General features: G+C 38.6%; 1 long non-coding RNA gene across 1 annotated transcript, besides 1 other annotated feature; it reads left to right on the top strand.

The window, feature by feature from the left end:
* The first annotated feature begins 14,576 nt into the window (after positions 1-14,576).
* LINC01080 (long intergenic non-protein coding RNA 1080) lies at positions 14,577-30,163 on the top strand. Its single transcript, NR_104138.1, has 2 exons — positions 14,577-14,753; positions 29,719-30,163. It is a non-coding gene; the product is annotated as a long intergenic non-protein coding RNA 1080 (long non-coding RNA).
* Positions 52,439-52,688: an enhancer, noted in NCBI's record as "active region_7859". NCBI's record gives its function as "activates an Ori minimal core promoter by ATAC-STARR-seq in GM12878 lymphoblastoid cells {active_cell/tissue: GM12878}" and the evidence as "EXISTENCE:reporter gene assay evidence [ECO:0000049][PMID:35858748]".

The following is a 72,089-nucleotide window of genomic DNA, read 5'->3' on the forward strand; positions in this document are numbered from 1 at the left end:
TTTTAAAATGCAATTTGTGGTCTTTGGGTGCTAAGAATTTTCTCTCATCACTCTTTGTTGTCTAACCTCACTATTTTGGCTCTGAAGTGAAGTTTAAAAACCTATTTTTGCCATTTAAGCACTAGAGACAGTGTGATTTCTCTCACCCACCGATGTGTTTACTTGTGACTTCTCTATGCTAATTCTTTCCCCAAAGTCATGTTGTCCCCAAAGACCCATATGCCATTGACCAATGGCCCCTAAAATCAGAGTGGAGACATTTGTCACAAGCACTCTTTTTGCCCACACTAAGGGGGTGCCACTCAATGGCCTTGTTGAATAGTTTCTACATCACTGGTAAAGCACAAGAAATCTACAGATTCTAGTGACATTGAGGTCACTGCCACTGCCCTGTTCATATCCTTGTCACTTCCACTGTGGTCATAATGCTGTTCTTTACACATGCCTTTGCCATAAAGTGAATATAGCTCTTTCTAAGCCTCTTTTTTACTCCAAAAGCCACCCTGCTCTTTCAATTTATAAAGCATTACCTAAAACCATTTAGAGAAGCTTCTGTAGAGGCTGGGTCAGAGTGAACTTGCAAAATGATGCATACCATATCCAGAAAAGAACTCATGAATCTTGAGTCTTCATTATCTCAGAGTGGGTTCCTTGCAGGCTGAGCGCCTGCTGTTGGGTGGAATTTACCTCTCCTTTCTGTTCAATGGTGTTAATCTCAGTGGCTTTTATGTGGCCAGAGATCTCAGCGATCATCAGTTCCTCCTTACTACACTTTCTAGAAACTTTTGGAGTCTGTTTTTCTTCTGTAGACATAGCCCATGCAGCTTGTGTAACCGTTAAATTTATTCCACATACATGTCTTTCAGAACAAACAAATGAGCAGATCCAAGCAAACTCTATCCTGGCCCCTAGCTGCTGAACCAATTGTTTATCCATATGGTGACAGAGCAGAGGAAGTAGCTTGCTGGGAAAGTCTGAGGATTCTGCCAGGAGGCTGTAGGCATTTGGGCTATCGCCTAGACAATCAGAACTACTATGTCTGCCCAAGCTGTATGGTCACTGTTGGGTTTCTCTAGGGAAGAATCCAGGGACAAAAAGTTTTAAAGTTGTAATGCAAACAGGACATAGGAGAGACTGGTGATATCTCAGCCTGGTGAAGGTGGACATCCAGTATATCCCCCATACCTGTACTTTCCTATGTAACTTCCCAATTAATTATATTTTATTCTTCCATTTGTATTGGCTAGAATTTTATTCATGAGCTATCTACATCCACTGACTCTTTATTACACTTTAAGTTCTAGGATACATGTGCACAACGTGCAGGTTTGTTACATATGTATACATGTGCCATGTTGGTGTGCTGCACCCATTAACTCATCATTTACATTAGGTATTTCTCCTAATGCTATCCCTCCCCCCTCCCCCCACCCCACGACAGGCCCTGGTGTGTGATGTTCCCCACTCTGTGTCCGAGTGTTCTCATTGTTCAATCCCCACCTATGTGTGAGAAAATGCAATATTTGGTTTTCTGTCCTTGCGATAGTTTGCTCAGAATTATGGTTTCCAGCTTCATCCATGTCCCTACAAATGACATGAACTCATCCTTTTTTATGGATGCATAGTATTCCATGGTGTATATGTGCCACATTTTCTTAATCCAGTCTATCATTAATGGGCATTTGGGTTGGTTTCAGGTCTTTGCTATCCACTGACTCTTAAACCCAACAGAATTAGCTATTTAAAACATAGCCATGGGGTCATTATGCATCTTGTTTTCCATTGTCTGTATTATGTAACTTTAGGACACTAAATGCCACCTAGAAGAACCTTCATAAACACATTTGAAAGGGAGTAGTGATCAGACTGCATTCTTTCATTATGGCGTAAAATTATTCTTGGTCAGACTTTTAAATCCTAAATCTATCGTGTGATTTCTGTGGTCAGGAGATTTAACAATCTTGCTTTTCAAAAATATTGAGGCATCAGGAAGAAGGCCCTGAAACTCATGCAGATGTCAGCACCTTTATTTATAAGAACTCACACTGCCGTCATGGAAAACATGCTAATGCCAGAAAGAGGGAGGAAGAGATTAAAGGAGCTGGGAACAACAAGTTGGAGCTGGATTTCTTGGTGGTAGTGTGTGCATGCACACATAGAAGGATGTCAAAAGCATTTTTCAAGTTTTTAAAAAATCTAGCAAAAGAACATTTTATCCATTTGTCAGGACTGAGAGCTCTGCTGCCTCAATTGCATTAGCTTTTTGTTCATTTTTAAGTGACTGAAATGATGAAAACAAGTTCCTTGTGAAGTCTCGCCAAGAAGCATCAGGGAAAACAGTATCTGTTCATGTATTGGATCAGAGTTCACTTTCTGGTGGAGTATTTTCATGTCAAAACGAGTATCTCTGTGGTTATGAAGTCTTCTTTTTGTCAGCTATTCAACTGCTACCAAGGACTGCAGGTTTATTTTTTTCTGTTTTTCTTTTTCATTTTAAAATTTCTTTCATTGAAAGAAAGTAAACAAAAGAAGTCATTGGTTTAACAGAAATCCTAACACGATACTGAGAAAAAGATGTTTTTTGTGATCATATGATTGAAGTTCTTCCTATGAAGGATTAATCTGGTTCCGGGAATAATTCTGGGTTTTTATATTCATTTTTGTGATGTTTAAAGAGGCTTTGGTATAACATTGCACCTCAAGAGGTCTGTAAAGTTGTTAAAATATTAAGAAATACATAATTGTTAAAAGACTAGTTCTTAAATGAAATCCCTCCTGGAATATGCAAATCTTTTAAGGCTGCAAGGCAACAGTGATGCATTGAGGACTGATGCAGCTCAGTTCATTTAGAACACACCATATACATCTTTATTATGGGAATTTAGTAAAGAAATCTTACAATAATAGAAAATATTTGGCTTTATACTGCAAATAAAGTGATTTTTATCCAATTTGTTAAGATCTTTCAGAGATTCAATATCCTGCTCAGCCTTAATTTGATACTATAGTAAATATGTGATTTGAAAAAAAAAAAATCTATGAAGTTTAGTTGAGTGTAATGTGATCTCTCATTTTGCATTGGACTCTTTGTTACTCACTGGATTCATTTGATGTCATTAAGGAACACAATCCAAATTCCAACTCTGAGCTAATGTGGTATGGATAGTCTTTGTAGTGAATGTTGATAAAATGAGATTTGTCTGCATTCTGAATCCCCAAATGCAAAAAGAGGAACCTGCTGTGGTATATGCAGCAGGAACATTTCAGTCAAACACACAATCAATTAGTGTGGACTTTGACTCCAAATTCCAATGAAATCCGGAACTTGCTGCACTTGACTGGACCATATGTTAACCTTTGAACTTCTATCTAGAAGCCCCTAGCTTTGAACCTAGATTTTGAGCTAATCCAAGCAGCCTGCTTTATTGCTTTTGCCTGAGAACCACCCAGTTTTAACTGGTATTTTAAAAACTCCACCTGTGTCTTTGGCTTATCTTAAAATATTTTTTCCTGAGAAGTGTGTTCCACTGGAATAGAACAGAGATGGTGAAGAGCTAGGTATGATGCAGAAACACTGAGCAATCTCTAGAGTTTAGAGACTATAGCCACAAGCCTCTCAATCTAAGACAAGATAATCAAACTGAACTTTGAGCATTGATGAGCACTGGGTTGACTTTTGGTAGGCCGAGGCTGGGGCAGGGAATTCAATGTACATTGAGTTGGTCAAGGCTTCCTTTCTCTCCCTTGGCCCCTTGGACTCTGCTCGCTTCCTCTGAATCTACATGGGAGCCAAGATTGTATCCTGTAATATGACATGATGAGATTTGCATTTCAGAAAAAGGACCTAGATGTTTTCTGAGTGACAAATTAGAAGGGGAAAAGACTGGAGCCAGTGCAATCAAGGCCATTAAAATATTCCAGGTGAGAGACCCAAAAATAACAACACAAGGCAAGAGAAGCAGATAAAAGAAGAGTTAACAAAAAACGACTCTCAAAACATGGCAGAAGATCTTCAAACACGGGGAGAAGGGCTTTTATTTTCTGACCTTATCAAATGGCATAGAAGAAAAGTGCATAGGAATGCAGCAAACCAAATATCTAATGTTAAAAATATTTCAAAGTACAGCAAAACATGGTAATAAGATGTAGAATAATCCAAAATATAAGGAGTTTGCTGATGCCTCTTTATACTTTCCCTAAAAACTCAACTACGACAAGTATTGATTTTATATTTCATAGCAATAACTCTTCCCTTTGCACATATTTTGATAAAGTCCCTCCTGTAACATACTATGTCTAAATTATTCATTAGGTTGCTTTGCTTCTGCCTGTAGCATTTGCTCTTCCGTGGTGGTTTCTACCATCTGAGATGGTGGTTCCCTAGCATATAAAAGCAAGAGATCGTTATCATCATTCCTCAGGCTTCATTATTATTTCACAGGATGGACTGCCAAAGACAAAGTATAAATATCCCTTTCTTACTGTTTATTACCAGTCACATTTTTTCTCATATTCAATTTTTCTTCTTCCCTTCCAAGAAATCTAAATAGGAGTAGGAATTGATTTTGGAAAAATGTTCCTTAAATGGTAAGAAATAGAAAACTATTCCCTGAAATATGACATCTAAATCTTCATTTGATGTTTTTTAGATAAAACAAAGATTTATGCCTTGTCTTTAGGGGAACATGACAGGAAATGAGTATTTTTTGTTTGGCAGGAAAAAAAATTCACCATCTTTCAGTGCCTAGAATGAATAAAACATCTAAGATTTCTGGCTTTGCAAGACCTTTTACAGTTTAGCAGAATCAAGAGAGGAAAACTTCACCTGCAATTTTTGATACTCAACCTGACAGGACATGGGCTGCAACTCGCAAAAAAACAAAAAATCTAATTGAAAGATTTATCTTCTGGAAGAAATCCATGCAGATATAGTGGTTAGATAAAGCAGGATGGAATAGCACACAGTTGAAACTAGTTCTTATATTTTTCATGTAATGGCATTCTTTTGTTCCTTGTATTAAATATTCTAAATAGTCAGTTTCACTCTCTTTATTAATTGATGGAATTAAAGCAGGCTAGATTTTTTTGTGCCCACATGTCATTTCTGATTGGCCTACTTTGAAAGCTTACTGGGGCATGAAAAAAAAAATCATCACACACACAATGCTTTCTTTCTGGGCAGTCTAAGGAACACAAGACTGGAAACAGAAAATGGGAATGTATTCTGAAAATCACATTAGCAAATTATCATTTTCAGAAGTAAAAGCCCAGTTAGACCCAGTGTTTAGACTCAGTATCTCCTGTTTAACCTCATATAGAAAGCACATCATATTGAAGCCCTCTGTGGTCATAGAGAACGTTGCTGATGGTGTGATTTTTCCTATAGGCAAGCCTGAAAGAAAAGCCTGATTTTTGTGATTCAGCCTTTGCCTTCAGACAGGGCAAGCTTCATGGAGTAGTCTCTCATGGCCCAGCAGCTAGAAGGGCACTTTTCCTGGTTTAATGCTCTGCTGTTGCTGAGTATTAAAATTCTTAGTAATTTTTGAACAAGTCCTGCATTTTTATTTTGCACTGGGCCCCTTGAATTATGTAGCCAGTCCTGCCTGCTGGATCTATGATTTTGCAGCTTAGTCCTTTTGCTTCATAATGGCACGACATCTTTTAGTTTTTCCCTTTTTAATTGCACAGTATCAGTTTTTGGGCTGATTTATTTGTACATATGAACTTGAACCACTCATGGCTTCTGGATACCAGGGTGTTGTTTTTCTTCTATTTTTTGATTGGAAATAGCTTCCCCTCCCCTCAACATACACACAGTTTAATAACATGGCATATTAGCTGTAGGTAATGATGTGAAATAGAATTCTAAAGCTGACTTCTATTATAAATACTGAATACATTCCTGTGGCTTCAGTCCTCTGATTAAGATAGAGTCTCTGTGCATGTTTCGTATATTCACTTGCTTTTTACCTGATGATCTCTCAATGCTTACTTGCTTCAACTTTTAGGCTGTGTCTCAATGAGCTAGTTCTATCAAAACTGTGCCTCAGAAAAGACTTAAAGAGTGAAGCCAGATGTTCAGAGACATTATGATTAACTTCTTTTTCCTTTTAAACCACTTTTCAATTTTAAAATGCTTTCTGTGGAACAGACTTAATTCTTTGCCCAGTAATGCATCATTTCAAACAAGATGAACTGAATTAAAATCTAGTAATTGTCTCTTGTATATCTATTCAGGGACTTCCTGTTGCTGAAATGGTTAATGCTTTGGATTTTTTTTACATTACAAGGTTTCTGCTAATTAGATATGGTTAATTTACCCATATATTGGTTTTTTAGAAACTGAAATAGCCTTTTACATTTTGACATTGATTTAAATCAGCTTCTGAAACTCCATAAAAATACCTGTTGGGATTCTGATTAGGAGTACATGAAATATATAGATGAATTTGTGGATAAATGATCCTTCTACCCTAGCGAGTTATCTAATTCATGAACACAGTATACTATGTTTCTTGGTTTCACCTCTTTTATACTATTGTTAGATACAACCCTAGATATTTAAAATTTTAATATTATGGTAAATAACATTGCATTGATTTAAACTTTTATTTTCTAATTATTTGTTGGTATTTTATAAAAGTACAACATATTTTTGTACATTGACTTAGTATCCGTTCACTTTGATAAGTTCACTTATAGACTAATATTTGTCTTTTGGATTTTCTATGTCCATTCTCATGTCTTCTAAAATAGAGCCCCCTTATCTGTGGAAAATACATTCTTAGACTTCTGGGGAAGCCTGAAACTGCAGATAGTACCAATCCCTATTTATACTATGTTTTTTCCTCTATCTGTATACCTATGCTAGAGTTTAAATTGTAAAGTAGGCACAGTAAGTGATTAACAACACTGGCTGATAATAAAATAGAACAATTATAACAGTATACTGTAATAAAAGTCAATGAGCTTTCTCTCTCTCTCAAAATATCTTATTGTATTATACTCACCTATTAGGTTGGTGCAAAAATAATTTTGACATTAAATGTAATGGCAAAAACCACAATTTTGCACCAACCTAACAGTCAACTATGGGTAACTGAAACATTGGAAAGCAAAACCACAGAGCAAAAGGGAATGTTGTATATTCTATTTTATTTTTCTTCACTTAATTGCATTGACAGGACTTCCAGGACAATGTTAGATGGAAATTGTGAGGGGGCTAGCCTTACCTCCTCAGATATCCATATTTTGGAAGAAAATTTTCTGATATTTTATCAACTATACTATAAGTTTTCTTTGAACATATTCTTTATTACATTAAATTTTTTTAAATATTTTGTTTTGATAAGGGAGATTGTTCCTGTTTTGTTTTGTTTCAATCATAAATACATGGTTCCTTTTCTGTTTTTGCATTATTACAGTGGTTGCATGCTTAATTCTGTTAATGTAGTTAATTACACTGATTCAGAATGCAATCAACTTGCATTTTGATTTAAACTCAATTTTGTGGGGATGTGTTAGCTCTTTTCCATATTGTTGGGTTCGATTTGCTACTATTTTAATTCAAATGTTTGTGACTGTATTCACAAGAGAGACTGATATATAATTTCCCTTTTTTATGTTTTTGTCAGGTGTCGGTGGCAAAATTATAATAGCTTCTTAATAAGTTGAGAAATATTCCCCCTTTTCTAGACTCTAAAGTAGTTTGTGCAGAATTGAAATTCTTTCTTCTTAAATTTTTTAGATAGATTCTCTTTTGAAGCACCTGGGCCGCCAAGAGTTTTCTTTGAAGAAAGGTTTTAAATTTTTAATTCAGTCTCTTTCACAGATAATGGCATCATTCAGATTTTCTATTTTTTTGTATCAATTTGGTAAGTTGTTTTTTAAAAGAAATTTATCTAATTATAAAATTAATTGATATAAAGTTGTTCATAACCTCTTACTATATTTTAATGTGTGTAATACTGTTTTCTTTTTATTCCTGATATTAATAATTTGTCCTGTCCAGGCGTGGTAGCTCAGGCCTGTAATCCCAGCACTTTGGGAGGCCAAGGCAAGCCAATCACTTGAGGCCAAGAGTTTGAGACCAGCTTGGCCAACATGGAGAAACCCTGTCTCTACTGAAAAATAAAAAAATTAGCTGGGTGTGATGGCATACGCCTCTAATCACCCCTACTCAGGAGGCTGAGGCATGAGAATTGCTTGAGCTTGGGAGGTGGAGGTTGCAGTGAACCAAGATTGTACCACTGCACTCCAGCCTGGGCAACAGAGTGAGCCTCTATCTCAAAAAAAAATTATTAATAATAACTCGTTTCTAATATTTTTCTTCTTACCATTTTCTTGATCAGTACTGCAGGGGAATTATAAATTATATTAATGTTTTCAAAAAACAACTTTTGGCTTTTTCTCTTTCCCAGTTGAATATTTTTTATTTTTTCAAGTACTGCTCTTTTTTTTTTTTTTTTTTTAAAAGGCTATTTCCTTTCTTCCTCCTATTTGTGCTTAATTTGTTCTTTTTTTCCAGATTGCTGAATTGGATGCTTAGATCATTGGTTATTATCTCTTCCCTGCTCTTCTAGTACATGTATTTAAGGCTTTAACAATTCTCCTCTAAGCACGACTTTTTCTACATTGCACAAATGCCTTTCAGTTACAAATATTTTCTAATTTCCTCAATTAAAACTTTTATTTTATCTCTGCAGTGCAAGGAGAATACTACAAACCCTATGCCACTGTTTTCTGTTTTGCTTCTGTGTTCTGTGCCAGAAACCAGCCTATTCCTCAAAGGCTCATAGGGCTTACCTCAAAGTATCTCCCTCTTCTCTAGAATATTGGCTCATTCCATAAGGATTCAGGATCTTGAATCCTTAAGTCCTGGCTGCATTGGTTTCTTTCTGTAACCATGAAATAACTATTTATTTTATTTTATTTAGAGCAGATTTTACAGCTGTTGAAGCAGGAGTTCCTCTCCAATGTGTTAAAATTTTACCAGTAAGATCTGTTTCACCTCTGCTTATGTTACAGTACATATTTGTTCAACTCATTATTATCTAGAGAATGGCAATCTAGAAATAGCAAGATTATTTTTGAAAATGTTTCGATTAAAAATTAGATTAGTTGTACTATTTTCCCTTTTCACATTGTGTACATGTGTGTATTCCTTTAATATCTGGTCTTATCACTTACAAAATTGTAACTTTTTTGAAGGATTGCCATGGCAAAAACTGTGTTTTGGAGAGGTCTCAACCACTAATCATTTTGGGATTTCATCAAACCTGTGTATTCCTTTTTTGGTATATCAATATGTGAATTGCTGTGTAAGGGATGACCGTTGAGAACTCCAACTAAGGAGGTTAAAACTTCAGAAAATGTTATCTGCTTCATAGCTGTAGGTCAGCACCTTTAAAATGTTTTTATTTGTTACATTGCAAATTTTTTCTTCCTACTGAAAACATTTCAGACTGCTGTTGGTTGGTTGGTTGGTTCTATGCATTATCTTTGCATAGAATGAATAATCCTTATAAATGTTCAGTACTTTAATGTTACTTTTGGGAATGTCTCAATCATAAAACAGGTCATTTATCCATCATGTACAAATGAGTGAATTATGATGTGGTCACTTGGATCTAGGGTCCATTTGTGATTATTTCCTTTATTCATTAATTCATTAACCAGGAGACAAGACTTTTGCTGCCAATGTTTTATGCTCTTTCTAAGAAACAGCAAGCTCATATTTTCTCTTCTGTGCTGGCTTGATATAACTTCTGTCTCTTCAATTACATCAAATGACTCTTTGTTTATTAAGTTTTGCAGCCTACTTTCTCCCTGAAAGACCCTGGATTCAGGATAGCAACCTTCTGAGTGCCTTCTAAGCCATGTTTTTGTCCAAGTGGGTTCAGGTTATATGTACTGAATATCGAGGACAGTCTCGAAAGAGAAAGGCCACAAAAAATAATATCATGCTGTCTGAAGAGTGGAAGGGGAAGAGCCAGGTATCTTGTCAGTTTGTCTCGGGCCTGAAAAAGGACTTATGTTCTGGTTATGTATGTTAGGCCTAGAGAGTGATGAGACTTATTCAAGAGGTCACTCAAGAAAATCATATTTTTCTTGCCACACCAAATAGCTTTAGGTCCTTCTTAGGAACTGACATCAGCAGCAATTTCTTCTCCTTCGTTCTGAAAGACTGACTCCCTGGGCTAGCTATGATGCTCCCCATCATTTTCCACCCAACTGGAGCTATGAATGGAGGATCACTGTGGGAACAAGGTGCATGCAGGTATGATTAGGTATGGCTGGACAGAGAAGGCTTAGGAACTGAGGATACGCATGGCATAGAGAAGCTTCCATGGCATAACTTTGACAATTATAGCATTTTGTTCTCTAAAATTATTATTGTTCTCCTATTGAAACAGGTCCAAAAGAGAGTTCATTAATTTCTCCAAAAGCTTTTGCACTCTTGTCACTATCCAAACCAAAAACAAAACTGGTGATCGCGCTGTAGAGCAACTGGGGAAAATTGATTGTCAGGATGAAGACAGGGGAGAAAACGTTATGAGAAAAACACAGGTTGCCTTGCTGGGACTGTTTTTGGAAGAAAAATTGTTTTGGAAGGTTATTGTCAGTGATGACAGTGTGAAGGATGAATCAGAGGAGCCAGCGAACAATTGTATCTGACCAGGATGTGGCTAAAATAATAAAGGAAAGCCAGGGATGCTGCATTTTATTAATATTACCTCTATTGCTTTCCAACATTTTTAAAGGCTGGGATACTTATATATGAAGTAAAGCCTAAATAGTTTGGATTTTTATGGAAAAACATAAACATGCATTTAGCAAATGCATGGTGCCTCTAGTGCGGTTGCAGTTTATCAAGTATCTGTTTACTTCTATAGTTCCCTACAAAATAACTAATGAAGATGCTCGCTCCGAGTCCTTCTTCCTCTGCTCACACAAATGGTGACAAATTTCTTTATTATAAAATAAGATTATTAAACTAGACAATCTCTGAAGACCTGACAGCTTTGATAGTTGAGGCTCTGCTTTTGTGAAACCTGAGGTTTTGTGACTTCTCATGCAGTTTAAATATCGAGTGACATTTTCACAGTACTCAGAGACAGCTCAGGTGACTTCTGGATCTTTTTGTTACTTCCAGCAATGATGGAAACTGCCAGATGCTTAACATTAAACTTCATTTTTTCCAAGTGGATGCCAGTGCCTTACAGCTCGAGATCACAATTGCTTTTTGGAATATTGTGTGATAACTGATACCATAGCAGTGCCAGCCATTTCAAAAGAAATGTGACACTTGTTACTTGCCTCGAGAGGGCAATTCAGGGACAGGCAGGGTGGACCTTACTGGATTAAAATGAAGCTTACTGATGAAGCGTAACTCACAAAGCTTATGCCAACTGTTTTCTTTTGGCAGGTCACCAGTGCCACTTAGCTCTCAGTTTAGCAATTATAGGTGCTAATTGCTTTGAAGTTTATCAATCTACCTAAAGGCAAAAGCAATCATCTGCTTAGTTAGATTATTATTCACATCAAGATCATTAATGTGTCTTTGCCCATCAGAATAATGTGTAGTTTGGTAAAATGAAAAGAAACTTGTGTTAGGAGTTAAAGATCTGGGACCTAGAATTTCATCATTTATTTTCTGGGTGTCCTTGGAAGAAATTATTTGTTTTCTCTTGGCCGCTATCACACTTAAAATTTAGAATAATCCCTATGCAACTTTATTTATATTTTCTAAGATTATTGAAAGAATGCATTACTTACAGCTACATGTAATAGGTTAATTAATATTTTAACAAATTAATAAATAAATATATTTTAAATTTTTTTTCACACAAAAAGCAAGTAAAAGAGCCAGAGGGAACACCTAGTTTTACCCTCTAGTTTTATAGGTAACTAAACTGAGACTCAAAGAATTTCATTAACTTAAGCAATGTTTTCACGTTAGTGGAAATAGAAATTCAATGTGCTTTCCATTAGGTCACATTTGTTCTATTTTGAAGATCAAAAGAGATAATAGATGAAATCTATAATATAGAAATGATAATATACTATACTGAGTATTTGAATAGCATATTAGCAAAGGAGAGTAGGTAATGGCATCTTTATTTTCCAAATAAAAAAACAAATACATAGGTCAATTGAAAGATTACTGGGGTCAGCTATCAAGGGTAATGGGTTGGGTTTTTGTTGTCTCTCCCTGATAATATACAGTGTGCTTTCAGTAGGGACGAAACTTACTAGTCACTAAGTGGCAGCATAGAATAATGAAAACAGCATAAGCTCTTGAGGCAAGCAAAGTTAGGTTGCAAACCTGGGCCCATCCCCTACTAGCTATATCACTTTGGGTAAACACTCAGTATCCCTGAATATGGCATTCCTCAGGAAAAAAAAACCAGACATATCTTATTAGTAATGATACTACTAAATATTTATGGAATGTTTATCATGTGATAGTTACTGCTTTAATAGTTTACTATTACTGTTTTAATAGTTTTAAATGTATTAACTCATTGAATCCCCAGAATAGAATTATTGTGAAAGCTATGTGAGAAGATAAAATATGTAAAGCACCTGTTATAATCTTCCTTCCTCTTACATACTACCGGTAAGTTTGATATTCATGCTAGTGAACATGGCATGAACATCAAACTTACCTAATTTGAGTCACTGTGGAAAGAGTAGGGGACCCACATGTCGCAAGCATATGCCATGGCAAATGGGACCCCTACTCTTTCCACAATGACTCAAATTAGGATGCATAAGAATGGGAAGAGAAAATATAATGATAGTGATTGTTTCCTATATATCACAATTTGGAGATAAATAATCGATCTTTAGTGTTTTTGCCGAGCATTAATGACAGTGATGCCCTGGCAATGCTCTGCTGTAACATCATGGTCATCTCCACTTAATCTGAAAGAAAAAAATCATTTCCACGTATGTGTTTTTAAATTTGTGTTGTTGATGTTTGTCCATGAGTAAGCAAAAATATCTTTCCTCTAACAAATGTCTTCTGATTAAAATATAGGCAAACCACATTCATTATATAAGCATATATCATCTGATTCCTGCAATTTGATCTTTTTTTAAAAAAAAAAAGCATAAGGAGAAGGGCCAAATTTTTTAAAAAAAAAGATTTTTTGTCAAGGAATTATATCCTATAATCAAAATCAAAATTGACTTTCCAGTTAGGAAAGGAATTCAGGTCAAGTATGTGAACTAGCAGTTTCAAAACATGACCACATACATGGTTTAGAACAAATATTAAAAACAAACTCTTTTTGCTGTCCTATTTACCAGAAGGTCTTTTCAGCAGTTTCTGTAAATTCTTACCTTGTTGCCAAAGAGTGATTTGAGGTTCAAAAGCAACTAGAGAATAGAGCTATTATTTCTTTGACTTTTCATTAATTCTGGGCCTTATGGTGACTGAACATCTTTCTTTCCAGAAGCTCAGAGACATTGTTTACTGAGCTGCTATGCTAATTTGTACTTTGGAACAAAGCTTGAGCTAGTACTTACTTCAGAGATGGTTCAAATGAATTGAGTAGAAGCAGTGGTACCCAGATCCTGTAGTTTTGGAGATTGCCAAAACCTCAACAACAAACTATTTGATGATTACTCTTAAATCTATACCTTTAGTCAATCTTTCTTCTGAATTCTAAATATATTAACTGTGCATAATATCCTCACCTAGAGGTTCCAGAGACACCTAAAATTCAACTTCTCCCATATGTATTTATAATATTCTACTCCAACCTGCTAACTCTTTGGTATTCTACATCTTGGTTAATGATTTACTTATCCACCTAGAAATCCCAGCCAGAAACCTGCCATCGCTGTTGATTCTTCCTCTTGTTCAGCATTTATACCCAATGAATCTCTCCTGACCATCAGTTCTACTTCCAGAAAGTCATTGAATCTGCCCGTTCTTCCAACCACTATCCTCATTTTCTCTCTCCTGGATTATTGTCATAGCTTCCTAATGGGTCTGCCTGTCTCCAGGGTAACCACTTTCCATTCCACCCACTGAACTGTGCCAGAGTGTGCTTTCTGAATAACAAATCTGATCTTGTCACTCACACAATTAAAATCCTCCAGTGGATCCCAGCCACTTACAGCATGAAAATTCAAACTCCAGAGCACAGCCACAAAGACTGTTTTTGATCTGGCTGCTAGGTCTTTCATCAGCAACCCAGGACAATCCTTCCTGAACTTCTCACAGTTTGGCCCCGCGTAATGCTCTCTTGTGTTTCTCCGGCTTTGCACGTGCAGTGTTCATGCCTGGAACAGCCTTTCTCTTTTCTACCCCCTAAACACCTACTCATCCTTCTAGATGTCGTTCAGTGGCACCTGTTCTGTGTAGCTCTTCCTATGCTCATCTGTGCATATTCTCAGTAGCAATCACATGCACATCCATATAATAGGTTTTACTTCATTGTATTTTAATTCTGTTTATATATTTGTTTCCCCCTCCTTTCTGTGAATTCATTTGAGCATTGTCTTTGTATTCCCAGCATCTAGCAGAGCGCCTGGCAGTAGAGTAGGGACTCAGTGCATGTTTGCTGAATATGAATGAATACCAAGGCAGCTGGTCTCAGTCAAACTGCAGCAACGCTGGGCATGCAGCTCAACATCCTCTGAGACTCTGTCCTCATTTTGCGAAATTAGGGACAACCAGACCTATCTTCCTGTCCTATCATAAGAATTAAAGAAGACATGGGAGTATTCCGTATACAGTAAGTTGATACTTGCATAAATATATTATATGTAAGATCATGTAATTATTGTGACCCATTACACAGTGAACAAGATATTTTTAAAAACTGATTTAGCAATACATATGGCACATAAGGACACTTCACAAAACAGACGTAGAATGTACCTGCCTTCTACTCTCATCCTGGTGAACTTATGCTCTAAAGTCTGGCTTCAGAGTTGGAGAGTCTCCCAAGCCTATCCTGTCTCCGCCCAAGCAGAACTTATCATGGTCCTCTCTAGGCTCCCTATATATCTGGTATATATTTCTCTTATATCTTGCACCACTGCATACAGTTTTTGTTTATGTGTTTGTCTTTTTCCCATTCTATTGGACCTCCTCAAGATGTTATCTAATTTTCCCAGAGCTGTTACTTCCCTTTTCTCAGTGATTACTCCTCTGCAAAGTGGGTCTCATTCAGATTCCCAGAACAAACTGAGGACAATATCCCACAGTTCCCCGGATTGTCCCTCCCCTGGATGAAGGGTATGGTGCTCTGGGAAGTACCCCAGGGTTCATGAGTTATTATCTGAATTCCCCTTGATGGCTGCCTAACTTGTGCTTCAGGCTCCAGGGTGTATTGGAGGTTTCCCAGGCATTTTGCAGCATGATTTATTTCAGAGCTTTAAATGGATGTGTTGTCCTTGCTTTCCCTCTCAGTATCAGCTCAAGTCTCTGTATGAGGCTTGGCACATTCTGTTTACTCCCCGGTTTACTCTTTGCTAATGTGCTGAGCTTTGCTCAGGAACCCTGAGCTATTCAGGGGCATATCTCCTGGACGACAACCAACAGCCTTCCTGGATCTCCTCCCATTCCTCCGCTCCTCTGCTCTCCTTCCTTCACTTCCTCCTCTGCCTTTTTTTCCCTCCTCCTCTTTCTATACTAAAATAGTTTTTTAAAAGCAGCCAATTGTCTTTGAAGATTTGCTCAGTGCCAGGCCTTGTGCCAAGTGCTGTACATGCATTATATCATTTTTCTTTGCAATAAATCTATGAGGAATTCCTATCAATGTCCTTTTTAAAAAAAAAAAAAAAAGATAGGACACTAAAGCTTAGAGAGATAACCTGACTTGGCAGACATTTCAAACCAATTGGGTCTGCTTGAGTCTAAAACTCTTGCTCTTGATCCAGATGATATTGTGCCTCTGAGTCATCACTGACCCCACCTCTGTCACGCTTTTCTGACTCCCACACTTTCCTCTGAGGCCTCTGCCCTACCACTGGTGGCACAGTTTTGCCTGCCTGTGACTTGGAGGTTTATGGTCAGCTGCACATCCATGGTCAACCCCCATTGCATCTGCTGTATGATCTCCATCTACCTCCTTAGTCTGCCTTTCTTTAAGTACCACATCTTGTTACCCTCACCTCCTGACACATAAAAAGTTAGGAACTGTGACTTCTTTACTTTATAGTCCTAAATTGTCCCGCAAGTGGACCCCAAACAAATCTGTTTAACAAATAAATATATGGCTGGGCACGGTGGCTCACGCCTGTAATCCCAGCACTTTGGGAGGCCGAGGTGGGCAGATCACCTGAGGTCAGGAGTTCGAGACCAGCCTCAACATGGAGAAACCCCATCTCTACTAAAAATACAAAATTAGCTGGGCGTGGTGGTGTATGCCTGTAATCCCAGCTACTCAGGAGGCTGAGGTAGGAGAATTGCTTGAACCTGGGAGGCGGAGGTTGTGGTGAGCCGAGATCGCACCATTGCACTCCAGCCTGGGCAACGAGAGTGAAACTCCGTCTCCAAAAAAAAAAAAAAAAAAAAAAAAAAAACAAATAAATATATCTTTAACATGAAAATAATAGGTAATATGTGAATTAAAAAAATATCCAAAATTCTTAGGACCACTAATTATTTTAAACATTGTCCATTTTATATAGAAATACTTGATATGTTAATTTGCATTTTTTTTTGAAGAAGATTCCTCACAGCTGATTAGTAGGCAATTTTGTTGGTTTGGGTTGAATTAAGGCAATATATTTAAATTTAAATGTAGAAAACTGGGTGCTATGGTTTGGATATGGTTTGTCCCCACCCAAACTCATGTTGAAATGGGAATCCCAATGTGGCAGTGTTGGAAAGTGGGGCCTAGTGAAGGTGTTTAGGTCATGGGGGTGGATCCCTTGTGTATACATTAATGGTCTCGCATGGGGTGAATTCTTGCTCTCATGAAAGTGGGTGATTAAAAAGTGTCTGGCAGTCTCAGTTGCTTTCTTTTGCTTCCTTTTCTTACCGTGGGATCCCTTTCCACACAACTGCTCCCATTCTGCTTTCTGCCATGAGTGGAAGCAGCATGAGGCCCTTACCAGATGCAGCTGCCCAATTTTGGACTTTTCAGCCACCAGAATTGTGAACCAAATAAAACATTTTTTCTTGATGAATTCCAGTCTCAGGTATCTGTTATAGCAATACAAACTGGACTAAGAGACTAAGTTCTTTTAAAACTGGAAAGAAAGATTTAGCCGCACAAAAATATTTCTGTAACTTCTTCCAAATCTTAACTTTAGTGTTTCATTATAAGAAGAAGCAATCATGTTGTTTGTGATGTCTCATGATTTTGATCACGGGCAAATCCTAGTCCAGTTTTGGGCTTTCAAGGAGCTACTTGTAAAATCAGATAGTTGGTAGAGCAAAGCTAATTTAAAGTCAGACATTTAACTTTGTGATCATGAGCTGTAACGTGAATGCCTTTTGTTTTGTGTAAGGTAACCTAAATCAGGAGTTTTATTCCTTGAGCTCTAAGCGTATATGAGGAACAAAAGAAATAAGTATTCTGTATTAGTCAAGAAAGATATTACTTTAAAAAATAATTTTTGGATCCACGAGTCAAATTCTGCAAATTTCTATTTACAGGTTTGCTGCCTATTATGTTAATCCTGTATAATATGTCAGAAAAAGTGGACACTTATCTGTCTAAAAATAGAATAGTAGTCCAGGCATACCTCACTTCATTCATTGTGCTTCACTTTATTGCACTTTGCAGATATTACATTTTTTATAAATGGAAGGGTTGTGGCAACCCTGCATCTATCAAGTCTATCAGCACCATTTTTCCAACAGCATATGCCCATTTTGTGTCTCTGTTTCACATTTTGGTAATTCTCACAATGTTTCAAACTTTTTCATTATTATTACATATACTGTGGTGATCTGTGAGCAGTGATTTTTGATGCCATATTGTTATCATTTTGGGGGTGCCACAAACCACACTATATAAGTTAACAAATTCTATTGATAAATGTGTGTGTTCTGACTTCTTCACCCATTGGCCATTCCCTCACCTCTCTCCCTCTCCTTTGGCCTCCCTCTTCCCTAAGACACAACAATATTGAAATTAGGCCAATTAGTACCCTTCAATGGTTGATAAGTGTTCAAATAAGAGGAAGAGTTACACATCTCTCACTTTAAATCAAAAGTAAGAAATGATCAAGCGTAGTAAGGAAGGCATGTCAAATGCCAAGATATGCCAAAAACTAGGCCTCCTGCAGCAAACAACCAACTTGTGACTGCAAAGGAAAAGTTCTTAAAGAAAATTAAAAGTGCTACTCTAGTGAACACATAAGAAATAAGAAATAATAATAAGAAGGTGAAATAATCTAATTACTAATAGGGAGCAAGTTACAGTGCTCTGGATAGAAGATCAAACCAGCCACAACATTCTCTTAAGTCAAAGCCTAATCCAAAGCAAGACTCTAAATCTCTTCAATTCTATAAAGGTTGAGAGAGGTGAGGAAGCTGCAGAAGAAAAGTTTGAAGCTAGCAGAAGCTAGTTTATGAGGTTTAAGAAAAGAAGCCTTCTCCATAAGTAAAAGTGCAAAGTGAAGCAGTATGTATTGATGTAGAAGCTGCAGTAAGTTATCAAGAAGATTCAGCCAAGATCATTGATGAAGGTGGCTACACTAAACAATAGGTTTCTCATATAGATGAAACAGCCTTATGTTGGAAGAAGAGGCCATCTAGGCCTTTTACAGCTAGAAAGGAAAAGTTAATGCCTGGCTTCAAAGCTTCAAAGAACAGGCTGACTCTCTTGATAAGGGCTAAGGGCAGCTAGTGACTTTAAGTTGATCCAGTGCTTATGTATCATTCTGAAAATCCTGAAGTTCTGAAGAATTACACCAAATCTATTCTTGCTGTACTCTAGAAATGGAAAATTAAAACTGGATGGCAACACATTTGTTTACAGCATAGTTTACTGATTATTTTAAGCCCACTAGTTGAGACCCACTGCTCAAAGATTCCTTTCAAAATACTATTGCTCATTGACAATGCACCTGGTCACCTAAGAGCTCTTGATGGAGATTTACAAGGATATTAATGTTGTTTTCGTGCCTGTTAATTCAACATGCATTCTGCAGTCCATGTATCAATGAGTCATTTCAACTTTCAGGTCTCATAATTTATGAAATACATTTTGTAAGGTTATAGCTGCCACAGACAGTAAATCCTTTCATGGATCTGAACAAAGTAAATCAAAAACCTTTTGGAAAGGGCTCACCATTCTATATGCCATTAAGAACATTCATGATTCATGGTAAGAGGTCAAAATGTCAACATTAACAGGAATTTAGAAGAAGTTGATTCCGACCCTAATGGATGACTTGAAGGGGTTCAAGACTTCCGTAGAGGAAGGAACTGCAGATGTCACGAAAATAACAAGAGAACTAGAATTAGAAGTGGAGCCTGAAAATGTGACTGAATTGCTGCAACCTTGTAATAAAACTTGAATGGATGAGGAGTTGCTTCTTAAGGATGAGCAAAGACAGTGATTTTCTGAGATGGAATTTACTCCTGGTGAAGATGCTGTGAACATTTTTGAAATGGCAACAAAAGATTTATAATATTACATAAACTCAATTGATAAAGCAGTGGCAGGGTTTGAGAGGATTGACTCTAATTTTGAAACAAGTTCTACTGTGGGTAAAATGCTATCAAACAGAATTGCATGCTACAGAGAAATTTTTCATAAATGGAAGAGTCAATCAACGTGACAAATATCATTGTTGTCATATATTTTAAAATCCTCACAGCCACCTCAACCTTCAGCAACCACTATCCTGATCAGTTAGAAGCCATCAACATTGAAGCAAGAACCTCTACCAACAAACATTACAACTTGCTAAAGGCTCAGATATTAATCAGTAAGTTATTTTTAAATTAAGCTATGTACTTTTTTAGATATAATGCTATTGCACACTTAATAGACTACAGTATGGTATAAACATAACTTTTATATGCAGTGGGAAACCAAAACAATTCATGTGACTTTATTGTGATATTCACTTTATTGGAGTGGGCCTAGAACTGAACCTGCAATATCTCTAAGGTATGCCTGTATTTATTCACCTCACTGTACTGTTATAACGGCTCTACCAATTCATGTAGACTAAGATTAGCAGTGAGGAGCTGCAAAGGCAAGGATTGAATTAGAGGGAAAAATAGTGCCACACTAAAGGTTATTAGATAGTTCAGTCTCTAGAGCAAAATGAATTGTCTCTTCTTGTCATTCATAAGATGATCAAAAATGTCTTCCACCCAGATCTATAGTCTAATCTTTACTGTTCAACTAAGTGAATTTTTTTTGAGAAACTACTTTAAGGTTTAACATCACGTGGCAGATGTAATAATCATGCAGTTCTTTTATTTAATATCCACAACTACACTGAATGTATATACTTACATAAAGCTATAGAATCCACCATTATTTTAATTTTTGTGTGTATTATAACTGATCTTTTCCAATTGGTTTTATAGATTAAGCAGCTAATACAAATTCCGACTTACAAAAATCCCCATCTTGAATATAAATTAGTTCAATCATTATGGAAGACGTGACGATTCCTCAAAGATCTAGAACCAGAACTACCATTTGACCCAGCAATCCCATTACTGGGTATATACCCAAAGGCATATAAATCATTCAATTACAAAGATACATGCACACATATGTTCATTGCAGCACTATTCACAATAGCAAAGACATGGAATCAACCCAAATGCCCATCAATGAAAGAATAGATAAAGAAAATGTGGTACATATACACCATGGAATACTACACAGCCATAAAAAGGAATGAGATCATGTCCTTTGCAGGGACATGGATGGAGCTGGAAACCATTAGCCTCAGCAAACTAACACAGGAACAGAAAACCAAACACTGAATGTTCTCACTTATAAGTGGGAGCTGAACAATGAAAACACATGGACACAGGGAAGGGAACAACACACACTGGGGCTTGCTGGGGGTGGGGGCAGGGTTAGGGAAGGGAGAGGATCAGGAAAAACAGCTAATGCATGCTGGGCTTGATACCTAGGCAATCGATTGATAGGTGCAGCAAATCACCATGGCACATGTTTACTATGTAACAAATCTGCACATCCTGCACATATACCCTGGAACCTAACAATAAACACCCACTAGCTCGTCAGTATGTATGTGTGGGTGCACTTGAAATGCACTCTTAAGATAAATAGAATTTTAAAAGGTAGGTTTGCCAAAAAAGATTAGTTTAAACCAATGAATGAAATGTATTTTGGTCTTTATAAAAATGTAATTTTATCATTTTTTTAAAATTCATGCAAGAACAATGTGTCTACTCTGCCACCTGAGATTTCCTCATTCATTCATTTAGCACATCATTACTGATTAGCAGCTTTAAACCGTATGTTATTCAACCCCGGAGATGTTTATTAAAGAGTAATGTCTATGATTTATCTCCCAGCAAGGACAGCCTTTATGTCCTTTTAGTAATTCTACATGTCAAGTCTCCAAGCCCCTACTTTCATGAATAATAGAGAACTTAGAGGGTTGTATATGTGGAACCAGAAAGTAGTCTAGAAGACACCAATATTTATGTTCTTGGTAAGATTAATTTCCAATTTGTCCACAGATCCATTGAATTCATTGCCAAATGCTAAGAGGCGTGTGTCTATCCTTTCTTAACTCTGGGAATCCTGTAGAGGGTGGGGTGTGGTTTTATATGAGCCGCTCATGTATAGCCACAGATCACTTGTCCTCTGCTTTATAACCTCTCTTTCTGGTTCCTGCCCTCACCATCCATTTGCAGCTGATGGTCCTCCAAGATGTCTCTCTGCCCTTGTGCCACAGCCAGGCCCTGTCCAGACAGTCATTCATTTTTCCATGTCATTACTGTTCTTGCCTTTTGCATACACTGTACTCTGCTAAGTCATCTGTAGTAGGCAGAATAATGTGCCTCCTCCCTCCAAAAAATATGTCCACTATCAAATCAAATTCCTAAAACTCGTGACTATTATGTTGCATGGCAAAGAGGAATTTAGTGTGCAGATCAGATTAAGGTGGCTCATCAGCTAATCTTAAAACACGGAGAGTATTCTAACTTATCCCAGTGGCCTAATGTCATTATAAGGTCCTTAAATGGAAGAGGAAAGCAAAAGAGGACATCAGAGTGAAGCAATGGAAGGACTTGATGCATATTTGCTGGCTTTAGATGGGGCCACGGTCTAGGGGATGTGGGCAGCCTCTAGGAGCTGGGAAAGTCCAGGTAACAGATATTGCCCTAGAGCCTGTTTTAGTGTTGTTTTAAGCCACCAAGTTAGTGGTAATTTGTTATAATAGCCACAGAAGTAAAATGCAGCATCCCTCTGATGGAGATGTGTTGTCTTGTGTAACTTCTGGAAAATGGGACATCCACACTCTCCTAGAGCATTCATATATTGATCTTTAAGTTTTGGTGACTGTCTCTCCCCAGACAGGAGGACATCTCTACCTTTCTCACATCAATGCCTCTTCAAAGGGAGGGTCCTACAGAGAAATGCCTGGACCTCTGGTGATACACTAATTTTATTTTTTAAATAGTCTTCTCCCATTTGGGGCACAGATATTCCAGACTTGTTGGAGAGTACTGAGTGAGGAATTGGTGAAGCTCACCTTACTGGTACTTGAAACTACTGTTTCCTTTTATGCATATGCCAAGCAGAGGTGACAGGCCCAGCATGCGAGACATGACATTCTTGCGGTGATTTTTCTGGTAAAGGCCCATGGTTTTTTAGTGAATCTGGCTCCTGCTCCACCCCCACCCCCTGCATCGGGTATGCTAGCATCTACCAAACATGAATGGCCAGCAGGTCCCATGCTCTTCCCTGTGGAGATTTGGAGCCCCAAGAAAATCACGCATGTGCATAAAAAAGAATGAGATCACATCCTTAGCAGCAACATAGATGAAGCCGGAGGCCTTTATCCTCAGCAAACTAACACAGGGACAGAACACCAAATACCACATTTGCTCAGTTATAAATGGGAGCTAAACTTTGAGTATGTATGGACACAAAGAAGGGAACAACAAACACCGGGGCCTACTTGAGGGTGGAGGGTTAAAGAAGTGTGAGAATCAAAAAACTACCTATCAGGTACTATGCTTATTACCTGGGTGACAAAATAATCCGTACACGAAATCCCTGTGATGTGCAATGTACCTATATATAAAACCTGCACATGTACTCTTGAACCTAAAAGTTAAAAAAATAAAAGTAATAAGTAAATAAAAAGAAAATCAGGCACGCAGCCAGATTATTGTTTTTGTGCATCACCTCATAATCTGCGATGGGTAAGGAGTCTCCTGAGCATTCTAGAACAAAGAAAGAGGTGTATATGCATGAGCATTGGTCTGCCGTTCTAATTCAGCTCCAACATAGCCAACATGTGCTGTCACATAAATTAAATATCTGTTAGCCCCTGTCCTCAAGGTATTCTCTCAATACCTGTTGCAGAGATCGACACAGTGTCTTCTTTGCAGCAGTAGATATTCAGCCTGTGTGCACTGGTGCTGCTGTAAGGCTGAGGTCTGCTCTGATCTGGCAGGGCCTCTGTCATATTGGCAGTTAAGCATTTTGAATGTGGGAGAACAGTGAAATTGAGCTTAAGTCCTCTTCAGGGTGGAATGGAAGGCTATTAGTAGAGAAGAGGCAGGATTTTGAAGAATTATAAGAACTACCAAAAGGTAGGAGGAGAATCCCACAGCATGAGCAAGGGTCAAGATTCAAGTAATCATTTGCTGTGTGTGGAGAGGATTAAGTTGTCCAAACTGGCCAGGGTGCTAAGAAAGAGCCTAAGGGAGCCAGAGAAGCCTAGGTAATCTGTCTTTAAAGCAACATGGTTATAAAACTTTTTGAAAGCTGATCAGTGTACCAATTTGCTTAAAATTTTTTGTTGTTGAAAGTGAGTGTCTTCAGTCACTTTCCTCCCACCCAAGCTTTCTCATTTTGGTAAACTATGAAATAGTCTCTTGCCGGGTGTGGTGACTCATGCCTGTAATCCCAGCACTTTGGGAGGCAGAGGTGGGTGGATCACTTGAGGTCAGGAGTTCGAGACCAGCCTGGCCAACATGGTGAATCCCAGTCTCTACTAAAAATATAAAAATTAGCTGAGTGTGGTGGTGGGCACCTGTAATCCCAGCTACTCGGGAGGCTGAGGCAGGAGAATCGCTTGAACCCAGGAGATGGAGGTTGCAGTGAGCCGAGATCGCACCACTGCACTCCAGCCTGGGTGACAAGAGTGAGACTCCATCTCAAAAAAAAAAAAAAAAAGAAAGAAATAGTCTCTCACATGGCTTTAAGCATTTTGATTTGTTAAGTGCCTTTTTAACTTTATTTTTTTAATGTCGGATTAATTGCATAGTCATTTATTTCTTCTTTGTGCTGTTTGTAATAGAAACATGGCTTAACAATCTACCAGTAACAAGGGAGTAGCATAACGACTTCCTAGGAGTTGGGCTAGTCTGTGTTCAAATGCCATGTCTAGATCCAGGCACAATGTGGCCTTGAACATTACTTAACATCTCTAAGTTTTTACTTTTGCATTTATAAAATGCCATTCATGGTATCTGTCTCCCAGAAATTTTAAGGATTAAAACACGCAATTAGAACTAAAATTCGCCAAAGTGCCCTACACACAGTAAGCCTTCACTCATTAAAAAGTAGATACTTTCATCATTACCTTCTTCCAATACCTTTTCCTTATTAGAAAAAAAAACAAAGAAATTATTACTGCAGAAAAGAAAAAAAATCTGAAACAATATGGCAAACACAAAGAACGTCATAATCCCACTCATTCAAAGGTAACTGCTATTAATATCTTGCTGAATATTTTCCATAATCTTTTATCTGGTTTCCATATATTCTTACATATTATTGAATTTTTTCTTTTGTAAAATGAGATTATGCCATGTATGCCATTATAACCTACTAGATTTGAGCAAACCACCATTTGGTGGACATTTACGCTATTCCAAGTTTTTGTGATATGGCAGTGTAAAACCAACTAAAAATGATTTGCAAATTAAAAAGCACTAATGGTTCTAAAAATTGACAAAAATACTTAAAGACACAAAAACAGTAACAAAACAGCGCATAATTGCCAGTACTTAAAAAGTCCATTTGGTCATCACTGAGACTTCATTTTCATGTGGACCTACTTTCTTTCCAATAAAATAATTTTGAAAATATTATATTTAATTACATGTTTTTCTGGCCAAGTCATATATTGCCAGGGCAAACATGAAACTTTGGCAGCAGGAAGAGGTGAAGGCACAAAGTGTGTATGACACATTAAAAGACTTGATGGAGGATGAGGAGACTTTGAAGGGTTTTAAAGTACAGGCTGAGCAGATTGCATCCCAGTTTTAGACTCTGCAAAACAGACACCTTGAAAGAATTACTTGGGTAACTAAATCTTCCTTATCTAGTGGTAAGGGTTGTGAGTTAAACCAAAAGTTTCAGTAAGTTAGCTCAAATCCTTTCTGGACAAGGTTAAGAATAAGTACATAAAAATATAAATAAATAGGAATCATTTCAAATGAATCATGTTTCTTTTCTGACCAGTAGGAACTTACAGAAATTGTTATTGTTGTTGTAAAATGTGTTACACTAATAAACTCTGAATACCTGTTCCCACATTAGTATTCTAAAGATGAAGGGGGAAAAGAATGCATTAGCTGTTACTCCATTTATGAACTGGGCTGACTGCAAGAGGATAGGGTTAATTCCTCATGTCTGCAGGGAAGCACTTTATCTCGAGTGATGTGTGTCAGAGTTGCTGTCCAGGGCAGATGCTTTCTTCAGCTGGTTCCTGCCTCCACTTCTGTTGCGTCTGAAACAGAGCACTATGCAGAACGTTTGTTCTCAGACTTGCTTAGAGATCTTGTAAAATTTGCTTAATCTCTAGCCCTGAAACATGTGTCTGTGTATGTATTTTTTAGGTGGCCAGGGTTTTTAAAAAAATATGCCTCTCTGGCAATATGTCTGATTGACCAACAGTTGGGACAGAGTGACACAAGAAAATTGTCAGTAATCAGTGCTATGAATATACAAGCCTACCTGATTCATCCACTGGGCTCAGCTTGGTACCAGTGCTTTTGTTTTACATTCATTAAAATTCCCATCAGGACACAAAATGCTGAACATCACCCAAAACAAAACCAAACAAAACTAACCAACCAAAAAAGTAAAATAAAACTTAGGCACAGATACAGCAATGTTGTTTGATGAAGAATTAAACAAACCATGTATATATTGCTTATTCTTCTTTAGCTCGCTGGTAATTTTTTCTAAGGTTGAAACTTTGTGTCAGGTATAAAACCCCAAATATCGAGTTTATGCTTATTTAATTCCCTCTTTGCTTCATGAAGAGAGACTGACAAATATTTTTTAATGAAAGATATGCAGTCTTTCATACTCCCTCTCTATGTTCAAATATGATAGAAAATCCTGTCTTTCGTTTCAGCTCAAACAAACATTTTGGTCATTATACCCTCTAAAAATATAACTTTGCCATATACAAGTTGAGGAAGCATGTAAGGGTTAAAATAGGTGTTTTGATAGGTTAAAATAGGTACTTTATAGATAAAACAAGCCTATGTCAATCATATGTTACACATATGCAAATATTTTGATCTTCATTTTTAAAAACTACAAAGGAAAGTTAATTCCAATTCTAGGAAATGGAATTCTTGTATTTTAAGAAATAAAAACTAGTCCAGGATAGAATTTTCATTTGATCTAAGCTACTGGGTTTCATTTTATTTTTTACTGAAAACATATGCACCCACTGGTTTTACTTTTTGGTGGTAGGGAAAGAAGTAGATATTGAATAGGTTACATGCTGTGCATTACTTTCAACAGACATTGTGTTAAACTAGAGAAACAACCATTTGCAGTGAATGGCAGAGGCTTCTGGTACTCTCTCTAGGGCCTGTTCTCATTCTCTTCAGTGATTGCAGAAAGCCTGAGCTTTGGTTTGGCACACTGACACTAAATCAAGACCTCATTTCCCAAACTCCCTTGCTAGGTGTGGCCCAGTGACAAGTTTTGGTTATGTGGGTATGTGTGATCAACTTCCGGAACATATCCTTTCTCCCTTTCTCCTTTCTACTCCTTGGATGTAAGTGGGATGGCTGGCTCTTCATTCTGAACTGTGAAAGTAGGGAAGCCTCCTAGTGATGGCGACATGGAACACTGGAGGCAACCTGTGTCCCAGATCTGACTATGGAATCATCACACCGTCTCCAAACTACCTCAATCCAGACTTTCATGCAAAAAGAAATGAAGATTCATCATGCTTATACTTTAGGTATTTTGGATCTCTGTTATGAACAAATATAAGCCCTAATGAATACGGAATTTGATGCCTAAAAGCGGAGTGTTGGCCATGGCAAAACCTGAAAGATTGGTGCTGCAGGTGCAGGTAATAGAAGGCAAAAACCTAGCAACTCTCATTCTACTGTGGAAAACCATATGATGAAACTATTACTAGGATCACTTGGAAAGCAGACCACATGCTATGGTCATAGCATCAGGGAAAATTGTAGAAACAATTCAAGAAGTTGTCTTATGTTAGTTGCTTCTTGGTGCTTCAGCAGAGACTACAAAAGAAGTAAACTCAGGTGTGAGCTAATCAGTCTAGTATCAGACTGTAACCTGCAATACAAGTTGACAGAGTCTAGTAATATTACATTAGTAAGTTAATGCTAACTACACATATGTGGTGCTTACTATGGGCCAGTCACCATTCTAGTGCTTTATGTATTTTAAGCAACTTATTCCTCAAAAAACACAATGAAGTGCATACTGTTTTTAACTGCATTTTATAGATGAAGACCAGATAGGCTGAGGAACGTGCCAATTTTACAACTAATAAGTGAGAAACCTGGTTTGTACTAAGCAATCTGGCCCCAAAGTCTGTATTCCTAATTGTCACACTAAACGGTCAGTTATTTGGACCTTATGGAATTGACAAAGCTAGTTGCCTTGTACTACAGATTGAAGCAATTCTAAGTAAAGGCTGCAAAGGGTCAGACTTACCAGAAGACGAAACGGTGCCTCTGAGCTTTTCCCAGCACCTGTATTTAAGAGTTCTCTGCCAGACAATGGCAGCCAGCTCAGTGCAAAAATTAGATGAAGAGAGCTGTGTCCCCACCCCAGCTCTTTGTTTCAGTGACTTTAAGGGAGCCCCTCTGAAACATGAGAGGAGGGGCCTAGGCAGAGCCCAGAGGTAATAAGTAAAAGTCCCTATCATCAGTCTTAAAAACTCTGACTCCACAAGATTTTTATCTGTGATTATTGACACATGGAACTGACCTGAAGCAAATAAACTGGAAGACCACTAGGTGTTTGACAAAATTATATTACTAAGAAAACAAAAACCTATTCAACCCCCAAGGCATTCCCTTGGCCACCAAAGCAGGACCAGCAAAAGGCAGCCTACAAAAGCTGGGCAGGACCGGGTGCAGTGGCTCACGCCTCTAATTCAGCACTTTGGGAGGCCGAGGTGGATGGATCACCTGAGGTCTGGAGTTTGAGACCAGCCTGGCCAACATGATGAAACCCCGTCTCTACTAAAAATACAAAAATTAACCAGGTGTGGTGGTGGGTACCTGTAATCCCAGCTTCTTGAGAGGCTGAGACAGGAGAATCACTTGAACCCAGGAGGCGGAGGTTGCAGTCAGCCGAGATCATGCAACTGCACTCCAGCCTGGATGACACAGCAAGACTCCGTCTCAAAAAAAAAAAAAAAACTCGGCCAGTCCAAAAAGCACACCTTCTCCAATGCCCACCTCGGATGACCCATACACGATAGTGAACCAGGAAGGCCCACTGGGAGGCATTTTCAGTTTTTCAGTTGGGATGACCTAGGAACTCATGCTACTGACAAGAAGAGAGTTGTCATTATTCCTGCCCCTTTCAAGATTGCTCTGCTTTCCATGATCTTTTGTCCAAATGGGAGGTTTTTCTGTTGTGGTTTCCTGTTTTTTGGTGCCCCAAGGTATGCTGCTGTAAGGGCAGATGACTGGCCATGATGAGGAGCCATATATGTACATGTTAGAGATGAATCCCCATGAATCAGAGATCTAAGACTTGCTGGGCTTTGAATAACACCCTCATGAGGATACCTTGAGAAGCAGGGGCTTGCGAAAAGAAAGATGCATATGGTATTTGGGTGGCCAAGGTGGCAGGTGGTAACAGATACTGCTAGTTGTCCTATACCTGTTCTGCTTTTCTTCTATCTAAAGCTGAGATCATGATAAATAAATTAAATACTTTAATTCCCAGCCTAACTCACAGCTAAATGTAACCATGTAACTGAGTTCAGGCTAATGGAATGTGAGAGGGGAAATTATGTGTGCAGTTTTTGAAATATGTCCTAAAGTAAATAGATGTGCCCCTTTTTCTCCCCTTCATCTGTCCTATTTCTTGGAACAGGGATATATTGGCTAGATATCTATTGTGGCGGCCTGATGCATGCCCCTTCCTCTGCCACCAGAAAATGTCCAGGTTCCAGTCCCTGGAACTTGTGAATGTTACTTGATGTGGCAAACAAGGATTTTGCCAGTGTGGTTAAAGATCCCGAGAAAGGAAGATTGTATTGGATCATCCAGATGGGTCCTAAATGTGATGATATGTATCCTTATAGGAGGAAAGCAGAGGGAGTCTTGAAACAGCAGAAGAGGAGACAGCAATGCAATCACAGAAGCAGAGATTGGAGCAATGTGGCCACGCCACAAGGAATGCCCACAGCACCAGAAGCTGAAAGAGGCAAGAAATGGATTCTCCCTAAGAGCCTCTGGAAGGAACACAGCCTTCTTGGTTTGGGCCCAGTGAAACTCACTATAGAACCTCTGGCCTCCAGAACTGTGAGAGCATACATTTCTGTTGGTTTAAATCAGCAAGTTTGTGGTAATTTGTTACACCCTAGGTTTACGGTCTAATACACCACCTCAGATGAGGAGAATGAGAACTCCATTATGGGAAAGGTAAAATGAAAATTTAGAAGTGGCTAAGTTGCCAGATAACTCTGAAACCATAACAGCTCTGAGCTTCCTTCATCAGACTTTTTTAAATGAGAAAGGGATAAACTTCTGTCTTTCAGTCACAGTTATTTGGAGTTTCTTTTATAGGCAGTCAAACCTATAAATAACCGGCAAATATGTTATTTAACCCTCTATCTCTAAGCCAAGATATAACTAAATAATGTAAAATAAATAGATGTCCACCCAAGGAATACGATTTAGTATCACGTTTTAAATATAGTAATAGTAAGTACATAAAGAAAATCTCTTCACTGAGCTTGGTACCACTTATTTCCATGACTGGACTCAAGATATGTGGAAATGATACTTTTACTGCCAAAGACTTTATAGGTTATAGGAATGGTTTCAGTGGTGTTAAATACATTACACCAGTAATGACATGCTTTATGGAAAATAGAAATTCTAGGTGGGTAGGGGGTAGTTCTTGGACACATTGAAACATGGTTTAAAATAACTCAGTCTTTGACCAGGCTTTTCTTCTGTTCATTGGGAATTATTTCATTGCCCACTCTCTATTATGTTTGTCTATCAACACAGGCTTTGCTTTGATTTCGGATCCAAGGTTCACCATCTGCAGCAAGTTGTGTAATCTCTACAAGCCTCAGTTTCCTTGTAGGTAGAATGGAACTACCTCATAAGTTCTCACATAAATGAGGTAAGGCTTTCACAGAGTGCCTGCCACAGTGCAAGAGTTTAATAATAGGAAAGTCGTCATCGCTATTGCTATCTGGATGAGACAGGCCTATTAAGGAACCAAGAAAAGGACTAACAAATATAGTTTTTTGTTTGTTTTTGTTTTGCCTACTGTTGCTACCTTTGAAGAACAAATATAGATTTTGACACTATTAACAGAAGGCAATTTGGAAGATCAAATGTAAGTCTTTTAGTCATCCATTCCTACCAAAAGCTTGTTTCATACAAAATTTTAGTTTGTATGAAGTGTTCTTCTGGTACAACTTTTTAGTCACCATGGGAATTTTATTTCAACAAAGTATTAAACCATGAGGCATTTATTTTGAATATAGTTAGCAAAAAGAGTGATTGGGAGCTGAAGAGAGATAAGGAAAGTGGAATGAAAGGCAGAGAGAAGAAAAGATTTGAGCAATGCAGCTTCAGGCAAGATGGGGAAGGAAGAAGAGTTGAAGCAAGTATGAAAGGGACTAAGAGAGCAAAACGAAGTAGTTTGTAGGATACCATGGGAAATAATGAACTACATAGCCTTTGCACTGGCATTGAGTCACAGAAATACCTATTCACATAGCTGCAGATGACTGAAAGCTTTTTGTCATTGTTGTTCATCTCAAACATCAAAACTATTCTGTAGATCTGGAATTATGGTCAGACACAGGTGAATGTCAACAACTCTGGGTCAAAAAAATCAGAAAGCCATTTAAATCAACTAAGGACCAGGAAGGTAGGATAGAGAACCAGCATAGCTGAGATTGTACTGCAAGTGGTTATTGTGCTAAGTGCATGAATACGCCTCTCTCGTTTAAGTCATACAAAAATCCTGCACCACTATTTTACATAAGAAATGTGAAATAAATTTTTTATCTAAGATGAAATAATAATATTGATATATTAGGGATTCTATTAACGAGAATGTTAAATTAAGATGAGTATGTTATATTAAAATCCATGTTCCATTAATTACATCATGCTGCCAATAATTTTACTTCTGGTACTGTGTGTCCTTCCTGATAAATTTTGGCCTCTCTTTCCCTTGGCATTGTCTTTATAGAAGAATGATATAAGTATTTAACTTTAATAACTTGTCAGAACTACAAAGACAATTGTGAAGCCTCTGCTCAATATTATCTCCTCCTCTGTGTCGTAATATTTCTCCTGAGTGTCTATTTAAGGTCCTTCTAACATTCTTTTCCTCTGTAAAGGACATTTTATGATGATACCACTCTTGTAAAATAATGGTGACTTCCAACTAGGTAGAAAATTTCTGTAAAGGCCAAGGCTAATGCTAGATAAAGTTCTATGCAGATCAGGAATCACTTTAATCTCTTTCACTTTGACATGTCAAAGATGGGAATGAGTTTCCAGAAGAAACAGTAAAGCAATTTCTATATAATCTGAGCGAAGAAAACATGGCACATTTCCAGCAATTCCAGGCTGTGTAGGAAGACAAAATACTATCGATGGAGAAGAGATTAACCTGTAGATTTGAAATGGTTTTATGTATCTTTGAGCTCTGTTGAAATTTGTTATTTCTGAACTCCAAGAAATATCTTTATAACAGGATAATGTTTTTACTCATTTAATTTATATAATATGTCCCAGTGCCTCAAGAAGTAAACAGGGGCATTATCAAAGAGTTAGCCCTAAGCAGTGACACTTTGGGGAAGGATACCCGATCCTGATGTAAGTTTGTTGGAAGGAAACCAGAGTAGATGTCACTGTTAGCCCCAAGCCAACCTGTATTTATGGCAGGTGAGTATAGTAACAAGGACTGCCTGATAAATAATTATCCTTACTGAGGAAAGAAGAGAATTTCCAGGTTTTCTTCTTAACATCTAGTCTCCAATGAGAGAAAAGGATTCACAAAATGATTTAGAGAAAGCAAATAAACAAATTGGTACCTAAAAGAGGGAGACAAGACCCACCCCACCCACAGGAGCAGCTTGCCCCCAAAGCGGACAGTGAAGTAGATGTGCTGTGGAAACAAAGCCTTCCTCTTGCTTTGGGTTGGTGCACAAACATTGGATTGTTGCCGGGCTGGCAGCAGGTGTTCCTCTGTCAACACATGTCCTTTTCCTTTGATAATGGTGTCCAGAATCCTTGATGAACAGTTGGGTAAATTCCCTAGGTTTCTGGGTGAGGACTCAAATCAATAGAACTGTGACACCCTTGAAAGATAATACTGGCTTTAGTTAACAAAGGTGTCTGTGACAGGCTGTTACATAATCTTGCATTTCTTTTTTTATTATTTTTTAAGACCAGCCAGACCAAATACTCAAAAGCTATGCTTGTCACACTAGATAATGACTTTTTTCACAACTAAGTTTTCCTTAATACTATAACAATTTGATATTTGAAATGTGTTTGAACCAGATATTTTATACTCAGTCCTGGTTTTAAACCCACTAGATGGTCTTCAGTTAAGATACTAGGCCCTGGTACACAAAAAACAGAGTAGAATTATAAAATCCTTTTGGCGATGGAAGAGGAGGGATCACAAAATCAAACACCAATATCACGTTGAAGGTTTAATACCTGTTCTAATTAAATGTAACAAAATGAAAAAGAAAATTGCTTTTGGTTGAGTTATTTAAGACAGACATATATTTAAAATTTATTTGGACAATTCAGATAAGAACTTCTACTTGCAGCATGCACTAATCTCAGACCATAGTCTCTGAAATGCAAGCCATACACTTAATAAATCAAATTTGTTTCAGCCTCCCTTACCTGGGACCAGGAGAAAGCCAATTTTGTCAACTCCCCTTTTCCAGGGTTGTATCCGTGATCAAGGAGCATTACAGAGGTACCTAGGTACTCAGGTAGGATCCCATTTAATCCTCAGTCACTGGCTTACACAGGTAGCCTCTGAGATATCTCTTGTTCCCATCCACAAGTCCCTTTCAGAAATGGCATTCTCTAAACTTGTTCCTAACCAGGCCTGGCTAACCCATACCTTCCTGTTGCTTCCGTGCTGAGGCACAGCAATTATCATCTCCTTGTGGTCCTATCTGACTGCACAAAACACAAAACTATCCTCTTTCTTTCTGAAACCCCAACCTGGGAGACAAGGAAGGAGATGGAGGGAGGACACTTCACCTCAGAACTCCAAGGCTATCTCTGTTCAATTTGCTTCCTACTATTTATCCTGTCTCCCTTCCCACCCAAATGAATTGTTTTCTAGACTGTGGCAGGGGAGTGGTCAACTGTCTAATGATTTTCCTTTCATTTGTTTTGTCTTTGCACAGAGTCCTCACTGTGGCTCATGCACTGGGTTTTTCAGCTTCATCACTATTGACATTTTGGGCTGGATATGCTGTTGTTGTGGGCTGTCCTGTGTACTGTACGATGTTAAGCAGCATTCCTGGCCTCTGCCCACTAGGTGCCAGTCACAACCCCATAGACCATAAAAAATTGTTTCCAGATCTTGCCAAATGCCCCTGGGGGCAAAGTTGCCTTTGGGGAAGAACTGCTGCCTTAAAGGTATACGCTTTTGGAAACCAATGCTGGTCAGATTCTCTGGAGACCAGAAACTACTAGTAAACAGGAGAGCTGGCAGAAGGGATGGCCAAACGAGAAGTCAGAGTTTCTATTTTAAATTTTTGTTTACCTCCTGCTTGTCATGCTGGAAAAGGGGATAGAAATGTTAGGATAGCTACACACAAACACTTCTATACTACACATAGATAGTTGAATGTTAGCAGAGTTCTGGCATTGTATTTTTTATGAAGTAATTGTTTTCTTCTTATTAGGCACAGGTTTCACCTTTCTAAGGGAAATATTATACCACTGATACAAACAAAATAGATACAGAAACATGGACATTAAATTTGTGCGTGATAAAATTGCTTTTTTCTAAAATATGTTATTTTTTTCTAATATAAATTAGAGTGTCATATAGAACATCACTATGGCGTCTTATTTTACACACACACACACACACACACACACAAACACACCAAATATTTATAGGTCTGTTTAGCATCAATTATCCCACACTTCTTGAGAAAGAACAGCAAAAGGACTAAACTGTCAAGAAATTCAATTTCTAGGCATCTTGAGTTTCTGAACTTTAGGGAAAGGGAGTCATTTACTTTATATTTCTCTGTGGCTGATCTATGATTAGTCATACAGAGATGTCAAAAGATGTTGACAGAATAAGAATAATAAGCATACATTTATGGCCTTCGTCAACAGCCTAGGAGATCAACTGTCCCGTTAACCAATACCTAGCACTTCCTCCAATGGATAAATCTTGAAAAAAGGGGTTTCCAGATGCAGTTTATATCCAGGTAGTTCATTGACCTTTTTGACACTTCCTTTGTCAATCACTTTTTCCAAGATGAAGGAAATTTGAAAGTCTACAAAGATCACCAAACTTGCTTTCTTTGAGTCAAACTTGCTTTACTTAACTATGAACTGGCAGATGTGTCCATTCCAGTGGTCTGTAAATACTTGGGAAATGGTGAAGCAGTTATTTAGCATGTTTGCCACTAAACATGTTGCCCCCTTCCCATTTGCAGGTTGATCACTTGAGGAAAGAACCCAAACTTTTTGATGTTGACCATACATCTTCCATTTGAGGGCAATTGCCTTTAAACGGGCCACATCTTTGATGTTGCACTTACCCTGGGAAAGATTTAGGTTAAATGGTGTTATTTATCCTAATATTATGATTGTTTTACTTTGGAATTATCTTTCTCAAACACAATACTGAACTGTCTGGGCTCCAAAAGGTGAAAATTGGAAAGCATAAGTTATTCTATACCTATAACACTTGGTTCTCCCAGACCAGCTAAGATGTTTTATGTTTCTAGGTTTTATTTTATTTTATTAATTCTCAGAAATGCGTGTTCATATTTTTCATAAATAAATGTAAATATCTCAATTGAAAATGAACAGAATTGAAAGTCAAATGCATATAAGAGAAAATATATTTCATCAGCCAACATGAAAAAAATTTATTAGTAAACAACAAAATGCACATTAAAACAAGATCTAAATTTTTACTTATCCAATTGGCAGAGATTAAAAATTAATTTAGGATATTCAATACTGGAGATAGTGTTTTGTTAGCAGGAAAGAAAAACGTTATAGCTTCTTTGGAAAATAATTTCACAGTGTGTAGAAGGGGTCTTAAATTTCCAAGTCTGAGACAGGTAATTTTAAATCCAAGAATCTATTCAAAGAAAATCATGTTAAATACAGGGAAACTTTTGTGTACAAATGTGCTCATTTTAGTGCTATTTAGAATATGGAGAAAAGGCGGAAACAAAGCACTTGGCCATAAAAAGAAATTCAAGTAAACTGTGGTACATTCAGTCTATGCATGTAGACATTAAATATACTAATGGTTATTTCTAATAATGGAAAAACATAATATTTAGTAAAAGAAGCACTGTAAAAAATTATAGTAAAATTTATGTATCAAAATTATATAGAAGATGCTTAAAAGACTAAAAATGCAATAAAATATTAATATTTGTTGTCTTTCTAGTGAGACTGAGTAAATGTTTTTAAGTCAAATTTTCCAAATTTTCAGAAAATTCTATATTCAATCATTACTCTTTTATATTTGAAATAAAATAAATTTTATTTTTAAAAAACATATGTACATTTTTTTTTCTTTTTTGAGACAAGGTCTCACTCTGTCACCCAGGATGGAGTGCAGCAGCTTGATCTCAGCTCACTGCAGCCTCCACCTCCTGGGTTCAAGTGATTCTCCTGCCTCAGCCTCCTGAGTAGCTGGTATTACAGGCATGCGCCACCATGCCCAGCTAATTTTTGTATTTTTAGTAGAGATGAGGTTTCACCATGTTGGCCAGGCTGGTCTCAAACTACTGACCTCAAGTGATCCGCCCGCATTGGCCTCCCAACATGCTGGGATTACAGGTGTGAGCCACTGTGCCTGGCCTATGTACATTTTTAAATGGCTACTCTGCAATACTAATCTTCACATGTAGAGTTCTTGGACTAACTACTATGTTTTTATTTCAAATATAAAACTTCAGAATCACAACACTTAAAACATTACTATAACTTTATATCCTAGTCACAATATGATATGGTTTGGCCATGTCCCAACCAAAAATCTCATCTTGAATTATAATCCCCATAATCCCCACGTGTTAATGGAGAGACCAGGTGGAGGTAATTGAATCATGGCAGTGGTTTTTCCCACACTGTTCTCATGATAGTGAGTCAGTTCTCAGGAGATCTGATGGTTTTATAAGTGTTTGGCAAATTCCTCCTTGGCTCATTCTCTCTCCTGCAGCCCTGTGAAGAGGTGCCTTCCACCATGATTGTAAATTTCCTGAGGCTTCCCCAGCTGTGTGGAACTGTGAATCAATTAGACCTCTTTTTTAAAATAAATTACCTAGTCTCAGGTATTTCTTCATAGCAGTGTGAGAATGGACTTACACATACGATTTTTTTGCAGCTAGTCCAGCTTCAGCTGTCTTTGGTAAAATTAATCATTCTTCTTAAAATAATGATAGACTTGTGTCTCATAACTTATGTTTATAAATTATAAACTTATGCCTCATGTCTAATTCTAATATACTACTAGTCAACTTTATGTTCAGGACTTCATACATCCAAAGTTCTCTGTTAGAGGTGCATGACATTCTCTAAAACTATTAACAGACTAATTTTTGGCCATAGCTTGTTCTTTTTCCCCTTATTTCCTTCCTAATATAATACTTACATTCTATCTAGAATTCCAAGAGACTTTCATTCCTCTGTTTGGTAAATGAAAAATAAAAGTTACACTTGCAGAACTTCCTCCTCTGCCCTTCTAATGTTGTAAGTGTCTTGGGTGATCAGCATGAGAGGTACGAAACCTAGTGTTATTCTAGCTGTCTTCAGTCACCAGTAATCCCATGTTCCTGGACTATGAAGCAAGTTAGAGGTCTTGTCAGAGGACTGTGCGTGTGTGTGTGTGTATCAGCAAAAATGAAAAGTAGAAAATATTAAAAAATACAAAAAAATTAACTTCAAAAATCTTAACTAAGTTGTTCTCAATGTGTGGTCCTCAAACAAACTGCATTTCTGACTTCTTAGACATGCACAATCTCAGGCCCTCCATAGACCTACTGAGTTGAAACCTGTGTTTTAGCAAACTCTCTGGGTAATTTTGATAAACATTACAATTTGAGAACCACGGCTTGAGAAGAAGCCCTCCAAAAACTTCAAAGTAGTATGCAAACTAATTGCGTACAAGTACATTTCGAACAAGGTTGAGGCTAGCCAGGGTGCTTTTTGGAGATGACTATTCTTATGGCTCGATGTCTAGCTTATTTTTCTCTTTTACCTCCTAAGTGTTAACATCTCTGCTTCCAGTCCTCTTGTGAATCTGTTTTGCCCTTTTCTTCTCTTCTAAAGGAAGCCTTTTATGGTTAGATTCAGTTGGCCGTGATGTTGGGATATGCCAAAGCAACAGAAATCCACACATTTCCTTTTCCAGATGACGAGCTTAGGATGGTCTTGTGGACTCTGTTCTACTCTTTTCTACACTTTTTATTTCGAAAACAATTCAGCCTGTTATAAGCCAGACTTATGTGTTTCCTTGAGCAACATCTATAGCAGGTGTGTGGCTTCCACATGTACTCATACAAATAAAAAATAATACATGAAAACTTTCATCTCCACTCCCACAATTCAGATTCACAAAAGTATTCCCCAGGTAGATTGTAAATTTCCATATAGATTTACTAGCTGGCAGTTTGCAGCTGTATCAAGTGTTGTTTGATCAGCATCTGGGAATGTCCAGAGAAAGAACCTATAATTGTTATTCTGGATCTGTAAAACAGCATGCCTTCCAGCCACTCCATGTTTTCATTTCCATATTTATGCCCCAGAATTTATTATCTATTTTCCAAATTCTAAACTTACTCAAATACTTTCATGCCTGGGCATTATTCCCAGTGAATTATTTATCATATAGTGAATTATTTCCTCATATAGTTTTTGTAGAATATTTTCTTATCTTTACACCATTTGTCTTATTCTGGCAGCCAAAATGGTTCTACCAGTAGATAAAGAAGGTAATATGATTCAGAGAATGGTAAATGGCTTCCTTGCAAAATGTCTCCCTTACTAGCATGATATAAGGCCTGTGTTTTAATTGATTAGTCAAATTTCCTAGCTCTGATCCCTCTCCCCCAGCTCTGATCCACGTTTTCAACTCCTTGCTTGGTGTCATTCAACCTTCTGAAACATGTTTTTACTCTGGAGCAATGATTCTTAAACTATTCTCTCCATCACTGTCACTTGCTGAACCTAAAACACAGATTTCTGGGCCCACCCTCAAACATTCTGATTCAGTGGGTCCTTAGTAGGGCCAGAGGATTAACATTTCTCACACCCTCACAGGTAATGTTGATGCTGCAAGCTGACATGACACTTTGAGTATCATTCATTTGCTTGACTGTTTTTGTGGTTTACCTTTAATTTTTACATGTGAAGCAGACACCACTGATGTCTCAGCCATCCAAAAGCCATTTCCCCTTTCTCCTTAATAATAAATCCTAATTTTCTATAGGGAGTCACCAAGGCCTTTTGCTTCAAGAAAGCCTGCCTTAAATTTCAGTTCCAGGATGAGAGTTGTAATAACTCTAAGATAATTGAGTTAATAAATTGAAAATAATAGGCATTTCATTCCCCTGTGAATTGCCTAGCATGAAACATGAATAAGATTGTCTGAGGAGCTTCTGAGACAGGATTCTTCTCTCTCAAGAATACACCTGGAAGAGCTAAACCCTTTTCAGAACCCTGGATTGATGGGATGTGATTGCAAGACAACTGCAACCAGCTTGTGACCATCAAGATTTATATGAAAACATTACATTGTACCCCACAAACATACATGCAATTTAAAAAAGGAGAGAGATTGCCATATGCTGAGGATAGTCAGGTAGAAATAAAGAAAATAATTAGGTTCTTAAAATGATGATGAGCCAACAAATTCACTAACCTGGAGCTGCTTTGCCTCAAGACTTATTATGTGGGATTTCTGTTTCCTGCAGCTAAAAGCGTACTAATTTATATTATCTATCTTTCTATCCATCCATCCATCTATTTATCTACTTATCTATATTTCACCTGTCTATATATCTATGTATTCATCCATCTATCTTTAACTTATCTCTACAATTAGATTTTATTTTCTTAGTAAATATTAATGAAGAGAAAAGATAGTTATAATACTATTAGAATATAGCTATGTTAGTTGGGGAGGCTAGCTTACCACCTATCAACATCAAATCAAGAAATAATCACATTTTATCTTATGCAGAGTTTTAGAAAGAATAGAATATAAGAACATTAAGTGTGGTGGGATATGCATAAAAGGACAAAAAGTCAGGATCTATTCAAGTGCACCAAAATGGTGGCCCTGGATTCCTGTTACACGGCAGGAAGGAACTGGGTAGACTCCATTTTTAAAATGTACTTTTGGGTGTCCTTTTATGCACTCTCACGCTTCAGTAATTCATTTTCCACCCTGCATTCAGTGTAATTATAAAAAAGATCTGATCAAGCCATTCTCATTAGAACTCTGTAAAGTCTCTCATTCTTCCTATAATAACCATTTGGAGCCCTTCACTTGGCATACAAGGCCCCAAGTGAGCTGGTTCCCAGTGGTCCCTCAGCACCATGTAGTACCACACTCACTGCCCCTAGCCCCGAAGTCCTGCTTTCAATTCTAGGTTCCTGCCACATGCAATTGCCTCACAAACCTTTACGTATAACACTTCCTCTTTTTAAAAAGGCATCTCCCACATCTTTGCCACTTCCCAATTTACCCTTCCTCTCTCACAATTCAACTTAAATGTCATCCCCATACTGAACCTTTTCTTGAGACTAGACTGTCTTCTTCTGTTCTTATACTCTTATACATAATTCTCTTCTGTGATACTTATCACATTTAATTGTATAATTAAATGTGCAATTAATTATTTAGTCTCTGTTTCCTAAATTACCACATGAGCCCTTAAGGGCAAGAACACATCTGTTTACTACCATATCCCTGGCACCAGACACTAAACATTGGTTGAAACAATCTCTTTTTTCTTCAGGCATATTCTCTGATGACATGTATGCTTCTTTTGTGAAACATTCAATAAATAAGAGTCAACTTGACTTTACACATGACCTTTCCTGCCACTATAGTCAAATGGGCAAAAATAGGCATTAATTTTCTTGCTTCACAAATGAGAAACTGAGGCCCAAAGAGTTTAACTAACCTGCTCATTTTTGTTCCATCTATGTTGACATTTGAAGTCAGAGAGCCTGACTCCTACTCACTGGCTTTTCCTTAGACTAGTCACTCACAGAACATCATTACTCAGCCTGCTCACAACACAACACTCATGCTTAAACAGAGTGCAGCTTTCTTCCGGCCGCTGCACCAGAATTTTATGCAGCTTACCCTGCCCTGAGTCATTCATGGAAAGCATCTGGGAACACATTATGTAAAATACACCATCTCACCTAAAAATGTTCTTCCATCACTAGGGCACAAAGGGTCAGTGGGGTGTTCTGGGAGAGTTATCTGAAAGGAAAGCATACATTTGGGGAGAACATTGCTCCCCGATTATGACCCCATGACTTGCCTGTAGAAAAGCTGGCGGGTGCTCAAGTGTAAAGACCTGGGAAAGCTTGACACTGAGTAAAAGACTTTCCGTTCCTTCTGTAAGGAGATACATTAATGCAGTCGTGGAAATGAATATCCATTCTGTGGTTTTGAACCTCTGAAAGTAGCACTTGGGCAACTAAAAAGTGTCACACCATGCCCTAGAGCTATAGAGAAAACTTGCAGAGTAATTGGTATTATTTGCCCAAGAGATAAGTGGCTTCTGAGAAGTTCCTATATGGTTGTGGACATGCCTCCGCCTCTTGTTTTTCCTTCTAACACTATTCTGACTATAGCTTAGGAGTGAGATTCTTCAACACGGTCACTATTGATGGCCTATAGTCTGCATGCTTTTGTTTTCAAATAAGCAAGCAGTTTATCCCTGCCTCAGGAAGTATAAAGACTGAGAAATGTCAACGGGCCAAGTTAAAGAAATATAAAGTCCAGTTTAGGGGCTATTAAAGGGCTTGGAAAATCTGTATTAAAATTTTGACATCAAAGTTATATGCTTCTCTCAATCAATAAACAATTGTTGAGTATCTGCTCTGTGTTTATTTGTGATGGGAGCAGTCAGGAAATTCAAAAGAGCACTCAGGGAGGTAGAAAGGCAGAGTAGATAGAACAAAGGCCTTAGAGTCAGAAGAATGGATGTGGTTTCAGATTTTCCACTTATTGGGTCAACTTCCTTTGGGCCTGTATCTTATTTGTATAGCTCTAATAGCCTTACCAACTTCACAAGGCTGTTGTCAGAACTGGGGAAGAAAAGTATATCAAAACAAACCCCCCACCACCAAAACTCATTTAGCATTTTGCTAGCTCTTTCAACAAATATTTTTGAAGGCCTATACTAGACTTAAAAAAACTTACCAGACAAAATCCAAATGCTCATGATAGACTCCTGTTTATTCTTCAAGGTTCAAATCAACTACAGCCTCTTCTGTTATGTCATTCCCTAAAATAAATCCCTTCCTTAATTAATCTTGAATGTCCTTACTTCATTGTGTTACTTTATATATTTGGTTAAATGTCCACGTTCAACCCTAAACTATGAGTTCCTCAAAGACAGAGACTGTGCCTTATTCACCTTTGTGCTGACATGATGCCCAGAGTAGCACCTGGTCCAGAAAGTATGCTTTCTTTGGAATCTTAGACTGGATGTATGAAAAGATGAATGGGTATGGGACAGCCTGGGCTCTGAGAGGGAAATCAGCATGAATGCAGGAAGAAGACCTTGACTGAAACAGAGGGTGGGTTTTGATTTGCAAGAGGAAGTGAAAGGAAGACAGTAAGTCCCATGACGAGAACCTGGTGAACTATGTTGAGGAATTTGGACTTAAATTTATAAGGTGTCAGAGTCTGTTAGGAATCCTTTAGCAAAAATATGATATGATCAAACTACTATCCAGACAAAAAAGAAAAGCTCTTATAATTGGAGAATTCTGCCCATAATCAATGTCTTGCTACACACTGAATAGAAAAATTTCCTGGAGCCAAAGATGGTCTTGCAATCCCGGGAAGTGCCCTTCTGCTCATGTCCAACAGGAAGTCATCAGGATAGATACACAACAGTGTATCTATCAGACACAAGGTGGTTAATGAAAATCTATTATAAACACAAAGTGTTGTTGAACAATGCTTGTATTAGAAGGGTTCAAAATGGGCTTATTTAAAAATGTAAAGCTGAATTTTTTCAATAACTTTTTTTGTGTGTTTTTACTTGCAGCAAGAAAATTCTCTTGGGCAAAAAACAATACATGCAATTTTAGTATGATTCACCTTTAATGTCATTTATTCTTCACAGATAAATATACAGAGAAGAAAAACATGACCTAAAAATGTTAATCCAAATGATAAAGGGTATTTTTTGTTACCAAAATTCTATTTAGTATTTACTATTGCAATACTAAAACACTCTCCGAAACTCAAAGATCAATGAAATCTGAAATTAACCAGCATTTCAAGGAGTAATTTAAATAACAAAATAATCTAACCTATCAAATATTTTGTCATAGACCCAACCTTTACAAAGTTGAGTAGAAATTTTCACTTTCCTTGCTTTGAAGAATCTGAGTCCTTCAAAATTGTATCAGATGTTTTTAGTTTTACTGTGTAAGCTTTCCTGGAAAGCTTCAAGTCAAGCATTTTTAAGGGAGTCTTTTAAAATGTAAGAGGGATACTAGAAATAAAATCACCAATAAATTCTTTATGGTATGAGCAAGTCTCTATGTTACGTGTGTTATGGGATCAACATTTCTTGTGTCAGATTTTCATAAAGTAGGATGTCAATGTTCACCTGACTGGGCTTTTTTCCTTAATATTATAAATAAGGTTGCAAGATGCTGTTCTCAAGTACCATATGTCTTCATTTCTATTGTTAAGAACCATTTCTAAAGATCTAACACAAGAGCAGATGAGCCACACTGGCTAGATTTGGGGGTAATTGGATTTTCTTTTCTCTTCACAAAAATTATGCATGCCTGGAAAGAACAGCAAGAATAAACTGCAACCGATGCCTACTAATTACCATCAGCTAGTGCCTGGCTTTTGAAATCTGATTTAAGAAAAAAAAATGAAAAAAAAAAAAACACAGGCTTGGCTGATAGAAAACTGTATAATGTTTAAGCAGTGATGAGGGAAGCCCAATCTTAAGCAGGCTAGACTTTGGACCGAACCCAACTGATGTTTCTCATCCTTGTTTATTTTGTTACTTGACATGATTCAACTCATTAAGGATTTCAAAGGTCCAAGGGAAAGTACTTCTACTTTGCCAAGGCATCCTTCGTTGGAATTCCATTATCTCCCATGATCCGAGACAAGGATTTCCTCCTACTCAGTTCTGAGTAATTATGTGTAAGCAAACCCTTGGTGTTCTTGCAGATGACTGTACTGAGTTGATGGTTCAACATGAATCATTCATGTGGCAGGCATCTTCAATGGAGAGGGTAAGGAGGGCTAACATTGATTTGCAGTGTTTATATGAAGTATGACTTTCTCATTCATTTCATTTGATTCATCAGAGTTGATGTTTGTCCCTATAAACCATTCCCTCTCCTAAAACGATTACAGGGAAAGAAGAGAGAACAAGCACATTCGATCAGTCCCTCCTCCTCTACCAAGTTTAATTTAGACTATGTCTTAAGAAATATTGTTTCCTCCTTGCAGAAATTGAGAATGAGTCGCTCCATCACCACCCTGGCCTGCCCCCCTTAACCCAGCATTTTTCCTCTCTTCACTTCTTTCCCAATCAGTGAAACAAAGTAAATATAAATTAGGCAACGATTTTTTTTTATATGCTGCATTTTATACTTCATATTTTTAAAGCTTCCCTCTTTTGGGGGTGGGGGTGGGAGAGGCAATAAATTCCTCTGAGACTATGATAAAGATGCATCCTCCCAGAATAATTCAACTAAGCACATATTTACAACTGGCATACACCTTTAGGGAGGTTAAAGTCTAAGGTGGATCTCCCCTCACACCTCCTCCCTCCCTCCCATGCCCAAGGACATTAGGTTAAACTTCTGATCTGAAAGTCTCAGATTTGAGGGCAATAGGAACTGAAGCTATTCTTTTCCTTACTTTTTTGATAACATACGTGACAAGGCATGCTACAAGTTTTAAGAGACAACAGCTCAAAAGAGAGCCTGGTACTCCCATCAGGACTCTGAGCCATAATGATTCTTGCATGTCTTTAAAAGTTTTGTTAAGAGCTTCAAAGAAAAAACAACAACACATTTGAGAGACTACCTTGGCAAGTCACTCGGTCTTTCTCATTCTTTTTTAACAGCTTTATTGGGGATATAACTCATATACCATACCATTTACCTAAAGTGTACAATAGCACAATTCATTGCTATTCACAGAGTTAGGCAACCATCACCACAATCAATTTTAGAAAATTTTCATCACCCCAAAAAGAAACCCAGTCCCAGTAGTAATCCATTCCTTATCCCTACCCTCCTCCAGCTCTAGGCAACCACTAATCTACTTCTTGTCTGTATGGATTTGCCTCCTCCAAATGACAGCACACCTGGAATCTGCCCATTGTGTTAACTCTTCTGTAAGACTGTTACCCCAAATGCAGTTACCATAAAACTACTCGCTTGAGTAAAACAACTGGGTGTGAGTGAAGCATTTTATTAGGCATGCAGAAGTTTCAAAGGTGAGCTTTCTACCTAGTTATGAGAATTATTCTAAAAAGAAGCAGTAACTACCACAAAAGCCATACACAATGATATGACATTTCAAAGTACCCCACCCAGTCTTGCTCTTTATAGCTGGTTGACTTCAATCCCAACTCTAAAAGCCAATGCTCGCTAGGAATTATCCCAAGCATCATTTCTCATTTATGGTCAACATTCCATTCACTGGAATCCCAAATAATTTCTGACTTCCCCCTGATCTCTGGAGCTTTTTTCTATGTTTATAGTCTCACAATAATTGTTTCAGATCTTGTGGCAGAGATGGATAGTTGCCTCTCCAAATATATGTTCTCCTTATGTACCTTAGTAAGAGAATCCCAATGTTTAACTAAGCACATTAGTGCATATAGCTTCCCTTGCAACTACATGTAGCTCTATGACTAAGTTCTGCCCAATTATATGAGAGCAGAAATGTTGTATACAGCTTCAGAGACGTGGTCCTAAGGGGTAGAGGCATGCCTTTTCTTCATCTTCTTCCTCCTTCCTTCTGGCTTAATTCAGACACAGTGCCAAACAGCCATCTTCGATCATCTATTGAAAGTCACACATTGATGCAGCGAAACAGCCATCTTCAGCCATCTAATGGAAGTCACACGTTGAGTTTGGCTGAGCAAAAACATAGATCAAGTGTAGGTTTCTAGAATTACCTTAGGTGTCTAGACTATCTGCCACTAGACTTTTTACAAGAAAGAGAAGTCAACTTTTGAGGTACTGTTATTTGGTGGCTGTTAGTCACAGAGGAACCTAATTCTAGCTGGGACTCCTTTACCATTTCTCAGACCCTGACCCTTTTGTGCCTTCCACTACTGGCACATTCTCCACCTCCCTTGTAGAATTTTCTCTATAGAGTAACTTCGTACTATCCAGCTACCGGCATGCTAAAACCCTGGAAAGGCCTCTGAGGCATGTATCCTCAACATTTTTATCTCATATTCTTAAAAAAAGAAATCCTTGGACACTAAGAAAGGAAAATTAGATTCACTAATGAGAGCCAATAATGTCTTCAGGGAAAAAAAAAAATACTTTCAAGATAGTGGATGAAAACTAAATAATAAAGCTGGAGGCAGAGATCTTTCCAAACATAGGGAGCAAAGTGCTTGGAGACTACAAGCCCTCAAATGTGTTTGGGAAAAAACAGTCATCTAATTTCTCTATGTAATTTCCCTATTCGGTAAATAGAAATTTGGCTGGAAACATTGATTGAGCCCCTATTCTTGAGAGCCTTTATGGGGCTTGTACCTCTCTGCCTGGGTTATTATCAAACTACCTGAAGACTTTCCAGTCATCTCAATCTTCTCCTCCAAATAGCAACTGTGACCTTCCTAAAATGCCAATCTGACCATGTCTCCCCCTACTGAACTTCCCTCAGTGACTTCCCCTTGTTCTTCAGGTAAAGTCACAATTATCAAATGGCCTCCAAGGTCTGTAGCACCTGGCCTCTGCCCACGTTTCAGCTGAGCTCCCCCTCACCACCTCTTGGCCATGTCATTTTCTTTTTGTTCCTTCATTGTGTCAAATTTCTTCTCACCTGGGTGTCTTTCCTTATGCCGCTCCTCTTACTTACTCTTCTCTCACTGTTATAATTTCCTGAGTTTCAATCAACCATCATTCAAGTCTAGGCTTAAAACATGACTTCCTAGTCCTACTAGACCAGATGGGGCCAGGTTCAGCCCGGTATATGCTCTCAGAAAAACCTTATACTTATCCGTTATCTCTTGTATCACAATCGTAAGTTATTTTTGTAATTATTTCTTAAATGTCTATTTTCCCTACTGAGCCATGACACCAGTAATTATGTCTGTCTTTCTCTTGATTGTATTTCTAGAACCTAAAATAGTTCCTGGACCAGATTAAATTCTGATAAATATCTGTGAATAAATGAAGGGCAGAAATATGATCAGAACTGTTCTCTCTCTAGATCTATCTATCTATCCTGCCATAATCCTTGGTGATATGGTTTGGCTCTGTTTCCCCACCCAAATCTCATCTTGAATTGTAATCCCCATGTGTTAGGGTAGGGGCCTGATGGGAGGTGATTGAATCATGGGGGCAGATTTCCTTCTTGATCATGATAGTGAGTGAGTTCTCACAAGATGTAGGTGTTTGAAAGTATGTGGCACTTCCCCCTTCACTCTCTCTCCCCTGGTCCACCATGGTAAGACATGCCTACTTCTCCTTTGCCTTCTGCCATGATTGTAAGTTTCCTGAGGCCTCCCAATCATGCCTCCCATTAAGCCTACAGAACTGTGAGTCAATTAAACCTCTCTTCTTCAAAAATTACCTAGTCTTAGGTAGTTTTTTATAGCAGTGTAAAAACAGACTAATTCACATGGGGACTAGAGACAGCTCATTCCCTAAATTAAAAAAGAAGTACCTAAATAAGCTACACTAAAATTATCTGAGACTGTATATTTATGCTTCTATTTCCATCATGGGATAGCAAGTTTCTCAACGGCAAGAACATGTGTATTTAACTGTCTGGTACATAGTCATCATTTACCGCAATATACAAAGCAACTTACGTCTCTAGAAAGTATGTTGGCCCTTTATCCTCATCTATTTGACCTCTCAGCATTCTGCCCCTGGTCCTCTCCACCAGTGACAGCACTAAGGCCCATGGACTTGAAGACCACCTAAAAGCTGATGATTTACCAGACTGGAACTCTGGTTTCAATGCTTAGCATCTGTGGTAGCATCTCAAATGTAAGAGAATTAGTAGTTCTGTCTTTTCCTCTATCCCTTAAAAGCTGTTTGTTCCATGTATCCTTCATTTCAGAAAATGGCATCACCATCCTCTAAGTTCTTGCTATGGCCTGAATATTTGTGCCTCCCCCCAAATTTATATATTGAAGCCATTATTCCCAGTAGATGCTGTTTGTATGCAGAACTTTTGGAGGTAATTAGGTCATGGGGTAGAGCCCTCATGAGATTAGTGTCCTTATAAGAAGGGACATAAGAGATGATTTCTCTATCCATCATGTGAGGACACAGCAAGAAGGCAGTCATGTGTAAACCAGAAAGGGGGTCCTCTCCAGGAAATGAATTGGCTGGCACCTTGATCGTGGACTTCTCAGCCTCCAGACTGTGAGGAATAATTTCTGTTGTTTAAGCCCTGCAGTCTATTTTATTTGTTTTGGCAGCTGATGAAGCTAATGCTCAAGATAAAATCCTGGTTACTTACCTTGCTATTATGCCTCATGTCTAAACCATAAGCAGGCTCTTCAGTCCTACTTAAGCAGCATACCCAGAATCCACTGAACTCATTTTATCTTTACTGTCATTGTCCTCATCACAGACCCATCATCCTCCATTCCTCCAGTGGCAGCCACACTGATTTCTTTGCCCTCTCTAGTGACCCTTCCTTCTGCCTATTTCCACATAGAAAACAGGACAATCTTCTAAAATTGCAAATTAGATCATATCATAGGTTAGAACACTTTAATTGTTCTCAGTGGACTTTGGGAAAAAAACCAAAAAAAAAAAAAAAAAAAAAACACCCAAACATTGGAACTCTTTTTCAGAGTGTATGACATGGCCTATGACATTCTAGAAGATCTGACCTCCCCACTAGTCTCTAGTCTCATCTGGGATGCTTTCCCATCACCTGTTTTGTTCCAGCCACATTGGTCATTGTTCTTTCCTTCAAATACACTATTATCTTATTTACTTATTTTCTAGTTTTGTTGTTGTTGCTTTTTTTCTTTTTCTGAAACAGGATCTTGCTCTGTCACCCAGGCTGGAGTGCAGTGGTGCAATTGTAGCTCAGTGCTTGAACTTGAACTTTGAGCTCAAGCAATCCTCCCACCTCAGCCTCCTGAGTAGCTGGGGCTACTGGCACTCTCCGCTATGCCTGGTTTATCTTTTTTAGTTTGAGTATAGACGAGGTCTTGCTGCATAGCCCAGGCAGGTGTCTTCTAGTTTTTGTTTGTTTGTTTGTTTGTCTTTTGAGATGGAATCTTGCTCTGTCATCCAGGCTGGAGTGCAGTGGTGTGATCTCAGCTCACTGCAACCTCCACCTCCCGGGTTCAGGCGATTCTTCTGCCTCAGTCTCTTGAGTAGCTGGGATTACAGGCGCACGCCACCATGCCCAGCTAATTTTTGTATTTTTAGTGGAGATGGGGTTTTACCATATTGTCTAGGCTAGTCTCAAACTCCTGAACTCATGATCCGCCCACCTCGGCCTCCCAAAGTGCTGGGATTACAAGTGTGAGCCACCGTAGTTTTTTACTACACCCCCTCTAGTTTTTTACTACACCCCCCTCACTAGACCATTAGCTTCTTGAGGCAATGGATCTGCTTTTCTTTTCACTATCCTTTCTCCAGCACTTAGACCAGGACATACACTGTAACAGGCCCTTAGCAGATATTTGTTGAATGAATTAATTACTACAAAATGAGAGCTTGTGGAAGTAGGCTGAATTGAATGAGAGAAGTAATGACAGTAGGAGAAATAATAGCACACCCTTGGAAAAGAAATTGGTGAGGAAAGAAATCACACAACGAAAAGTAAAACTTTAAGAGATTCTGGATGTTAGGTTTTAATAAGTTTGGATCATGCACCCCTTTACAAATGTTATGACATTGTATGACCCACATTTTCAAGGTGTTCCTTGGATACTCTGAATCTCAATCAAGATCCTCTCAGCAAGGGTCATGGATGCCAGTATAATAATTTCTAGAAGGTGATCACTGACAGCTTTACCTTCTGGGGGAACACTTCATTCTGAAGATTAGCCCCCATTTTACATTGCCACTTTTTTGACATGTCAACCATTATCTCAAATTCCCCCCTTTAGATAGACAAAAACGAGAGTACCCACCTGGTGCTGAATTAACCTTGAGAAATTTTAGGTTAGGTAAGGCTGTGTAGGATAAAATATAAAACAAAAAAATTACCTTAAGAATCTGTTTCCCACAGTGGAGTTCCTCCAGATACAGCCAACTTTGCTAGGTTTCACTTAATTATAATTAAAATATCATTATTAAAATTTCTCAGGAATTACACTGTGCTCATCGCTTCCAGAAAGAAGTAAATTATTGTCAAACTGTGTGGATACAGATCCTTGGGTCGAATATAGTTTTTCCACTGGATTAGTCTAAAAGGTAAAAGAAAATGCATGTCTTTAGAGCATTTCCTCTTGTGCACATTCAAATATACAGTGTGTTGAAGGCCTGGGAGGCCATCCAACCTCCTACCTGTTGGATTACACTAGGATAGTGTCACATTTTACTAACACTCCCTAGAAAACCTTATTTTAGAAACATTTTCCGCCTCATTTTATCTGAGTTTGCTCAAGGAACTGAAATCGTCGTGTGCTGAGCTCAATGCCATGTGCAAGGTCTCCGACTAGCACACAGAAAACTCTAAGGAACTGTAATTCAGTGATTCTTGCCATCTGCAAGCCTGTGGAATTCAGGTGCCCACAGGAAGGAATGGAGAGGTTTTTCCAGCCTGACCATATCAGCCGTCTCACCACAAGAACCTTCTGTTTTGGCTGTCGTCCCTCTATCAGACTCAGGCTGTTCTTTATGGCCAACTGTGAGTTTAACGTGTCTGGTTTACATTCTGTTGGTAAAGTGTTTCTCTCAGTTCCAAGCTCCTTTCCTTCCATCCGATGGCTTGACTGCTTTGTATTCATGTTTGTTTTTTAAGAGGAGGTAGGATGGGTGGACGTTAGGGACCATAAAACAACTCTAGAAGTTTGCATTCACAAAATAGTGAAATTAATACTAATAAGGAGAAAGACAGGCACTGATAGTGCAGCAGAGAAAATCCAACAAGTAGGATCAGAGGTGTAAGGATGTGGTAGGTGATTAAATAACTCTGTCAGTGTGGAGTGGGCAGTAACTAACCATTTTATTTTTAATTTTTTTGGTGAATTAAGCAGAAGTTTTAATGACTATCCCTTTCTCATATTTGTGAGGTGTGGGCTGCTGTAAGCTATAGAACCATGGCAAAGGGCTTAATGGGGAGGAAAACAGTTTTAAAATTTCTCTTAGAACCCAGCCCACTGGAATTATGAAAGCAGCCTCAGTAAGTAAGATAGACTTGCATGCGTCCAGTTACAGAGGTGTAGGGAAAGGAATGACTCTAGTTACTGGAAACTAGTATTTGCATTGGACAACATTATTATTTGAATTGGATGGTGGAGGCAAAAGTACATCTTAACTTTATCAAACATGTTTCAGATGCAATTCTTAATTCCTCCACTTAAGGCCATTATGCTTGTGGATACAGGATGATAGTTAATACTTTTAAAACACATTTTAAAAAATTACCTTTAAGCTCCTCAAGTATTCTAAGGATATTCTTAAGCTCCTTAAGAATTCCAACAATAATTTGTTTGCAGGCCAAAGACTGACACCTGCTATATCCTATTGTTGATTATTTTACAAAAGTAATTTAGTTATAGAGGCTTCTATAAAAGCATGCCTCACTAATTTTGTGTGCCTAAAAGAATCAGAGAAACATGCTTAAGAAAATATTTTCCCTCCCCAGGGAGTAAAACAGGCTGGGCTGTGCCCATCTAACAAGGTAGCTTGCATTTTAAGGTTACATTCACTGGGATGAAAAAATATTTTAGTTCAGGTAATTTCTGAAGATTACTCAGTTAAAGGTAAATGAAATATCTTCCTCAGAATAAGAGGAGCTCAGCATTTAAGGGACCTGCTTTTCTAAGTTCTCCTTCCCTTCCATTTTTATCAGCTGGATTGAGAGTGGGTGGTTCTCACTGATCACCACCAAGGATAGCTCAGAGCGCTGAGCCTTTGCAGCTTAGTAACTTGCAGGAAGCGCTTCCCTGTTCACTCACAGGCACATCACGCTTCAATCTCCCCAGGGAGGGTGCACTCGAGGTTTGAGCGTGGGGGTGGAAATGGAGGCGTTTCCGTTCTATTTTGGTTTCTCCTACTGACTGGCTGCTCAGCTGTTCATGAGTCATCCTAACCTCAAAATCTGTCATTAAAACAGAAATAATGATACCTATTTTCTGTGCCTTACATGAATTGCATGAAGACATTATTCATATTTCTGAAATACATGTGAGAATTAGTCAAGGTTAGCTGTAAGAAAAAGTACAATGGAATTGTTTTTAATCCATGATAGCTATGCTTTTATCATTTAGATTTTGAGAATTCTCTGTACTGAAAAATGAAGAATGAGAAGAGATCCTAATAAGGATTAAATTTGACAAAACACTTATTTGATGAACTGGATTAAGATACATACAGTTTTTTTAAATATATGGCATAAGAATGTATTTATTCACATGTTCACTTAATAACATTTTATTGAACATCCCGGCATTGACTTAGACACTAGAATTACCACTATGACACAGAACCTCTCCTAAAGGAGACCACTAGAAACAAGACTACATGATTCTAGGTGACTGCATATGCAAATCTGGTGATATTTGAGAGATGTGCATTTTAATATCATCTATACCAGTGATTCTTAAAACAGAGATTAGGAACTTCGGAGAGAAAGAATTCAGCTTCATAGGAAGAAAAAAATCTACATTTATCGTGAATATGTTTTTCTACAGCTTATTTTATATTACTTAGTTGTTCTTTTTCTAAGCTTGTAAGTTTAATGTTTATATTTTACTCATTCATATTTAGAAATAAAAACATTAAAGACGTGAGTTTGTCTCTGGATACCATTTTGTCCATATTCTATATATTGCTTTTCCTATTTAGTGCTGTCAGTATTATGTAATAAATGCTCTATAATTGAAACTTTTATTAGGTGATCCTATTAACATTTCTAAATGATAACATGACTATGGTTTAGTTTTTGCTGTCAGCATCCAGCAAGCTTACATTAAGCAGATTTGTTTGCAATAGCAGTTTCTTTTGTCTTTCTCGTAAAGTGCAAGTTCCTCATGTGAATTGTTATATACTTGATCTCTGGCTAGGAAGAGTGTTTTACAGCAGCCCCATTTAATTCTTCCTGGTCCATCCATGCACAGGCTTCTACCACATTAAGCATCTTTACTACACACTCCTGTAACCAGACTTCTGCCAAACTGAGCAGTCTTTATAGCAGGCCCCTACAAACAATAAAAGCAAGTTTCTTTATTTGGGTTTGGAGAACAAAAATAGAAATGGAAGAAACTACCTGTTCCTTATTCTCTCATTCTAGGTCCAAGAGAAGATACCCTCACAAATTGGCATTCTCTCCTTGGGATAGATGGGAGAACTCTGTGTGTGATATTATTGAGCTGTCTTGGACTTGAGCTCAGTTATGTGGTTTCCTCTATTTCCTGTCCTGGGAAGAGATGAAAGAGTAGCCCTGAGCCTCTGTGCAGCAGCATCCAGACACCATGGCTAGAATCCCAAATTCTTAGCCTCAGTCTATGAGCTGGGCTTAGATCTTTGATTATGTTGCCCTTCCCTCCCAAACAGGGCTGCCTCCTCAGTGGTTCCTCTCTCCCAATCTTGTCACATGACATATGTGGTTCCTTTCTTAGTGCTTTATTTCTTCTACCAAACATCCGCTCAGAGAGAAGTAGGATTCTAATTATTATTGTCACAATGGTTTTAGCTCATTTAGTAGAAATAAAATTTATAAAATATTTATAAATAAATTTATTCTTTTAGCTAGCTCATGCTGACCAATATATAAGGTATTTTTTGATTCATGATAAATTTTGAGCCAAAACACACTTGCCATCTGAACCCTAAACACGTAAGTAGGATGTTTCCCTTTCTTTTGCTAAGGGACAAATTTCACGATAATATTTTGTGCAAAGTGCACATACACAGGTGAGCATTTTCCTTCCATTCTCACCTCTCAAAGTAAGATAATGAAAAAACCTTAGAAATTTGTACAAGAACTTAATGAAATTAGATTTTTTAAAAATTAGATAATTCTCAATTCTCTGCTTCTAATTCGCCAGATTTTGCATGCTCCTTTGGGCATTCTCTTTTTCTCCTCAGAGTTTCTTGGTTCCCATCACACAAAATGATCCTTGCTAAAGGTATCAGGATCAAACCCTAACCTCTCGTTCTTCAACTGTCCATTTAAATTCCATCAATAGGCTCATGCAAATTACAGATGTTGTGAACAATTCTTTTATTGGGAGAAATTGAAAGAACACTATTTTAACAGTTTAATCAGCATCAAATTAACCTTGCTTAGTCCTGTTCTCAACTAGCAGCTAGTCTTCTGACCAGTCCCATGACCAAGGGCCCACATGTGTCACCAATCGCTAAATATCTGACATAGCCATCTTTGAGTATTTACCTGGAAAACCTACTCATCCTTTTCATTCTATACCTTTATCTTCATTCTCTCATCCATTCTCTGATGCTTTGGCATTCTACCCACTACCTCTTCATTAGTTAAGTGGTTGCTTCTTTCTATCTAGCCAGACTTCCTGATGCCAATTCATGTCCTGACCAAATTTTTGCCTCTCACCTCCTGCTTCCCTTTCCTCCATCATCATGTTCACACTGACTTTCTCCTGAGACATCATCTGTAACTTCTTTAAGGACCTTCCTTATGTTGATGACCTATCTAAGGGGCCCTCTATCACCCACATCATGCTATTTTTAGCACTAGGAAAGGTGGAAACTGCTCAGAATATTTATCACGTGTCTTTAACAGGATCCTAATTTTCATGTACTACTTCTGAAGATACATTATAAGAGAATTCCAAACTGCAGAACAAAGGGTAAGTCTACAAAGGTGCTCAGTGTCTTCATTTATAACAGAAAAATAATTAGAATATGCTAGCCACAAAAGAGTATTTAATAATAATAAACCACCCGATATACCTTAATGCAACTATTAAAATTATGTTTCTAAAGAGAAAGCACTGTAATTATATGGAAATATCACTACAGCATTATGGTAACTTTTTAAAAAATATAAGATTTACTTTATAGAGCATAACTAAGTCCTGTTTGCTTGTCTGTTTAACTTAGTCATAGAAGCCAAGACTGGAAAGAATAGAAGCAAGATAAATGTGAGCAACTGACTATCACATTGAAAGCCTACTTTCAATTTTTCTTCATTTTCTAAATTTCTCTAATGATTACTGTGGTAGACAACCTCTAACATGGTCCCTTGTTGTACTCACCTTGTGCAATTCACACCTGGATATTATCTCCTCTTGTTGAGGGTGAGCTGTACTTGTTTCTAATCAATAGATTGTGGTCAAGATGATGGGATGTCACTTTCATAAATAGATTACAAAAGATTGTGACTTATGTCTTGCTAGCAGACTTTCTTTATCACCTTCTTGGTTTTCATGCTTTGATAAACAAGTTGCCATCTGGGAGAGGCCCACCTGGCAAGGAATTGAGGACAGCCTCTGGTCAACAGCCAGAAAGGAACAGAGGGCCTCAGCCCAACAACCTGCAAAGAAAATGAATGCTGCCAAAACCACCTATTGAGCTTGGAAATGGCATCAATCAAGCCTTCCTCAGCCAAGCCTTCTGATGAGACTGCAGACTTTGATTGAAGCCTTGTTAGAGAACATAAAGCAGAAGATCCAGTTAAGCTGTACTCAGATTCCTGACCCTTGGAAACTGTGAGACAATAAAAGTGTGCTGTTTTCAACTGCTAAATATTGGAGTTATTTGTTACAGAGCAATAACCAACTAGCATATGAAAGTATTATTTTTATAACACAGTAGTAAACTTCTTTTAAAAAGGATATTCAAATAAAATGAATTTGAAATAGTAAAGGACTTTCTGAACATTGTATTAGTCCATTTTCACACTGCTATGAAGAAATACCCATGACTGGGCAATTTATAAAGGAAAAAGGTTTAATTGACCCACAGTTCCACATGGCTGGGGAGGCTTCAAGAAACTTACAATCATAGCAGAAGACAAAGGGAAAGTAAGGCACTTTCTTTGGGAGGCCGAGGTAGGTGGATCATGAAGTCAGGAGTTCAAGACCAGCCTGGCCAACATAATGAAACCCCGTCTCTACTAAAAATACAAAAAAAGTAGCCCAGTGGTGGCAGGCACCTGCAATCCCAGCTACTTGGGAGGCTGAGGCAAGGAGAATCACTTGAATCTGGGAGGTGGAGGTTGCAGTGAGCTGAGATGGTGCCACTGCACTCCAGCCTGGGCAACAGTGCGAGACACCATCTCAAAAAACAAACAAACAAACAAACAAGGCACCTTCTTCACAAAGCAGCAGGAAGGAGAAGTGCAGAGTGAATGGTGAAAAAGCTCCTTAGAAAACCATCAGCTCTTGGCCGGGCATGATGGTTCATGCCTGTAATCCCAGCACTTCGGGAGGCCAAGGCGGGCAGATCACCTGAGGTAGGAGTTTGAGACCTGCCTGGCCAACATGGTGAAACCCCATCTCTACTAAAAATACGAAAATTAGCCAGGCATGGTGGCATGCACCTGCAATCCCAGCTACTCCAGAGGCTGAGACAGGAGAATCACTTGAACCTGGGAAGCAGAGGTTGCAGTGAGCCAAGATCACGCCACTGCACTCCAGCCTGGGCGACAGAGCAAGACTGTCCAAAAAAAAAAAAAGAGAGAGAGAAAAGAAAACCATCAGATCTCATGATAATTCACTCACTCTCATGAGAACAGTATGAGGGAAACTCCTCCATGATCTAATCATGCGGTCCCTCCCCCAATACAGGGGATTACAATTCAGATTACAATTCAAGATGAGATTTGAGTGAGGACACAGGGCCAGACCATATCAAACATCTCCTACAAGGTGACCCTTAGAAGCCGACTCCCTGACTGGAAGAGAGGGAAAGGGAGAGTGTGGGTGTCATCACTGCATAGCACAGAATATTCACACAAGCTCACAGGGGTTTGGGGTTATTGTGGGTGCTTCGATATTTGCGTTTTTATCCTTCTGCTGCTCTCCCAGAAGACTCGCTGATCTGGAAAGTAGAACACGCATCCTGGAATCTAAAACCTATCACAAATGTATTTGGGAGAAAACTTCACTCTCCTGTAAGGGTTTGCCTCACAAGAAAGAAGGAACATGAGACTGTAATACCAACGAGACTGCAAAATGAGACGGTAGTGATGGAACAAAAGGACTCTAGTGTTGACCATGATGTTATGTGAGGAGGTCATACAGAGGAGCCTTCAGAGAGGAGCTGCAGAGGACCTTTCCAACCTCCACCTCTGGGGGCTGACCCAGGAGGGTGTCCCTGAGGGTGAGCTCCTGGACCTATAGATTGTAGTGGATAGGGCATGAAATTCTTCATCCTTGACCACTGGATCCTTCTTTAACCAGTCTTATCAGAAGGAAAGACGCAATTAGAATTTGGGAAAGGGGTGAGAAATGGCATTCAAGAGAGCATGTCTGTATAATTTTGTATGTCAGAACTTTCTACAACCAGACATTTTGAACTTTTAAAACTATATATGTATATAGGTATGCATCTGAATCAGGCAGGAGCTCAAGGAAGAGGGAGGACTCAGATAAGTGGCCGAATAGACCCAGGCAAGGATGTAAGAGTGCATTCTTGTTCTTTATAAATTAATTCTGCCCACTTTCCTCCCACTCTTGGCTCTACCCCACATAAGTACCTCCATCCAGCTGAGCATTACCACTTTTTAGCACTGTGTCCACTTCAACTTCTGGCTCTCACCTTGAGGCCAAGTCCATTTCCTACTGGAGAATCCAGTCTCATTCATATCATCATTTGGCCACAATGCCTGAAGCATTGCTGAACGTACCTTCCAGTAAAAGGGAAACAGATAATATAGTTCTTTCTAAAGACACGACTTGAGTTTTGGAGACACAATTTGTTCTAATATACAAGACAGATGGGAAATACACACTCTTAGTGATTGCCTGAGTCACCGACATTTAGAATGTTTCCTTTCAGCAATTGTGAAAATTGCTATGGGGAAAATGCATCACCATTCAGGAGTGTGTGAAGGACAAGCAGTCACAGAGTAACAGTCAGACCCTCTCAGAGCCCAGTCATGGATTAAAACTGAAACTCACAGATACAATATCATCACTACAAATTTTGCTTATAAATGACATCTGTTAAGTTTTTCCCTATTAGTTCTATATTAGTCACCTTGGACTACCATAATGAAATGTCATAGTTTAAACAACAGAAATATATTTTCTCACAGTTTTGGAGGCTGGGACTATGAGATCGGGGTATCCACATGGTTGCGTTCTGGTTAGCGCTCTTTCTGGCTTGCAGATGGCTGTCTTCTCACCATGTCCTCACATGATGGAGAGAAAGAGAGAGCAAGATTTCTAGTGTCTCTTTTTATAAAGTGCTAAACCCATTGCGGTGGTCCTGACCTCATGACTTAATAGAACCCTAATTACCTCCCAAAGGCCCCGTCTCCAAATAACATCACATTGGGGATTTCAGGACTTTAACACTTGTATTTTGGGGAGACATATACATTCAGCCTATAGCAAGCTTGTTATCCCATATGCATTTCTTTTCACAAGAAATTTTAACTGCATGTTTTCTAGAGAACAAAATTTAAGCCATTCTTTATAGAGTATCCTCTCTGTGTCACAGAATTTTGCCATTTAATGAATGGTTTCAGGTGATCGTGACTATATTTAAACTTTACCTTATACATGGAAGCAAAAAAATACAAGTGTGTTGTATTAGCATTATGTCTTTTAAAATAATTTCTATTTTTAATAACTGGTTAAAAATGCTGCAATACAGGCATGGAAGGTGGAATCAAATATGTTTTTAAGTAAAACAAAATGTATTTTGCACATCGTAACATCAAACTGTTAAGCTACACTTAGAAATTTCAGTTACCTTATATACGAAAACTTACGCTGAGTGGCCTGAAATAAGGTCATTATACCCTGATGCTTTCACAACCTTCTCCTTTTCTCTCTAACAAGTGCTCACTATTATGGGAAGAATGCCTGGCTTTTCTTTGCAGCTTTGCAGAGCTTTAAGGAAGCAGGGTTTTTAATCACATTCTTCTTTTCTTGCTTGCACTTCTGACTTCTCAGAGTTGGCAGCAGAATTTTAAGTTCATCTCAGAGATAGCAGCGCTTTTTAACCTTGGACAGTTTAAAAGTCTCTACCAGGGCATTTCTAGGCATTTTATTGCTTCATTCCTTTATTCTCATGTCAAAGACAAGTGGACTTCAGCCAAAAAAACAAAATTAGAGTAGAACCCTTACTCTATTTCCAGATCAGCTAAACCAATTAATACAATTTAATTAAAACTTATTTTCTTTCTTTTCTGCAGAAGGGGCTCAGAGAGCAGCTGTTGTGATCGGGTTTTCAGTATGTGGCTCCAGATAGATTTAACTCTTACAGGGACACGTTCAGAATGAGATATACAGCATGTGGCACTACTAATTGACTTCACCTTAAATTTCCCATGTGGTACCCTAGCAAACTGCCCCTTGAAATTATCTATTTTCTTAATCTGTAAAGGGAGAAAATTGATGGCATTCCCACTTTTTTCCTTGGGATTTAGTGTTTCATAGGACCCAGTGCTTACAGATAAACTTTTCATATTTAGCAGGTGTCAACCAATTCACTTGGAGAAATGCAAAGTACTTAAGCTACAATGAAAACTGTCCTCCACAAATGTCACAGGATGTGTTTTCACCTTGAACTTGAGGAAAAATTTACAAGACTAATGATCCTCATTTTATCTCCTGTTATGTTTAACTTTGAGCATTCCTGTAAGTTAAACATATAGCATTGACAAAATAATCTCTGATTCACTGGGGTACAAAGAAACCCAGCAAGAGCTTCCCTCATGTTTACCTGCATCCCCATGTTTACCTTGGGGTTTCTAGAGGTTCCTCCTGGGATTCAGCCAGCTGTAGGGACAGAGTTCAAGGTCCTTTCTCAAAAGCACCCAGTTGTAATTTACTTCAATGCTCTCTTTCGCCCCTCTTTGCCCTTCCCTAGTCCATGAAATCTTCACTGAAACTAGAGTAGGGAGAGATGCTGTTTGTGTCAGCTAGAACTGAGTTTGGCTGCCAGAAACAGACACTCCCAAACAGAGGCTTAAAAAATTAAGTGGCTTATTTGCTCATGTAGAAGTCTGGAGATGGATAGACTAGTCTGATGCCACAGCCAAGGACACCATGGGGGGCTCAGGTTCTCCATGTACTTTTCTGCTGAGTTGATGGCCTTCAACTCATGGATACAGGACAGTTCTAGAAACTCCACATACCCCATCAATGTTCCAGGCAGGAAGAAGGAGGACAGGAAAGACAAAAAGAAAGGACAAAGGTCTCATGACAGAAGAGTCTGAACTATATTTGAAGGATTTCCAGGAAGCCTCATCTAGTAATTTCTTTATACCTCCTTTGGGCTTCAGCTAAGTACAGGGTAATCTGGGAAGGTGAGCAGTTCATCTTAACACAATGGTTCACTGAAATAAAAGTGGGGTTCTTACAGTAACAAAGATGAAAACATTTATATTTAGTGGGGAATTAGTTATCTCTGTCATAGCCTACCCCTTTGGCTACCCAATATTCACTCACACACACATTTATTCTAGTATCCTGCCACTTTGTAAATATTATAAAATGTATGGAGACATGCTTACTTGTCATAATGACTGAGAAGCATTTAGTGTATTGGGGCTAGTGATATATGATTCCACTAGCATTTAGTGTGTAGGAGCTAGTGATGTCAATGATTCGGAATAATGAGTTATCTCATCTAGAATCCCAATATTGACTGCTGTCGAGAAACACTATCAAACATAGGAATACTATTTCTGTCCCCAAAGGAGGTGATATCCTAAATTCATAACCATTTCTCTTCTAGGTCAAATCATAAGTTTCTGGGACAGTGTAACTTTTACCATATGTAATTTCTCCTTATCCAATAATCTAGTTATCTCCTTGCAAAATATGCAAAATATCCAATCTACAATGGTGGAGCGAAAATAGTATTAGCTTCAATAAAAAAATCCCCTCTGGGAAATAGAGAAGCCAATGGTTACCACAAATATCAGACCCTGCTGATAAGAGTAGCTACAACTCTTCATTGACCAACCTGGTAGCCCCAGTTCGGGTACCTTGGAAATTCCCTCTGGTCTAATAATCCTCCACCCCTACATCTTAATTGAGCACTGGGGTAGGAGCACACCTTCAAGACTGCATGTGTTCCTGGTACAATTTAGAGTCCAAGAACTGTTTTGCGGGATTGAAAAGTCACAGGCAGATGTTGTCCTTTTCTGAATTTTTTTGTTTGTTTATTTAGTCAATATAGTTCCCTCAAAACTTAGCAAGTTTTAAGGCTATTTGCTGCAGCCAATTCTCCGAGTAACTATAGCCAAGGATCTCATATGGACATAGTTTTATTCATTAAAGTCTTTTATCTATTGACATCTGTGACTTGACTATTTTCCTAAACTCCTGCTGGTCAGTGCCTTGAGGTAGTTAGAAACAACCTTGTGTACAGATACAAACGTTGAATGCGACATTCTTTTTTTTTTTTTTCCAACAATCACTCCCTATTTCAGCAGGGACTTTTTGTAGAAGAGGTGTGGGAAAGGCAGAAGGTATCAATCTAAAACTATCTCTTCTAAGCTGTCCTCTATTTTGGAAAGAGAATAACGTACCTTGTTCAACCTATCGAGGCACAAACCATGGTAGTTTCACGCAACTTGGTTTCTGGGTCATATGCATATGTGTCTCGCAAATTTACTCTCCTAATCTTCTGCTTGCAGATGTCTAGTGGTAGTCTCAGCTGATTTATCTCTTGTAGAACTTGGCTCAAAGAGGAAAGAAGAAAGAGGAAGAAAGAGCAGATTCTACCATCCTGAATTGTTTCTATCATTTTTTCCTAACACAGCAGCCTTGGTTTGTACATGGTCAATACACAATGTGCTGACAGATTAAGCAAATGTTCTATTACTGAAAAATTAGAGTCACCAGTGGCATTTAACTGGATCCCATGTGGATTAAGGAAATTACTGTGTATTTTTCTTGTAGAAAGGTTTGGAGGTAAGCAGCCCAGTGGCTTCATAAGTTCAGCAGTGATCCAGGTTCCTTCTTTCTTTTTGTTCCATCAAAATTAGTATGTGATATTTGTCCTCCAGTTTGTTGCAGTGTGGTTACAAAATGGCTGTTCTATTTCCATCTCCATTACTTACTGTGTAACCTGGAATATACTGTTAATCTATTTAGGTTCAATTTTCTTAACTATAAAATGGGGATACTAATAAATGAACGAACTGTCACTCCCCTGGGTGTTCTCAACAATTTCAGCCTGCTGTGACACATGTTCTTTAATACTCAAATAAAGCTGGATGATATCCCTCTCATATATGATGGAAAATCTACTTTCCAACTTATCATATATATTTATGAATTTTGAGGTGCCTTGTGTTTCTGCTAGACACTCTAGATCTAGTTTCCTCTTTCCTCTGAATTCTAAATTCCTGAACTGCGTCTGAAGATTCCATACTTGAGCCCAACCAAAAAGACATCTTTCAATGTAATGTTCAATATTTCTTTTGAAGCCCTTCAAACATTTTCTTTACCAGAAACTTGTCTCTAGTTATTGATTCTTGCAGAGCACCAGTTTTCAGTTCCATTGTTTATATCTTTTCTCTTATCTCTCTCTGCCAACTTTATCTCCTGCTTTTAAGCTGTCTTGCCCATATAATATTTCCAGGTTTTTTGTGTTTTTATTGGCAGAGGAATTTGGCTATTTATTTTGCTCCAAATCATCCTGATTATATTCAAGGCTTCTCCTCTTTCATAACCAAGGGGATTATAAATATATTTTTCTAAACAAGAATGCTCATCCCCTGAAGATTTCTACTTTTGAACATGAAGCTTTTAAACTTTCCTCCCTCCCTTTTGTAAATTCTCCAGTAAAAATACCTATAAGAATATTGTAAAGATTACGTGATACAACAGATGTAAAAGTGACTGGAACATCATATGCATTTAGTAAATGTTTAACTCATCTCTCTCTCATGCTCAGTAGATTAAGCTGTTAAAAGCTGCATCGTTATTTCTAAAGTTTTGTCTGAAATAATAAAATATTACCTACTTAAGTACTGTAAAATATTTAACTAATCAGCTTGAAATGGAAGATTTAGAAAATATGTTTTTAAACTCCAGAATTGAAAAGGCCTTTTAAAACATATTATTGCAACTTATGTTTGTGCAAGTAGAACAATCTAAAGTTAAAGAAATCTAGGCCGGGCACAGTGGCTCATGCCTGTAATCCCAGCACTTTGGGAGGCCGAGGAGGGTGGATCACAAGGTCAGGAGTTCAAGACCAGTCTAGCCAACATAGTGAAACCCTGTCTCTACTAAAAATACAAAAAATTTACCGGGTGTGGTGGTGTGCACCTGTAATCCCAGCTATTCGGGAGGCTGAGGCAGGAGAATTGCGTGAACCCAGGAGGTGGAGGTTGCAGTGAGCAGACGTCACACCACTGCACTCCAACCCAGGCAACAGTGTGAGACTCTGTCTCAAAGAAAAAAAAAAAAAGGTCTGTAAGGGCTAGCTTAAGTTTTTTGGTAAATTTTTAATGTAAACATCATTTTTTCTTCTTCATTTTTGTGGATATATATTAATTTGATTCATCCTAGAGTATTATACACACTACCCCTAGCTAGGTGAAAATTTATTTATCACAAGCTCTCATGGAATCTGCTCCTTGCTTTCAGAGCACTTATTTCAATTTGCAATTATACATTCACCAATGGAGTTATTTGTCTAATGTCTGCCTCTCCCGCTGGACTGGACCGTAAGCCCAGTGAGGAGGGTCTTTTCCCATTTTTGCCTGACTTTGTGTTTCTAGCACCTAGCCCCATGTTTAAATCATTGAGTGCACAATGTCCTCCTACACTCTGTACTCTACAACTGGTATGGGCAATTCTGACCATGTCCCTTTACTACTTAATTATTCAGCTGTCCCCTCTTGACATTGAATATATCCAGGATCTCAGCAAAACATTTAAGGCTCTTATATTGTGGTGTGTGCCCAGTTTTCAAATGTCACCTCCCACTACTCCCCACAAAAACCCCAGGTTCCTGCAGTACCCAATGGTCAGCCAAGTTCTCTGAGCATCTGTCTGGAATGCCAGTCTTTCCTCAAAATCATCTTCTCAACAGATATTTACTCTTACTTCCAGACTCAGATAAACATTTCCTTTCTCTTCTATTAAGCCTTCTTTGACTTACTTTTAGGGAAAATTGGAGGTTTATTCTTCTTTTTCTGCATAATGCTCTCTTCACATACCTCTATTAAAGTAGTTACAGTATGTTTCAAGGGCAAGGGCTCTGTTCTCTTAAACTTTGTATCTCCAGTCCATAGTACAATGATTGTTACTTAGGAGGTTTTCAATAAATGTTTCTTGAATGAATGAATCAGAAATATATAGGTAAACTTTTTTTAAATGGAATGAATTGGTGCTGCTTCAGATATTTTATTCCAATTTAAATATGTGTCTGTATATGTATACACACACATTATCCAACAAATTTTACTGTTTTCCAAAAATGCAAAATATTTGATGGGGGTTGGGGAGAGGAAGAATCTATTCCCTCATGGTTTCTTTAGTTTTTCATTAAATTTCTTTCTTTAGGTAATATTCTCAAATCTTGTCAAATCTTGTGGGTTTAACATGACTTCTAAAGATTTCATCAGATTGTTTGATGCTAGTTTACACAGAAGAAGACTATGACAACATGCAACAATTATTAAATGAGCATTTGTGTACTAGTCAGGGTTCTCTAGAGAGACATAACTAATAGAATATACAGAACACACACACAAACACATACACACACACACACACACACACACACACACACGGAAGTTTATTAAGCATTAACTTACACAATCACAGGGTCCCACAATAGGCTGTCTATAAGCTTGAAGAGCAAGGAGAGCCAGTCCAAGTTCCAAAACTGAAGAACTTGGAGTCTGATGTTTGAGGGCAGGAAGCATCCAGCATGGGAGAAAGATGTAGGCTGGGAGGCTAGGCCAGTCTCACTTTTTCAAGTTTTTCTGTCTGCCTTATATTCACTGGCAGCTAATTAGGTGGTGCTCACCAGATTATGGGTGAGTCTGCCTTCCCCAGCCCACTGACTCAAATGTTAATCTCCTTTGGCAACACCCTCACAGACACACCCAGGGTCAATACTTTGTATCCTTCCATCCAATCAAGTTGACACTCAGTATTAACCATCACAAGTTCACCCCTTGTCAACTTGAACCCATACACATCTCCTGAGATCATACATAATCTTCAAATAAAGATAATAATAAAGTCACAATTACACCTAACATAATACAACTATCCTTCCTACAACTGGAAACGCACCAACCCCCAACCCAAATACTATTACATAAAGTTAACAATACTTACATGCTGACATGAAATCAATAAATCTTATGTCATGAAATAAAGGAAAAGGAAATAAAATGAAGATATTTTCTCAGTACAAGTGTATACATGCACAAACATGTTTTTAACAAAAGAAGGAGGAAATACTCATGTGTTACAGTCCTCATTTCTGCAGCTGCTCACATGCTCATAGCTGGTATTGATGACTACCTTCTTCCACTACCCATTCTGGATTCCCTTTGCTTTCAGCAAGCACCTCAGCAGGTCTTGGTTTTTTTCCTGGTGGAGTGACCCAAACCTTCATTTTTGAAGGGTCTGGGCCATTTGTAGTCCTGCCTGGATTGGGCTGTTGTAGTTTCCCATTGACCTTAATCACAGGGCATGGCAATACTAACAGACACCCTAATGGATCTGCTGTATTCTATGCATACTCTTCCTTGCCTCCATTGTAAACTAGTAGACTGATTTCATCTTGCTAGTCTGGGTCAATCACCCCAGCCAACACTGTAACTCCTTCTTAGCCTGTTGACTTAAAGGTAGGAGGAGTCCAAAGTGTCCAGGTGGCAATCTTAACTTCCAGTTTAATGGAATCATTATGCCTCCCAGTGGTAGCGTTCCTCCCTCTGGAACTAAAACTTCTAGGCCAGCAGAACATAATGTCACAGGAATAGGAAGCAAAAATTTTGCTAGTGGATCACTAGGGGTGATGGTGAGTGGTGCCACTTCCACTTCCACCCCTTGATTTTTGGACCTGTGAATCCTGGCTGTGAGAGCAACAGTACCATATATTGGACGCTGATTCAGAGCATACACAGCCTTCTGGAGAACTTTGCCCCAGCCCTGCAAAGTATTGTCACCTAGTTGGTGTTGTAATTGTGACTTCAAAAGGCCATTCCACAAAAGGCAGCAGTTCTATCAATCCAGCTGCTTCAGGATGATGGAGAACATGGTAAGACCAGTGATTTCCATAAGCATGAGCCCATTGCCACACCTGTTTTGGCTATGAAGTGAGTTCCTTGGTCAGAAGCAATGCTATGTGGAATACCATGGTGGCGGATAAGGCATGCTGTGAGTCCATGGATGGTAGTCTTGGCAAAAGCATAGAGTGCAGGATAGGCAGACCTATATCTGGAGTAGGTGTCTATTCTAGTGAGGACAAATCTTTGCCTTTTCCATGATGCAAGAGGTCCAATATAATCCACTTGCCACCAGGTAGCTGGCTGATCACCCGAGGAATGGTGCCATATCAAGGTCCCAGTGTTGGTCTCTGCTACTGGCGAATTGGGCACTCAACAGTGGCTGTAGCCAGGTCAGCCTTGGTGAGTGGAAGTCCATGTTGATGATCCCATGTGTAACCTCCATCCCTGCCACCATGGTGACTTTGTTCGTGGGCCCATTGGGCAATGACGGGTTGGCTGGGGAAAGAGGCTGAGTGATGTCCACAGAACGAGTCATCCTATCCACTTGATTATTAAAATCCTCCTCTGCTGAGGTCACCCGTTGGTGAACACTCACAAGAGATACAAATATCTTCACAGTTTTTGACTACTCAGAGAGGTCCATCCACATACCTCTTCCCCAAATTTCTTTGTCATCAATTTTCCAATTATGCTTCTTCCAAGTCCCTGACCATCCAGCCAAACCATTGGCTGCAGCACATGAATCAATATATAATCACACATCTGGCCATTTCTCCTTCCATGCAAAGTGCACAACCAGGTGCGCTGCTCGAAGTTCTGCCCACTTGGAAGATTCCCTTCACTGTTGTCCTTCAGGGATGTCCTAGAAAGGGGCTGTAGTGCTGCAGCTGTCCACTTTTAGGTGGTGCTTGCATATCATGCAGAACCATCTGTGAACCAGGTCCTAGTCTTCTCCTCCTCTGTCAACTGATCATAGGGAACTCCCCATGAGGCCATCGGTGCAGGCTGGGGGAGAGAAGGCAAGGTGGCAGTAGTGGAGACCATAAGCATTCGAGTCACTTCCTCATGTAACTTACTTGCACCTTCAGGACCTGCTCGAGCCCGATCATGTATATGCCACTTCCATTTGATGATGGAATGCTGCTGTGCATGACCCACTTTATGGCTAGATGGTTCAGAAAGCACTCAGTTCATGATAGGCGGTTCAGGTCTCATGGTGACTTGATGACCCATAGTCAAACGTTCAGTCTCCACCAAAGCCCAGTAACAGGCCAAGAGCTGTCTCTCAAAAGGAGAGCTGTTATCTGCAGAAGATGGCAGGGTCTTGTTCCAAAATCCTAGAGGCTTCTGCTGTGATTCACCTATGGGGGCCTGCCAGAGGCTCCAAACAGCATCCCTATCTGCCACTGACACCTCAAGCACCATTGGATCTGCTGGGTCATATGGCCCAAGTGGCAGGGCTGTTTGCACAGCAGCCTGGACCTGTTGCAGAGCCTTCTTCTGTTCTGGACCCCACTCAAAACTGGCAGCCTTTTGGGTCACTCAGTAAATGGGCTGGAATAACACAGTCAAATGAAGAATATGTTGCCTCCAAAGTCCAAATAGGCCCACTAGGCATTGTGCCTCTTTCTTGGTTGTAGGAGGGCCAAATGCAGCAACTCATCCTTCACCTTAAAAGGAATACCTCAGCAGGCCTCTTGCCACTGGACCCCTAGAAATTTTACTGAAGTAGAAGTTCCCTGAATTTTAGTCAGATTTATTTCCCATCCTCTAGCATGCAAATGTCTCACCAATAAGTCCAGTGTGTTTGCTACTTCTAGCTCACTGGATCCAATCAGCATAATGTCATCAATGTAATGGACCAGTGTGATATCTTGCAGAAGCAAAAGGTGATCCAGGTCTCTTAGAATAAGATTATGACACAAAGTTGATATACCCCTGAGGTAGGACAGTAAAGGTATATTACTGACCTTGGAAGCTCCAGGCAACATCTCTCACAGATACACCCACACTTTGTATCCTTCATTCTTATCAAGTTGACACTCAGAATTAACCATCACAATTTGTTAAGCACAGGAAAAGAATTGAAAAACATATTCCTAAGATACATATCTTTTTTTTCAACATAGGTGTTCTTCAGCACTACACAATTAGCATATTCCTACATCATCTATACAGCAACTCGTATATCTCCACTGATTTAATTTCCTTATCTGTCCTAATTACTTACTTGATTGTTCAAATATACACACTTATACAAAATTCAAACATAAAGAAGTAGATGACCACACAATATGTCCTATTCACTGCTCCTTAAAGACAAGTGGGGTTCATATATTTTCCAAATATATACCCGAGAACAATATCACCAGGGGAGCAAGAAGTAGCAAACACACTGGACTTATTGGTTGAGACATTTGCATGCTAGAGGATGGGAAATAAATCTGACTAAAATTCAGGGAACTTCTATCTCAGTAAAATTTCTAGGGGTCCAGTGGCAAGGGGCCTGTTGAGATACTCCTTTTAAGGTGAAGGATGAGTTGCTGCATTTGGCCCTCCTACAACCAAGAAAGAGGCACAATGCCTAGCATGCTGACTTGTTTACCAGGGGCTGCCAGGGATAGCTGACTAAATGACTATTCTACTCAGAGGCTTGACTAAAAGGGAAGATGAAATATAAAGTGATAGCCAAAAAAAAAGAAAACACTTGAGTGCATGTTGAGGCTTTTCGAAGAATATTATTTGTCTTGTTTTTCATTAAGATAGTAAAGGTTTGAAAATCTTTACCAGGCTGAGGAGAAAATCCAGTAGAAGTAAGATAATTATGAGAATGGAGCCTAATGGGGGTAATGTCTCCAGTAGATGAAGTGGAAAGTGATTTATCTGACATTTGGCTTATGGAAAATTTAATTCACAAAATATCAAGTACAGAGGGATTTTGAAAATCATTAAATCTCCTCTCATTGGGCAAATTTTTAAAAATACAGCCCATATAGTTAAATGGCTTTTCCAGATTCAATCCTTTGACTCCAATTTTAATTGTGAATCTCAACTCAAATGTTGATTGAGGTTGTGAGGAAATTTATAGAGCTACTTCTTCCTGGAAACTCTCCGGATAGGGCCTGCAAGCAGAAAAGAAAGAAGAAAGGCAAGGAGGGAAGGAGGGAGAGAGGGAGAGAAAGAAAGAAGGAAGGAAGGAAGGAAGGAAGGAATGAAGGAAGGAAGGGAGGAAGGGAGGGAGGGAGGGAGGGAGGGATGGAGGGAGGGAGGGGAGGGGAGGGGAGGGGAGGGAGAGAGAAGAAAGAAGAAAGAAAGAAAAAGAAAGAAAGAAAGAAAGAGAAATCCTTTAACTTGCATTAAATTTCAATTTCTTCTTATCCAGTTCTCTCATGACCTCCTGACATGTTGGATAAATTAATGAAGAATAGATGAATATTGTATTAGTCCATTCTCTTTTTTTTTTGAGAGAGAGTCTCGCTCTCTCACCCAGGCTGGAGTGCAATGGCACAATCTCAGTTCACTGCAACCTCCGCCTCCTGGGTTCACTCCATTCTCCTGCCTCAGCCTCCCGAGTAGTTGGGACTACAGGTGCCTGCCACCACGCCTGGCTAATGTTCTGTATTTTTTTTTAAGTAGAGACAGGGTTTCACCATGTTAGCCAGGATAGTCTCGATCTGCTGACCTTGTCATCCGCCCGCCTCAGCCTCCCAAAGTGCTGGGATTACAGGTGTGAGCCACCGTGCCTGGTGTTTTAGTCCATTCTCACACTACTATAAAAAACTACCTGAGACTGGGTAATTTATGAAGAAAAGAGTTTCATTGATTCACAGTTCTGCAGGCTATACTGGAAGCATGGCTGGGAGGCCCCCAGGAAACTTACAATATGGTGGAAGGCAAAGGGGAAGCAAGCACATCTTACCATGACAGAGCAAAAGAGAGAGCATGAAGAGGGAAGTGCTACACACTTTTAAACAATCAGATCTTGTGAGAACTCACTATCACGAGATCAGCAAAGGGGAAGTCGGCCAACAACATTGGAAATTACAATTCGATATGAGATTTGGGTGGGAACACAGAGCCAAACCATATCAAATATCATATGCTTTTCACACATAACTTCATTCAATTTTCAAAACAGTATTAATATATTTCTGCATTATCAATGTAGAACTGGGATTCAAAGAAGATACTAAAATTTTCTAAGTTCGCACAGCTTAGAGTTGGAGTTAAGATTTGGAACCAAGTTTTGAACTCCTGCTATAGATCAACTTCCCTTATCCTCAATATTTTACTGTAGGTGCTAACTTATCCTTAACATTGTAAGGGAGATATCTAATATTTTAAAGAAATTAATTCATCGTTACATTTGAAAAATAAGAACTTTTCTAATTATCAAATAATCGGTAAGGTTTTGGGATACTCAAATAAGATATGGCCAGCATTATGCTAGATTCTAGTAGCTAGGCACTGAAAACAACCAGCAAAAATATAAGATATATTTTCTGTCCTTAGGAGTGTATTGCATAATTATAAAAATTGATCCAGAACATACAACAGCAAAATATATGTAGTCTTTTGTTAAATAGCATCTCTACCAGGGTTAAGAAGGCAGGTAGCCCTGTGGACTAGATATGTTATGGCCAATTTACTGAAGATGGGCCTTGAAGATGAATAGGATTGAGAGAAATGGAGAATAATAGTAAGAAAAGCGTAACCTTCAAGGGTGGGAAACCATCTAAAGTGGGCCTAATAAAGATGTACCAGCAGAAGAGTGGGAATAGACTGGTTTAACCAGATTGAGTGTACATACGCTAGCAAGTGTTGAGAAATAGGACTGGATGAGGCCTGGCCATGGAGGGTCTTGAAAACTGAACAGATACTAAGTGTCAAGTTCATGCTCCAAATTCTACAGTCTTGGCACTCTTTTTTAATTTTTTGAGACAACGGTCTTGCTGTGTTGCCCAGGCTGGAGTGCAGTGGCTATTCAGAGGTGCAATTGTGTTGCACTGCAGCCTCAACTTCCTGGCCTCAAGCAATCCTCCTTACTCAAGAGTAGCTAGGACTACAGGTGCATGCCATTGTGCTGGGCTTTTGTACTCTTGATATGCCTCCTTTAAGGAAGCTGCACTGGATAGGTACTTATTATTAAATACTTATTTCCCATGTTATAACCTTTGAGTCATAAAAAATTATCTTCCAAATATCTATCTCTCCATAATCTCTGGGCTGATC

The sequence above is a fragment of the Homo sapiens genome, chromosome 13 (genome assembly GCF_000001405.40).
Source record: "Homo sapiens chromosome 13, GRCh38.p14 Primary Assembly".
NCBI lineage: Eukaryota > Metazoa > Chordata > Mammalia > Primates > Hominidae > Homo > Homo sapiens.